The sequence below is a fragment of the Echeneis naucrates genome, chromosome 21, assembly GCF_900963305.1.
Source record: "Echeneis naucrates chromosome 21, fEcheNa1.1, whole genome shotgun sequence".
Lineage (NCBI taxonomy): Eukaryota > Metazoa > Chordata > Actinopteri > Carangiformes > Echeneidae > Echeneis > Echeneis naucrates.
This window is the reverse complement of record NC_042531.1, coordinates 13,873,463-13,945,105: the sequence shown is the minus strand read 5'-3', so window position 1 is coordinate 13,945,105 and position 71,643 is coordinate 13,873,463. Positions and strand designations below refer to the sequence as shown.

At 40.7% G+C, this 71,643-nt stretch overlaps 4 protein-coding genes across 6 annotated transcripts; 1 reads left to right on the top strand and 3 right to left on the bottom strand.

Annotated features, from left to right (window-relative positions):
- Nucleotides 1–20,878: 20,878 nt before the first annotated feature.
- Nucleotides 20,879–23,757, bottom strand: c21h3orf38 (chromosome 21 C3orf38 homolog). 2 transcript variants are annotated; one of them, XM_029530912.1, is made up of 4 exons: nt 23,604–23,757; nt 23,180–23,366; nt 22,518–22,745; nt 20,879–22,054 (listed from the first exon to the last, which is right to left on the bottom strand). In XM_029530912.1, the coding sequence occupies exons 1-4, from the start codon at nt 23,728–23,730 to the stop codon at nt 21,691–21,693; spliced, it is 906 nt and encodes a 301-aa protein (XP_029386772.1). In that variant the 5' UTR covers nt 23,731–23,757; the 3' UTR covers nt 20,879–21,690. The 2 variants fall into 2 exon arrangements, with proteins under 2 accessions (XP_029386772.1, XP_029386771.1); XM_029530911.1 differs by having other exon boundaries at nt 22,518–22,756; nt 23,194–23,366.
- Nucleotides 23,758–24,352: 595 nt separating this feature from the next.
- Nucleotides 24,353–34,111, top strand: LOC115035256 (uncharacterized). Of its 2 annotated transcripts, none has more exons than XM_029492995.1 (11): nt 24,353–24,448; nt 26,184–26,423; nt 26,570–26,687; nt 27,930–28,082; nt 28,252–28,446; nt 29,438–29,511; nt 30,527–30,724; nt 31,058–31,195; nt 31,295–31,384; nt 31,526–31,669; nt 31,795–34,111. In XM_029492995.1, exons 2-11 carry the CDS (start codon nt 26,184–26,186, stop codon nt 31,921–31,923), a joined length of 1,479 nt encoding a protein of 492 aa, XP_029348855.1. In that variant the 5' UTR covers nt 24,353–24,448; the 3' UTR covers nt 31,924–34,111. The 2 variants fall into 2 exon arrangements, with proteins under 2 accessions (XP_029348855.1, XP_029348854.1); XM_029492994.1 differs by lacking the exon at nt 24,353–24,448 and adding an exon at nt 24,690–24,875.
- A 150-nt stretch (nt 34,112–34,261) lies between these two features.
- znf654 (zinc finger protein 654) lies at nt 34,262–46,567 on the bottom strand. The gene is made up of 12 exons (XM_029530325.1): nt 46,436–46,567; nt 43,793–43,938; nt 43,476–43,557; nt 43,211–43,346; nt 42,046–42,248; nt 40,927–41,063; nt 40,594–40,735; nt 40,003–40,287; nt 38,752–39,897; nt 37,789–38,558; nt 36,100–37,184; nt 34,262–35,995 (listed from the first exon to the last, which is right to left on the bottom strand). Exons 1-12 carry the CDS (start codon nt 46,559–46,561, stop codon nt 35,991–35,993), a joined length of 4,263 nt encoding a protein of 1,420 aa, XP_029386185.1. The 5' UTR covers nt 46,562–46,567; the 3' UTR covers nt 34,262–35,990.
- A 3,896-nt stretch (nt 46,568–50,463) lies between these two features.
- Nucleotides 50,464–70,663, bottom strand: htr1fa (5-hydroxytryptamine (serotonin) receptor 1Fa). Its single transcript, XM_029530588.1, has 3 exons — nt 70,561–70,663; nt 53,420–53,530; nt 50,464–52,974 (listed from the first exon to the last, which is right to left on the bottom strand). Exon 3 carries the CDS (start codon nt 52,971–52,973, stop codon nt 51,765–51,767), a length of 1,209 nt encoding a protein of 402 aa, XP_029386448.1. The 5' UTR covers nt 52,974; nt 53,420–53,530; nt 70,561–70,663; the 3' UTR covers nt 50,464–51,764.
- Between the last annotated feature and the right edge of the window lie 980 nt (nt 70,664–71,643).

The following is a 71,643-nucleotide window of genomic DNA, read 5'->3' as shown; positions in this document are numbered from 1 at the left end:
ATCAAGTCTACAAATTTAACTGAAAAAGCTGCCATTTCAGCATACACCACCATCTGAGGCACCATGGTATTATACTGTATTTACAGATTATATCAGGGAGAGAGGGAAAGTTCCTCATTTGGACGTGACTCGGGACAGTCAGCAGCAAAGAGCAGATCACTAACAGCGGTCACACTGCTGCCTGAAGCTGGACACAACATTCAGATTATAAACAAACAGTGCACGCCCAATTCATCAACTGTAGGAATAAAAATGGTATAGTGGCTGCCCCTTCAAGTATTTGTAGGTGCAAGTTGTAAAAATATTTGTTTGATAAGAGAGATGGTGAATTATTCAGGGATTATTTAATAATGCAGGGAAGTGAGGGGGAGACTGCTCAAAACTGCTCAGCCCAGCTGCCTGGAAGCTCTTGCCACAGATACAGCATGCCATACATATTGCCCTTTTTGCTTCTAATTGGCAGCCATACTTAGTCTTCCCAGACACACAACCTTCTTTCACACTTCATTCTTCCCTTACATATATCCCATTACCAAGCAAAGTAGAGGAAATGCAAATATGCTCATTTGCTTTTCCCATAAACTGGAAGTCCCCTGGATGCACCCAGAATAGCACATAACTCAGTAACACTAAGTGCCCAGATTGATTGTGTGTGTGTGTGTGTGTGTGTGTGTGTGTGTGAGAGAGCGAGAGAGTGTGTACATATTTGCATTAATCTGGGGATCCTGCAGACATCAGTTTGATGCACAGACGAGTGCTATCGTTACAAAACAGCTGCACATGTCACCAAACAGGGAGGAGGCCTGAGAAAAGTAGAGCTAAAGCTGAGATGATATAACATCCACTCCTGCGCTCTGTTTCTGACACACACACACACACACACTCCAGTCTACTGGGCTGATCTGTTTAGGTGAGTCACCACTCCTTAAAGCAGCAGTGGGTGGTTATGGCACCAGCTTTAAATAGACAGCATACAGTGTGCAGTCAATTTGCAGAGTAACAGAGACCGACAAAGAGAGAGAGAGAGAGACAGACAGAGAGAGAAAGAAAGAGAAAGAAAGATGGAAAATAAAACAGGGAACACAGGAAAGAGAGGGAAAGATTGAGAGTGTGTTTGAGTTGTGCTGAGTGTGTCTTGCTGGGCTGGAGGGCTAGGAATCATCTCACATCCGTCATGGAGGCTGGTTGCAGGGTCAAACTCGGTACTGTGGCGAATGGCCCTGTTATCACAAAGCTTTACATTCGCTGCGCTGCCTTTTCTCAAAGGCAGCAAAACAGGACTGGAAGACAACCAAAAATAGAGACACCCAATTAGAACTGCTCCCAATGCTTTGATGGAATTAGCAGTGAAAAGGGGCTTGCATAACCCACCCTCCCAGAAAACGACAAAATGTGCAGACAGCATATGCAATGCATGTCCTATTTACTGGAAATGAGTGCTGGGTCAATTTTCTGGTGCTGTGGAAAAAATTGCGTGAACAAACTGTGCACACGTTACCTTCCTTCTTCTTGTTGTAGCATATTTGCAAAACATATTTTTGCATACCTTTATTTGGCCCTATGAGGGCCCTTACAAAGCTTGGTGTGTAGCCCACAGACACAGATATACATCCTGCTGTATATCCTCCACATTGGCAGCAGCTTGCTTCCCCAAGCAAAAAAAAAAAAAGCTACATTCTGCAGAAGAGAGAAGCTTACAGTCATTTCATCAGACTTTAGTGTAGCCAGCACTTTTTCTGAAACCTGCTAGTGTTAAACATCAGCCTTTCAATTAAATAACACTTTGTAGAAAGCTGACCTTTGGATATCATGAATAAATATTGAATGACCATATTTGATTTGTGTGATGAGCACTTTTAAATATTTAGGCTTGGTCATAAAACGGATGTGAAAAAAAGAAAGTTAAATAAAAACTGGCAGCATCTGTAACGCTGAGAAGCCGTCAAAAATAAAAAAGTGTCCGCTAAACCTTTTCTTTTTTTTAGATGAATCCCTCACATTGTCAGTTATGAAGTTCTGTCTTCAGCTGTAGCTTTATAATTATGCTTGTCTTTGTTCAAAGAGGAGACAGATGTCCTTTCTTGTGGTGTCCTGCTGTAATTATAGCGTTGTTTTACCTTTGTCCACAAGCACACATACAGTGCTGTTTGAAGACAGCCCGTCCTCTGGGGTTAGATCATAGCCTCGCAGTCAATAGCTCAGTTGCTGACTGGACTGAGCAATCAGCAAGCAAGCCAAGTGCATGGGAAAATAAACAAGTCCATCATCACTCAGGAAATTCTGGGACTCCTCCTCTGCCTCCACATCCACACTCATCGTGTTTATGCTACATGCACACTTTTCTTTTTCCCACACTGATATATTAAAATTGAAAAGTAAAATGGAACGTGTTGGTTTCGTGCCACCACCATAAAGCTGAATCTGAAACAAAGCTAGGATCAATATTTTACATTATCTGTTACTATTTTAGTGTATAACAGCAGGAGGGTTGAAACGCTGCCGCATTTTGGATTTTCAGATTCAAAACAAAAGAATTAGAAAGACAAAAAAACTATGAGTGGTATTTTTTGTATCTGTGGTTGCAGCAGATACAGTTTTAATACAAAAAAACCCTTAAAAATCAGTTCATTCATAGATCAATTTACTCCACATTTAAATAAAAGGCCATTGTGATGCTTTTTTTGTTGTTGTTATTTTAACCAGTAAAATAACATATTTGAGTGGATAGAAATGTTCCTTTTTTGAAGACACCTTCTTAAAAAGTCATTCTGATTTCATATAATGGTGATTTTTAATAATATAACGTTGAGGACAGATTGTCAGTTCAAGTTTTTCTATTCTGTGCCACTTATTTCACAAAAGAGTGGTTGTCAGACAAAAAAGACAAAAGTGAGTGGTTGACAGATAAACTAACAAACACACCTTTTGTCAGATGGTTTGTGTAGTGATAACTCTCCAGCACAGGTGAATAAAAATAAAAATGAACGCGTCAACAGCTCCTTAAAGGGAAACACTTTGATAAATCTCTTCCTGTCAACACATCAACAAACAATGAACTAATCTATAAAACATCACAACTTGCATGTGTTCTCATGCTACTTTATTGTGTTTTGATAAACCAAAGGTTTATCAATCTGGTGTAGCCAACACCCTATTTCTAAAAATAAATCAGCAGCTTTGTGGCAGTTTTTATAAAATTCTCTTGTAACATATTGAAATAGTAAACGAATGTTATAATATTAATTACATTTTCATGATTATTATTATGTTAAAACAGCTCAGTAAACTGTGATAAATAGACAATCTTAGTGTAGACATAAAAATGTAGCAGAGTATCTGCCATACTCTTAATAACTTGGAAGGTTGAAGACATGGATGGAAAGGCCAAGGGCCAGCCTCACAAAGGGGGGTGGTGGGGGGGCGGATAGTGGTAAGAAATGGTTAAGTGTATGAGGCAGCTCGCCTCCTGCTCCCTACCCAGGCAGACAGAAAGAGAGCGAGGGGGCAAGAGAGGCTGGATGTTGAAGACTCCCCTCACTAAGTAAGTAGTCGGTGGGGGGCCGTGGGGTTGGAGCAAGTGGTGGGCCAGGCGGAGTGCGCTGCTGAGCATGCCTAATCGGACAGGACAGTTCCTACTTATTATAGAACCAAGCGCAGATAATAAAATCTAAATCAAACCGCCAGCTGAGAGCCACCAGAGAAGCTCCTCCTCTTCAATTTTTAAAGTTGTGGAAGCTCTTGACACCGAGTTGGATCAAATAACACCAGTTTGCGTGCAAATGCTCACTTAGCGAGCCAGCACGGCCCAAATCTGCGAGGCCGACACGCAGGTGAGCAGTGATGCAGTTTGGCCTAATTACCCCACATCTCCACCCCATACTCACTCAGCCACAATCGCCCTAAAGTGGGCACAGTTCATTTCTTTCCATTAGTTTTCATGAGAGCAGTGAGCCCAATGAGAAATTTATATTTTGGCTGCTGGGAACTGCCAGCAATCACGGAAACACCAAACATATAAGCTGGGAGGAGAGCAAAGAGAGGGAGTCAGGGATAGTGAAGGACAGGCTGGCTGCTCTTAGTGAGCTGCAGGCCAACCTCTATCTCTTACAAATTAGGCTCATATGCAGCTGATTTGCATTAGCGAAATCCATTCTGGGAGAAATATAATGCTGCCTGGATTAAAGTTCTTCCTCTGCATATTATCCATGTTAATGGTGAATCTGTCTGAATTGTGTATTCCTATACAGTTGTTTGAAAAAAAAAAAAAAATTGCAGTATATTTTGACCTCGCACAGTTGCTAGTGAACCTTTGGCATAGATGCTGCTGCCTGAATCATTTTAAACACTTGTCTGTCTCTGAGTTGCCAGTCCATCGCAGGGCCTCTTGGCATTGGCCATCCACGATGTGAGCGGACATATATCTGATGTGGAGCTGAAAGTGAGTGTATTTCAGGTCATCGATGAGAGGCTGTTTAAGATACTGACTAACAGTATCTGACTAAACAGTACACTGCTTTCCCAGTGTAGAAAAGCAGTGAGTGAGACTGATATACTGCCCTGGATGATGCAATCTTCAAAAATGTCCTCATCCACCCTAAAAAAAAAAACAAAAACAAAACAAAAAAAAAAACGTAAACCCACAGAAAAACGCTAAAGTGTTTATAATATAAAATATTTTCACTGCTCTATCTCTCAGAGTTTGTCAGCATTTGTATTTCTGCACACAGGTGTAATTACTCAAAGATCATCTGTTTCAGTCAGAGCTGTTAGGTGAAAAAAATGTTTTAAATATTTATAATAGTGTGAAAAGAATTCAACTGATAGTTGTTGTTTTTTTTTTTTAAGTAGCCAGAACACCCAAAGCCAGAGCCCCATCTGCAGCTGCACATAGCTTAGTATGGGTGCCAGTGCTTTCAGCTGCTTCTCCAAATTTGAGGCGCACTAAAACTACTCTGCGTAAAAAAAAGTGATAAGATGATAGATAAATCCCTCAGACAACAAACCAATGTCCATGGTTCAGCGTAGCTAACCCAAAACTAAATGCACAATTTCCTTCTCTTATTTTGTAAAGTAATTTCATTTTCACCCTCACAAAACTAGTGGATCTATCCTCTTGCTGCCATCCTTAGTATTTGACATGAACGCACATCCACCTGCAGTAAAGGTGCTCAACAAATCAGTGCACAGCAGTGCATGTTGGTGAAATAAGTAAAACGTGCTTGATCTTTACATTTTTTTTCCACTGATGTATAAACTGACGTATCTGAGTCCCAGTGAATGTAGGATGTGGAGAGGGGAAATAACCATTCATCACTAACTTTTTAAAATGTTCCTGTTCAGTCTCAGGGTCTGAAAAGCCTGACTCGGATGGCGGTGGGAGAATTTAACCTCCCAAATGAAAACAAATCAGGGGATGGTAAACATGTATCAAGACCTTCACTTGCCCATGAAGCCTCCTAATTTTGCATTTGAAGCATCATGAAAGGCAAAAAAAATTATCCTGCAATAGTCCAAAAGAGCAGTAAATTCAATGTGGTTACACTTGAGCTGATGCCCGGAAACCTTCACTCAATACACACACGTAACATCATCCCTAGTTTAATGCACTTTAGCTTTGGTTATGGTTTGGAGTTGTGTTCAAATGCACTATGTATGATTATGTAGTAAAACAACGTTGTTGACAACAAATTGTATCTGTTTTACATTAATGTTCGTAAGATTGACATATTTATTTGGGTGCTAATTGGTGTTTTTCCCTTGACACATGCTGGCCACCGTAGAATTACAATACACTGAGCATCAACCTTTGCCTACCTGCCTGTAGGTGTACCATCTGTGCCTGCTTGTCCCCATCTGCGGTGCTCAGTCAGCTCAGCGCTCGCTCAGTGTCATCTGCAGCCACTGACTGCTACACAACCAAACTCACTTGTTTACCTGTGCATGTCTCACACTAGTAACGTAATAACAAATATCACAGAGAGCTGGGACTCTTTTCTGTTAATGCCATCTTTGGTGGCATAGCGCAGTATAAAGCAGGCTTTTCTACGTCTTTCACACAATGTGAGCAACATCGGTGGTAACATTTAAGAGCATAATTCAAACAGTGCTTATAATTGCCCCCTGTCCTACAACGGCGTTTTGTGGGGGGTCTACTTGGGGACAAATCGTGCCTACACAGAACTGTGGCGTGGTTTTCAGTATTCAGTGACTCACTGTAAGAAGGACTGTGATTGGCCGAATATAATCATGAAGTGCTCGTCCTTTTGGGGAGACCTAGCCAGTGCAGTGGTCAGCTGTATGTGGTTATGCACACAAAGTCACTTGCTGTGAGCAGTGCAAGAAACAGAAAACATAATTAAGGTAAACACACACACATATTTGATTCTTTTCATGTATGTGCGTGCGTTCACACAGGGAGAGAGAGGAAGCTGATAATTACTGTGATAGATAGTGTGAGAAGGCTTGCCACATTAGTCTCCAGGTGGCAGTGGCACTACAATGTGATTCACAGGATATAAAGGAGGTACATGGAGGTAGGAGGAGCTGATTTTGATTTTGCCTTCAAAAGTGGTGAGTGTGAATCAGTTTGTTAGAGGCTGCACATATACATTCTTTTTTTCTAAATGTGATGTTAACCTGTCTTTTCAACAATGTCAGTTTGCATTGCACTGTGGGAAACATGATCTGAAACTAGTTGCTCTTGACTTTGAAATGTTATCAAACAAAACCACACAACAAAATTAAAATATCCAAATCACTCAAGCCACTCCAAGTTCTGTAGAATTTTAATGAGAGTGTTTCAAAGATTATTTGGTGGAAGTATTTTAAGGTCTGACAGAAATTCTTCTTATGAGAAAATAAAAAATATGTGACTAAACACTGAATGAATATTTGGTTTTTAAAAAATCCAAAATGGTTTCTCTCTCTCTGTTTCTTTGACTACTCAAGATTAGTTACTCAACATGAAGAAGTAGTTGGAGCAGAAGGCGTAACAGGAAAGAGGAAGCACAATAACAGACACACGACAAAGACATTACATTGGAAAAGAAATGTTATGAGCACAAGAGAAGAGGACAAAAGAGACAAGACAAAATAAATGAGATGAGATTAGAACAGAGGAACTGACAGGAAGAAATGTTCAGACAAGACCATTTATTTAAATTCTAAGAGAAGTCATGGCAAAGGAATATGAATGTATGGGAATAAAAGTGTATGGGATGGAATGCGGAGATGTAGGATATGGAAAGAAAGATGACAGGAAAAGAAAAAAGCGAGTCAGATGAGATGGCAGATCTGTCTGTTGTGTTAAGAGGTTAAAAGCTTTTATGCAGACAGAGGGAGTTGGTTGGGAGGCGGTGGAGGCAGGAGCAGGCAGGTGAGCAGCAAGAAAGTTTGAGAATTATCTTCAGGTTCGGTGGAAGATTGGCACAGGCATGAGGATCACATGCACGCAGGCATCAACCACTGGAAATAACTCAAACCGAAATGAGTCAATGAGTCAGAATATTACAAAACAGGCAGAACAATCTGGTGACGAGAGGAAGGAGAGCTGTACTGATGGACAGATAAGAAAGTGATGTCCTGATGTCCCATACAGAGACAACTCATAAAACAGCAGAGGAAGCCAGAGAGCAGAGGGAACCTGGTACGATGAATTACGGCATTTGATGCATGACATTCCTTCTTTCTTCTCTGTTGTTTCTTTCTCTGGAACAAATCGTGTGACGCGGCTAAATGAGATGGGATGAAATTATTGTAAACATAAAGGATGCAGCTCCGGTCTTTTCCCGAAGCTCTCTGAGGCTTAATGAATGAGACGTGGAGGAGAGCACAAAAGAGAAGTCACCACCAAATAAGATAAGATGAGGAGAGACAACTCAAGAACAAGTCCAAATCAAATGAAATGAGGGCAGATGAAGCAGCGGAAGGACGGCTGTTGTTTTACAGTCTCGCACACTCGTACACTGATCCCTTCACAAATGAAGTGAGACCAGATAAACCAAAACCAAATGACAAAGACATAAAGGTAATCAATCCAGGGGAGATAAAAATAGACACATCACGATAGTGGAAAGGGGACACGTTGTGGAGACAGCGTCTTTTCAGCTTCTTAAGTCTCCAAGAAGCCCCAAGATCTCTATCTGTAAACCACGTCCTGTCCCCTAATCACTGCCGATGTGATAAGTGAATTATCTCCCTCCTCTGATCTTTCCATCTGATAGAAAAACTCCACTTCCTCCTCTCCGGGATACAGTTTAACTCCAGTGAACTGCCACCGTTTCCCAGCATAGCATGTGCGTCCCAGCTCTGATCATATCTCTGTGGTTCAGGACGGGGAACAGGAGGGATCACAAGGAGTCAATTGCCTGTCGTGATGCATTGGTTGAGAGCCAGCCCTGAAGAATGATGAACGTAGTTTGTGTCAAGACTCGTAAGCAGCGTACATTTGAATCCTGGCAGCACTGTGTCAAACGGTCAGAGTAGATTTAAGCAACCATCAGGGGAGACATATACATCCTTTCAAACCTTTTAAGATTGTTTACATCAGATTTGTTTTTTAATAAGAACGAGATTTTCCACTTCCAACCATATTAAACTGTGAAAGTGTGTTAGTGAGATACTCCGTGTATTGTCTCTGTATATACACTCGTCCCTGTGAATGAGGGAAACCTCAGTGATTTACAATTCATAATAAAAGTTTAAATAAATACAAAATGAACGTTTATATCTCATCTTGAGAAGGTTTTGTTTCGCGGCTCCTTACAGATGCGAGCGCTTTGAAATGACGTCGCTGTTGGTTCTGTTTGTTGACCCAGCAGTGAAGCTGCGGGCAGCTGCAGGTGTATCACACTTGTCAGTTTTCAGAGGAGGTCAGTGAATCAGTGTTAAATATAAATATTAAATTCATTGTTAACACTGCTGTGAGAAAGAAACTGCTGTTTCTAAATGCTTTAGAAAAACACGAAACCATTTTGTGGACGTGGATTTGTCACTGTGAAACTTTGGTGGTGCTTAGCTTTTTAATTGTTTCCTTACAGCCCTGTAAAGACTATATAGAACTACTTGTGAAATAAAGGTTCTTTACAGCGCCATAAAGAGTTGTGGACCTTTTTCTTCCACTATGTGGTGATAAAGAGTGTAAATCCCTTCCTGACAGCCACTCTTTCGGTGTACTGGGACCTGCTGACCTGATGTCCAAAAGTTTGGTTTATTGAACCCAAAATGTCCTCAGCTTAATAAAAATGCTCCTGTCGTGTTGAAGGAAAATTGATTATTGACACACAGACATTTCTCATCCGCTTCAAAGGAGAGATGCAGAATGATAACAAATAGCCAGTTAATGAAGCATGTATGATTAAAGAGCTATGCAGGGAGAGGTTGTCAAAAACAGCAGACAGTGCTGTGCTGTCATCTTCTGTTCACCTTCCACTGGGGCAGATACAGGATGTTGTGCAGAGGGTACAGAGAGGGGGAGAGTAAAGCGACATAAAAGAGTTTTTCTGAAATCTGAAGGTGGAAAATCAGAACAGAGCAGTAATTATACAAACACAGTGAACAGACCCTGAAAAGTGAACTGATCTGATATTCAAATGGCATGAAAAACCACAACAGTGTGATGTTTTCATCTTAGTGCGGGCCATTACACCCTCACATTAACTCCCCCCCCACACACACACACACACTAACACTATTAAGCTCACAGTGCGCATCAGACACACATCTACTGTGACTCACCTTTGCAACTCTGCAACTTTCTTTTTACTTGACATCTCTCGCTGCGACGCTCCATCTCTCCCTGCTTCCTTTGATCAGGAACTCTCCGTGAACAGAGTCAGGATTTACATCAGGGGCAGCAAGCTGCTCTCATCACTTTGCTGTGCCAAAGCTTTTTCTATCAACAGAGCATTTGAGGCACCCAACATGGAGGAGAATTACATCAGCTCTGAGGGCGCAGCTTTTCTGTCAGATAGACTATGACTGTGTCCCAGAGCTAGTAAATAATCCCGAAAGTGCTCCTTATTCAACCTGAGGTTGATCCAGTGGAAATAAATCGCACACAAAAAGCAAAACACAAAAGCAGTGTGAAAACAGTCCAACATCATAGTAAATTTTATGCCAACACATCAAACAGTAAGAGAACTATACATTATTGAAACCTGCTTGTAAATTACATTTATAGAAATAAATGTAATTGCCTTCATATATATAACTGTTCTAATGTCTAATGCTGTGTATTATGCAGTATATTGTGTGGTTGTAATTCAAAGCCACCATAATGTCGTCACTGTATAGGATCTTACTCACTTTGAAAAATCCATCAAAGAAATTAAACTTGCGACCTGTCTTTGTAAACAAGACAATTTCACTACTTGTTCTCTTTGTTCAGGTCTTTAAAGTACTCGGTGAGGCTCCGTCCATCCCGTCAATGGCCATGTGGTCACAAGCTGTATTTACCCAGGCAAACTAAATTAATAACAATGCAACAAATATCTTGGTGAGGTTAAAGAAAAAGGTTGAACATTTCAGAAAGCATTTTTTGCTTTCTTGCTGAGAATCAGATGAAAAGATCGATACCCCTTGCTGTGCCGAAAGCTACTGCCAGCAGCTAGCTGACATCAAAGACTGGAAAAGGGGAGAAACAAAGAGTCAGGCTTTGTTTGCTCCAGACTATTACTTGGAAACACACAAAGCTGTGCATGTGTGTACAGTATGCATACTGCAGACTAGCCTGTTGAGTTTGACCTATCCTGGTCTTGTCACAACAATGTCTGCTGTGTAGTTCATGGTCATGAAGAGAAGTGCTGTAGTTATCGTGTTACAGATCAAATCTGTGTGTATAAAATTCCAAATAAGCAGATAAAAAATCTTGAAGGCTTGCCACACAAAACAACAACAACAACAACTACCAAATCCTGATTATTTTGTTAATATCCTGGAAGCCACGCTGCTGATCTAAGTGCCTGTAACACAGATGTGCCCCATTAATGTACAGTGTTTAAACAGACTTTCACATAATAGGGGTCTTCTAATATAGACACCGCATGTTAACTACCAGTGCTATATAAAGAATGATCAGAATGTGTTCTTAGTGGAGCAGATGGTTGCAATTCTGCCAGCACCAACTAGAGCCAAGCGATTATGTGCGATGATAAGTTGCTTCTCAGTTGAAAGCCTATCATTAGGGCTTTAATTAAAGCAGTAGCCAGGGCGGGTGACACTGTCTGCCATAGATTCCTTGTACCCATGTTAAGGGGGGGGGGGGGGGGGGGGGGGGGGGGGGGGGGGTCTCTCTCCCTCTCTCTCTCTCAGAGCCACGCGGTCCACATGTGTGGCATATGAATCTCTTTTTCCTTTCGTGTAAGTAGCCGGGAATACACAAACACAGCAGCGCACACACAAGCACAGATGGCAGTGTCCTAAAAGTCGATGCAACCAGCGTCGCCTTGTGTGGTCGAGCGTCTAGACTAAGTGCATGCCCAGTGGCATTTATAAAGGGGAGAGATATGGGGAGACAGCAACTTACAGATCTCATGAATTCAAGCTGCCTTTCACTGTCTTTTGGAAACAAGAGCCTCACAAGCGAATTGCGAAGTCTTGCTCAGCAATAACCGGCAAGTGCTTAGTCACGTTGGCACGAGGTGGTCAAGGTCAAGGTCAAGGTCAAGGTCAACTGTATTGTCTCCTAGTAGGAAAAAATATTGACCAGCCAGTAGTTTCCACCCTCACATACACATATCAGGCCAATATCAGCACAACATTCAAATAGGGATTAACAAATAGAGCGAAACAAACAAACAAACAAACAAAAAAAAAATAGTGACACTTTTCCAGGTAGATCGTGATAAATAAGGATAAGCATAACAAAAACTATTTTATTTGTTAAAAAGAGTAATAGCTGTTGCAATAAAAGATTTCCGTTGTCAATTTGTCCTGCATCTAGGCAAGGTGCATCTCTTGCTGGATGGGACACACTATTTGAGGCTGCCCTAACAATTTTGTTGCACTCCCTCATAACACAGTGCAGCCTGTTTTTAAGCTGCGAGCTGCCCAAACCAGCACACTACGGAAAACGTTGAAAGAGTCACATTGAGTCACACATGGTGCATTGCAGCTCATTCTGTGTTGATCCCTGTCCCTCAGAAAGACCGTTATCATTCCAAAAGTCAAATGTGTCCTGTTCGGTGCATTTTTCATATAAAAATTGAAGAAAATGCAGCAAACCCAGCTGTACAAAGGACAAGTCGATAGTCTGGTCTTTGGGAGATTGGCCTAGTTTTTGGGGGATGCAGATGGATTAATAAAACATGACTGGGAATAGATGGTGTACCCGAGGCCTGATTGAAAAGTCAAAGGAGGACAAGTTGCTGTTTGACACTTTGAATGCGTTTGCTAAGAACAGTAGAATTCTGAACCATCTAATGTAAACAGACCTCACATGGCCTCACATGTACAGCTGTTATCATTGAAACTGCTTCTTCAAGTCTTTGAATTACTATTGTGGCTAACTTACCCTTTTTAATGCTTACATTTTAATTCATTGATGAGATGATTGTGAGGGTTCAGCGCCAACTTCCAGTTCATCTGTAAGGTGTTTATATGCATACTGTGTGACCAATGAAGGAGCAACGCACGGGCATAATGTCACAACTCAACAAAAAAGGTCTGCAGAACAAGGAAAAAGTGAAGAATAACAGCAAAGAAGATTTGTGGACTGCAGATTTTATCCAGGACGTAATTCACTGTGACACAATAGCAAACACATCAGACAGATTTGTCGATTAAATCAGTGTCATCAGATTTTGGATGTAACACCATCAAATTAAAGAGGCCAATAAGCACTTTAACTTCACGGCCATTTCATTACATTTCATACATCTGGTGCCCAATCATAAAAATCTACCTTTTTCAAGTGTTTTCTCGTGAAGGGGAAAAAGTATTTTATAGCTATACAGTGTACACTATTTCAAAATAATTGCCTTCGAGAAAGCACTTCACTTAATCTCGACCTTCTTTCTATCCCTCTTCCTTCTCAATGCATATCACTGGCTCTTAAAGAGCACTTTGAAAGCACCAGACATCAGCCAGCTCCCTTATTAAAAGAATATACAATTAAACTGAATGTCATCAATAGCACTAAACTGCAGACAGTCTATAAAATGTCAATCAGCATCCCTGAGAGGCTGGCCATCGACTTCTGCTGGAGGATTTTGATTTGGATGGCTCTTCAGCCTGTTAGTGTCTCAGGATTTATAGATGTAGGAAAACAAACAGCTTTTTATCAGACAAACTGAAAGACAAAACACTGCAGAGGCTCCTCTGTCCCAGCAACAAGAGTTATTTACACAAGCGTAACTGTAGATGCTTCCAGAGAGGCAAGCAAAATCCATATTTCAGGGTTTTGCAATGCAGATTACTAAATCACACAACAGATCATAATAATTCATGTACCCTGTTAGTTTTATGTAGAAACGTTTATATGCTTCCCATAAAGAACCCACTGATAAGCGGATGTGCAATATTTCAAGCGGACATTACAGTTTTCTCTACAGGTTTTGTGCACTTTGGATTATTTAAATTCACATTTAAATGCTGAAACAACTTGCAAAGTCATGAAATAAAACTGATGCAATTAAATATATAAAGTTACAAATATAGTAGGAGGTAAAAAATTTTTTCTTAAGTGTGTTTGTCTGATTTGGGTTTAAAGAAACATTAAGTGTTTTCAATCATAACTCCATATCCCTGAAAACATTCCTGAAATGCCTGTTTGTCATTCATTCTGCAGTTTAATAATGTGACCTGTGAACATTCAATTACAGTAAGTGATAACATGAAGTTAACTTGAACCCCTTCCGAAACAAATCTGACTGATGGCCGTCATTTCAGTGTCTACTTTAGTGGATTGAGCTATACAAACACCTCGAAGTGTTTAAATTAATGTTGTGTGTGCAGCAACCAGGAGAAAATGAAGATGGATGACCCGCCTATCACAAACATTCCTCGGTCAAAGGTCACACGCATCACCCTCTCACTCCCTCAGCCCGTACTCTTGTATGCTAGGCTCAATATAAACATAGGCCTTTCTAAGTTATTGTTGGAAAGTTGAAGCTATTTGCCCCAAAGCCAGCAGAAAATATTTATTGGCATATGAGGGGAAGTAAACAAAATATCTCAAATGTTTAAATCCAATTGCATGTAATGCAGTCGTGATCATCATCTCTGCCATTACCGCTGCTGCTCCTAAAATGAAATCTCAGAGTCATCTTGTCCCCTATTAGCATTACATTACAGCCTCGGGAAGGTTATGACAACATGCAGAGACTTGTTCTGCTCTCTTCCTTCTCACACGCAGAATGAATCCATGGCAATAGCTGCAAAGTTGCATTTCCCTCTAATTTGCAAGCAAAGGACATTCTTCTAGGCACTCTGTGGGGAGAAGTCAGCCATCATTTGTTCTCACTTTGCTTCTCCTTTATTTGTCCCTTTTTTCATGTGTGGCTGCCTCTGACCCTCACTAAATACTGTATAGACAATTGCCATCTGAAGCTTGGTGATATGAATCCTAGAAATGTTCCATTGTGTAAGATTCTCTTCTGCAGAACGGTAATAATACTGCTGTAATTTCTTGGCTTTCACCGAAGTGCTTCATGTTTACAGCGCACTGTCTGGTCTAAATGAATAAATATTGTTCAATTGTGTACAGCATTACTGTTGGGGACTATTATTGCAAATTTTAAAAGGTTGCTATGGGGAGACTGAATGGTTACATTAGAGATCTGCTACTTGTTTTTTCATATATGCTTTGCTTAAAACTTGTTATTTTACCAACAAAGAAGAGATTTTACTTCAGGCAAGGCCTCAGATTTTCTCCTTGAAAGGATGGGCAGTTTGTTCTCCAAACTGGCTAAAATTGTGTCATCAGCTCAGCCAGCTGGGACCAGAAGTGCTTACATCTGCTGATACAAGTCAGCACTCACCTCTTCCTAAAAACAAACGCTCCCCTCTGTCTCTTTACATCATCACAATTATCTTTCCATCAAAAATGAGAAGCAGATCACAAGCGCTTGAGTTATGACCTAATGAGTGATGAGGGAAGTTTGTGTAGTGCAATGGATATTCAGAGAAATAATAAAATGGAGGCTATTTTGCTGACACATCTGTGGCGGGTTATGAGAGTATGCTGCCAACTGGCAGCCATGACGATGAGGACATATTGACAGAAGCTCCGTGGGGATACTCCCGGCTCCATCGCTCTGTGAGGCTTGGAGCAGGACATCTCTGCTATGGGGATTCGTCAGGGGAAATCTAGAATGGGTTGATGACGCCTGTGGGCCCCATGGATGAGGATGGATGAGGACATTTGGCTGTCGGCGGTGAGTAGGCCTATCGGGCTCTGTCAGAGGTCCACAAGGGAATGAGAAGACACGAGGGACCTGGTCCCAATAGGTAAATGTAGCCTTCCTTACTTGCTTTCCTTGTCATCCTCCTCTTTCACAGGCTGAAATTTCTGTCAGTGAGTGGCTTTTTCATGCCACCACCCCTTCCTTTTTTGAGAAATTGGTATTTATTCTGTCGTAAGTTGCTGCTTTGGTGTATGAGGTGCTTTACTACCTTTAACAAATGTTACATTTTATTCTTTCAGTGGAGGTAGGAGCCAAAGAAGACTCTTTAGATGATTGGGAAACCCCCCCCCAAAACCTCTGTGTCAGACAGTCATTGATTTCGCTGTCTTTCTCTGCCTGTCTATGTTGTTTAGGGCCTTCAGGCCGTAGTTTGGAAACCCAGAACAAACACTATATGGGGGCTGAGCAACACACAGGGTAATCCACAGGGTGCTATTTCAGTCAATATGACCTTCTTGACCACATACACTCACCTTCCAGCATCCTCAGTCCCACAGCTGAAGCGGCCCACTGGGTAATGTAGTCTTTTAGCACCAACATAGCTGACATAGTCTGTTCTCGTTATCTGGTTGTCTATTACAAAGATATCATAAAATTAACATAATGACGTGAATAACTCTGGCTTGTCTGCAGGATTCAGTGCAACCAGGAGTTCATTACATTTCTATTGCAATGGCATGACATTCAGCTGTGAGTCACTCCTCGGTGAGCCATTAAAGGCCCTGAAAATTTCAGGAAGATGGTGAAACAAGCAGTGGATTTAATAAATGAATATAGCCGTCCTGGGAGTTCGCATCCGGAATGTTTTCATTTTCTCCAACTGAGGACTGGTTTGCTAATTGGGTTATGTGGGCTCAGTGAGGAAGTTGTCAAGCTTCAGGGCTTTTTATTTGTGCCTGGCCGTCAAATCACAGCCAAGGGCAGTGACCCCCAGGGTAACGCCCCCACGAGGGCCTTTAAGGTACAGCTGTCTGATGAGTCAGTCCAGAAGCCCCACTTTCCCAGAAAATCCCAGGTTCTGAGGTGATAGGTTGACAGAGACAAGAGGCCACACAGCTTGGTATTTTGAGAGGATTTGAATGCTCCTTAGGTCAGCTTAGTAGCTGCTGTGGAACAGAAGTAGCACTTGGTACATCACCCTCAACTTTAGAGGACTAAAAGCTACAAGCTGATGATACTACTGTGGGTGATTTATGCACTGTGAACATTTCAGCTTATATACACACATGCACACACACTTCCAGGCAGCCACACATTATGAAACTGCATGTGACTCTAATGTGTTATTTTGGCTCAAGTGACAGTGTTGCTATTTGAAATTTTTAAATAGTCTAATATTCTTCTGCATTGTCAATAAATACAGAAACACAAACCAACACTCACAGTCAGTTTCATGCTGTTTCAGAAGGAGCAGGATTTAAAATCCCTCATCCTGTCATTGGTATTGCCACTGAACTGCTGTGCATTACCTAATGATGTGGAAATGTTTGCTTATAAGCTTGAAAATTTAATGAGTCAGAGGTAATAATGTGGGTTGACATTCATTTTCCCTACCACTTCTGAACAAGGTCTGTGGAACAGCCATAATTATGAGGCCACCCTGCCGGACCAGATGTTAGGACTTTACCAGATGCGGTCCACCTGCTGGGATGAGGACATTGACTTATGACCAGCAGGTTAGAGCAACTTTCTTCTCTGTCCCCTGCCTTACAAAAGAGAAAATGCTGGATAAAAACAGAGACAGCGCCTAATAACATCCACATGGCCAGCTGCTGACGACAGAGGATGATGTGTTTGCATCTTTGCATGACACGTAAAACACTCTTTCCCACCCACTCCTTCTTTAGCTGCCTGACCCCATCATGAAAAATTTGTAGAAAATGCTCAGACAAAAAAAAATATATTTTAACGTTTAATATTTCATAGTGTACATAAAATGCAAGCCTGTGTGCACTAATGCTAGTTGTTTCATATTTGTATATGTATGCGGGGCTGTCTAAAGGCAGCTACGGTGGTGGTGGCTTCCCAGGGAATTTAAATTAATGAGTGTAATCAGAAGCAAACAGCGAGCCAGGCAAGGGCAATTAATACAAGCAAGGCGGGCAGAGCTGTTGGTTTGCTCCGCCAGGCATGGCAGGGGCAGAAGAGATGGAGGATTAAGATGCAACCACAGGCAAACTCCACAGCTTTTCAAAACACAGCAGATGTCCATGGAGGGAAGGCACTGAGAGCCTGGCACCGACACACATCCGCCAACCGGCCACTTGGTCAGCTCAGGCCCAATAAGAGCTGACAACCTCCTGGCATCATTTAGATAACACCATCTTCTCTGTTTAGTTCGAGAGCCAAGGGAGGGCCCTCATTGGGGGCCCCTGTGCGATACGAAAGGGACGAAGTGCAAAGCTGCACAGTAGGGCTTCTATATGTGTGAGAGAGGAACATAAAGAGATACAGAGAGAGAGAGAGATGAGGGGGAGGGCATTGTGTGCAAGCTCAGCTCAAGTACATCTCAATTTGAAGGACATTTTTGTTACCCGTGTTCCCTCCGTCTTTTTCTGATTGAAACATCCTTGGAGGCATGCATTCTTTCAAGCATACATATTTGCTTCAGTATAAATAAACACATTGGACCCAGCTGCCTTCAGAAATGGCTCTGCTTGTTGTTTTCTTTAATTGATGCTAAACGAGAGTGTCACCGCCCAGGATCTTTTCACTCTGCTCTGCTTTGTTGCTCTGAATGGCGTTGGTTCCCCCGGCAGTCTCACATTTCCACTGTTTACGTGAGATAATGATGCATGTGTAAGGATACACCACCAGGCCATGTGAGCGGCTGATATGAACTGTGACGGCCTTCTCGTTGATCCAAACCAATTTGAGTTGATACGGAACAATGCTGTCAGCTCAGAGATTACAGGAGGTAATAAAGAGATACGGTATGGGGTCAATCTGTGATGCACAAAGGAGAGTAAGCGATCAGGACCACTCCCAAAAAGGCCTTAAAGGTCACAAAGGGTCAAACCTGATTCCACACAGCACACTGTTGTGGAGCTCATGCTTTCTTTGTGTACTGTCCTTAAAATATAAGTTTACTTGCATCTGGAGTCCAAGTGGACATTTCAAGAAAATTGCTTTGTAGCTGGGAAAGATGAGGTGATGAAGCATCTTTAGACATTAGGTGTTTGGACTGTGAAGACATCACTGTTTTTGCCCAAATCAACTTACAATAATTACCTTGTTTATGCAGGAGTATTGCACTGAACAAAATAAAAACTAAAAATCTTACTGCCCCTGCTCCTCCACACCCCTCACCGAAAGAAAAATTCTAAGGTTGGAGAGTGGATTTGTGGCTTTAACACCAGTGCCAAACACTGTTGACCTCATTCCCTCCACCTCGAATTATGTGGTTGTTTCAGTTCAGTTTTAGTGTGCACTGGTTTATGAAACACTGCTGGGTTGGAGGGCAAGTCCAACCAAATGACAAAACAACTTTGTCAAACTTTGATTGAATTCTCCACATAACATGTTTTGTCAGCAGGAGAAATATCATTGTCTATTGATTGATTCTTGTCCCATTCATAAATCCTGCTCTTTATTGTCCAGAGCATGCAGACAGCAGAGACTATTGTGTTAAAGCTGTCTCTGACACCATCACAGATACCGATAAATTACTGACACCTCAATAACTTGTGAAATATGTGCTCTTGTGCCTATGAAAGGCAACAGTTTAACGTGTCTTTCTTTTAGAAGCCCATTACTTTAATGGAGGACAATTCAAACTGGAAAAATTTACAGTTTTCCTCATGGCTGTGGCGAGATAGAAACTGCCTGGTAACATCAGCTCAGTCATAATGCTCTTAGGAATTGATGAGTTTCTTCACATTCCCCATATCCTTTTCTTGGCCAGGGATCAAAGTCTTTTTTTCTTCTCTGGTGTAGCTTGTCTGCCCTCTTCTGGCTTGATGTTGTCATGAAGTCAAGCTGGCTTGACACTGTCCAAATTGCAAGAAACATTAGCATTGTATGTTTTTTTTGGGGGGTGCTCTATGTCACTGTGTAAAATGGGTGTGTAAAACATTTGGTAAATTTCTATTCTCGAAACTGGGTATTAACAGTAAAAATGAAAATTTTGAAATTAAATTTGACTTTATTTTGTGCTAAATGCCAAGAACCACCTCAAAGACTCCCCAACAAAACACTGCGTGTCCTAATGACCCACTTTAAAAATTACAGCTGTAGACGTTTAAAAAAAATATAGTTTGGCATTAATGGATCTGCAAAGCCATCAGACTGTCACAGTGAAAAATGATTGTTGCATGAAGCGTTTAATAAAGTAATCTTTGATAACTAATGAGGTTGTTACTCAGAGTAAAACTATCATCCAATCAGTCACAATCAAAGTAAGAAGGGGAAAAAATGGATTGATAATTAAAGCAGCAGTCTCCATGGTTCACCACCCATAAGCCAGATCAAAGAGCTGCGGATCTAAGTTTTAGCATGTTTCTTTATGAGAAACACACCGCCTTATTAGAAGAGGAGGAAAAAGGAGCAAAAATATATATATTAAAAAAAAAAAGCTATTCAGAGTCAAAACCATCACCAGACGCCCCTGTAGTGGTATTTTTTAACCCGTGCGTCAGCACTGCGCCCGTGGCCAAACCGCTTATTAAAACACAGAGAAGCCAAGTGCCATAAAGACAGAAGGCAAGCAGCTTGTTATTATTCTTTCTGAGAGGTGAACAGGCTGAGATCAATGGCTGCAGTGGTTTTGCCTTGCCACAACTATGGCCCAGTAAAGCACAAAGGGCCATGCGGCTCCGACCCATACAGTCAGAGGTATTAACTATTCCAGGGGCTTTGAAAGTGGCTGCCAAGAATAATTTCCCACATGTAACATTTCCCACAAAAGCCACAGAGTCATCCTTGCATACTTTGTGCCCCGCCAGACCCCATGTGCCCTGAATAGGATGAGAAAGTCGAATCAGTGAAAAAGCAGGGCCATTTCATTAACAGAGTCCATTTGACCCTTGTAGAAGGTATTGTACATGAATTATTTAGTTTTGTCGCTTTAATAAGGCCATATAGCATATCTGTGAAAATACTGTATTTTGCAGCTGAAATATTGCTAAAAATACCAGTTAGTGAAAAAGAAAAGTTGCTTTTGGGATAAATCTTGATTTCCAAAACTAATAAAAAGGCTATAGGGAGGTCTCATTAGTTACTGCTGAACTCTTTTAAATTGTGCTGAAGTTCTGTGTTAATGATGAGGAAGCTTGTTCCTCCCTTCTCTCATGAATCTCATCGTCGTCGCCCTGATAGTAGATTAGTACACTGAACTCTCAGGCACTGAGTAAAGTCCCTGCCATTGTCTTCATCCCAACAGCAGACTGCAGTTTTCTGGATGCTTACAGTCTGATCCCATGATCACTTCAGCCACAGATGATTAATATATTTATTATTATATGAGACATCTGAAATAATAAGGGTGCTGTGGAAAACTCCAAGTCAAAGCATATAATCAAACCTGTCAAAATGGTGATCAAATGAAGGGATATTGAAGATTTGCCCAAAATAAAAGCTATCTGTAGCAAATGATTTATCATCTGTTAACTGTGATGAGTACCCATCTAATTCTGCCCTACTCCTACTATTTAAGACAGACTGATTATATTATTATATATTATTCAGTAAGAGCTATGAATTTTATATACAAGCATGCACAAAACTAAAAAAGTTTTAACCCTTTAACACCTTCCATGCTTGTAAGACCCCCATTAAAAATGTGTAACAATCATACGCTGGCAAACAGTGTTTTGAAGAGCACCAAGTTCAACTTTACATTCCGCATTTTAGAAAGTATATTTTACACTTTAGATATTTTTGACTGATACAGGAGATAGATAGAGCAGAAGTGTAAGCAAGGTTTAATATAATCCTGATACGTTTTATTATACTCTTATGTTATATTTATATTTTATCTTACAAAATAGCACAGATGACACAAAATATAAGCTGACAGTATTTATACAAGGTACAGCATATTATCAGCAAAATGTTTCCACAACAAAAAGCAGCACAGGTCAAAACAAGAGAACCCTCTCCATGAGTTAATTTTTGTTTTTATATTGTAGCAGATTTAGATGCAACTGTGTCCACCTACCTTGGCTGCTACAAATACATCAGGGGAAGCGCTTATCCCATGAAAACTGCTAGTCCCCGTCCTGGCAAAAAAAAAGGTGCTTGGGCAAGTCAAATGAGTGACGCATCAAGAGAGTAAAAATTAGTGTCATCATCTGCAGAGAAGCTGCAGTTCACTGGAGTTATAGCTCAATGCAGGCGCTGCTACCTCTGTCCCGCCCAGAGCATCCTGCCCTCTGATCTTCAGGTTGACAAATTTAATTTTCCAGCTGTTGTTTTCCAGTGGGGAGCGAATGAGGCCAAATATTTTCTCAAAGATGCCCAGGCAGGCTAAATCTCTGTGGATGGTTCCTGCTACGGCCACCAACACTAAGCCATGAGGGGAGACAAGGGTCCTGAGACCGTGGTTCTCCAGATTAGGGCTCAGGATGAGGTGCTCTTCTTTGGTCAAAGCCTGGAGACGAAGGCCAACCAGTTCAGCTCCCAGGAACTCATCCATCTGCTCACTGCCAGCTCTGAAAAAACGGGCACATTTCTGTAACCAGTTTCGTATAGGTTTGTTTCACCTCATGTAACTGCATTTAATTTTCTGTCATTCTGTGTTTTTATGAGCAGAAAAGTTCAAATCAAATCTGATTTATTTATATCGCACCAAATTATAACAAGATAAATCAAGGCACTTTACACATAGAGCAGGCCTAGATCAAAGCTTTATGGAGTTAAAGAGACCCAACATATCTCTTCAAGAGCAAGCACTTGGCGACAGTGGCAAGAAAAATTTTTATTCATTATTATTCAATTTTTACTGCGGGCCAATGAAGAGAAGCTAGCACAGGATAAATGTGATCTCTTTTTCTATTTCCTGTTAAGATTTAAAACATTTGCTTAATTGCCATGAACACTAAAACACCATCAAATCTATCAATAGCAGCCCTGAATCAAAATCATGTTTCAATCTTACTGTTAATATGTTCTTACTTAGAAAGCAGACGTAGCTTCACATCTGGCCAGAAATGTTGAGGTCCCCAGTCCTGAGGAGGTTGGCCCAGTGAGGGGTTCTGACTATTCAGGAGCTGGAAGAACCACTGGCAGAACTGCTGGCCAAGGACTTGTGGATCAAAGCCCCCCTCAGCCTTCAGGTCTGGGCTATCAGATGGTGTCTCTGTGGCCTGTCTCTGTCTGGTCTCATCCATTTGTCCTTGAAGGCTTTCACCAGCCTTAAAAGAATAGGAAGTTATTAGTGTCATCAAATAGAATGCCTTATTGCCTCGTCTACAGCTTCAAATGTCAGCTCTGGGCAGCATGTAAAAACAACTGATTGGTAAAACAGCAGTGTCTTGTGATTCTGTCTCAGTTAAAATATAGTTTTGGATTACCTCCATCAAGAACACGACATTCGTCAAACAGACCAAAAATGACTTTTTGCCACATGTCTGTCAGTTTAGTCACAAAAGTTATAAGTGAGGCTAACTGGACATTTACGGAAGTCTGATTATCATATTATCTCAAGCAACCTTCTAATTCCCTTCCTCCTTTTCTACCTTGGTACGTGGTTCTACTATCCAAGCCATCCAAGGCTTAACGTTCTCCATATATTCAATCATGTCATGTGATGCCATGAAGGGGTGAAGTGACTTGACCTCCTGTTCTGTACCTTCCTTGACCAAAGCTCCAGCGTCCTCCTCACCAGCTGGTGTTTCTCACTGTTGGGGGGCATGACCACCCCCTCTTTGGCCAGGTACTTGAAGATGAGGTCACGCTGAACCTTCTTCCTCCTCAGCAGCTCCTCGGCATTTTTAGTGAAGGACAGAATCGCTTCTATAGCCTCTGTATGAACAGATGAGCAGGAAGGTTATGTGACGGTGTCTTCTGACAGCAGTAGCTTGCCGGTAAACATGTATCACAGCTCAGACAATGAGACTGTCGCCCAGTAAAGATGTCCCGTATAGACACACTTTCTTGTAACTTGTAACTGCTATGAAAGTAGTTCGTGACCCCCTTTTCTTTCAAAACAGTCTGTTTTGTTTTGATATCTTAGCTATCTGGTACAAATTAAAAACAAACCTGTCACGTCTTCCACCATGATCATCTTATTCGTGACTGTGTCGTTAAGTGACATTAAATCGGCTTTTGACAGGGACCTCAGTATGGTCAGACATCCAGCCCGCTCTGTCTTTGACAATCCCGACATCTTTGCTCCCCCGAAGATCGAAACTCCCCTTCCTTCATTCGCTTCCAGCTCGAAAAGTGGCCGTGCAGGAACAGGTAACAGTCAGAAGGTTCCGGGCTGCAGCGTTACAGTGCGTGAGCAGCAGACGGGAATGTCTCTTGCCTTTTAGTCTCTGGGAAATATGAACGCAATACTGATGATGATAATAATAATAATAGTAATACTTAAAGTCGATTCTGTGTAAGAGAGATTCTAGTAATCTTTTAAACCACTAGAGAGTTGTGATAATAATACGACAACGAAGAAGATTCGAATAAGAATAAGATATATTGAGAGTAATTTACAGGGCATTAAAGTTTGTTTATCTTCTAAATTAAAGCCCCTATCTTCAGACCAAAAATTGCGATGCCTCTCTTGCCCTTGTGCAAATAGATTTTAGTTTTAATAGATGTTTTTTTCTGATGTGAAGGCACCCCGCGATTTACCACAACAATCTACAATTTCAACAAAATGAAACCACCACGGATGACCAGAATCTCATAGAAAGACAAGCTCAGACTTGGCCTGTCAACAAGCCAGCTGGGATGGTACTATTGCAGACTCTTGTGGCAGCGGTCCAGGCCTGACAGGGCATGAGGGGGGGGGGCAGGTCCGCAGATGGGGAAGGCGTATAGACAGGTGTGTCACACCGTTTACCGTGTATTTTACAAACTGTCGGTGTCTACCTATACGATTTAAGGTAATTTCTTTTTTTTCTTTCTTTTTTTTTTTTTTTTTATTTGTTCATTCATTCGTTGAGGTCTTATTTGAGTGTTTGAAGGCGGGGTGGAGTTTAAAAATGCCAATAACACATTACCATATCAAAAACATGCGATTCTCCTTATTAATTACGATTTTGATTGTGGGAAATATGAATCAGAGTCGAGAGCGGTGGAACTTTAGGTTTACGAGCAGCACCTGAAGGCACCAAATGACAACATCGCTAGCTTAGTAGCAGCTAATCAGGTTTATTCTGCGTAGCTGTGATGTTGTTCTGTTAGAGCTGTCAGCTGATTTATTTGCCTGATAAGTGGCCTTCCAACAGACGGGACAGCTTGATATGTTTTAATTTACTGGACTAATAGCATCAGTTGTGCGACTTAATATTGTCGTCCCGTTTCAGGCAGGTGAGTGAAACGCTGAGAGGCAACGAACGAACGTCACTCTGGTTGTTTTTGCTAATTCAGTGCTAAATTAGTCACAGCTAGTTAGCCAAAGCTCTTCTCTCATTCGGTTTTGGTGATTTAAGGTTAATACAACATGAAAAATCATCCAGAACATTCACATATTGAGTGATGATGATAATAGCTGCTGTCAGTTTTGTCGGGCGAATTTCTGTTAATTTCTCGTCACATATACATATCTCTCTTCGAAGTCCATGTAAAACCTGGTGCATTTGATGAAGCCGTGCTGTTGGTAAACTTTCATACCCCAAATTTGATAAGTAACAACAAATGACAGTCGGATGTTGTCCTGTCTTCATTAAAAATGTCCAGATTCACACATGCCCAGTCATCTTCGTTATTATTTGACGTTATATTTGACGTCACTGTAAAATGTAATTTAATTTCAGTTGGATCTATACATTTTATTGAATACAAAGATCTTGATGTGATTTCTGCTCAGCAGTTGAGAACAGTTGTGAAGAACATTATTTGTGTATAAATAAAACAGGGAAATCGGTACAGAAATAGACCTTGGACCTTTACCATTCATTGCACACTGACCTCTTCGTGAGGACTGGTTTGATCCAGCACTTGATGACTGCCAGTCTGAGGTCAGAAATGAGAAACTGGGTCATTGACTAACCTCATAAAACATCACTTACTAAAACTTAACTTCTCATCATTGAAAACATATTACGCTGGCCTGCTTTCAACACCAGGAAATGTTGAGAAAAGAGCAGTGATGCAACTACTAACCATCAACCAAGTCAGGAAAACAGATCACAAACTACTGCCAGTCAATTTCCAAACACAGGAAGAGGCTATAAAATTGGTTGTTAAAACCACAACTGGTCAGAAGCAGCATTGGGGTTCTTTCAAAGCATTTGGGGAACTGACTTCTTCCTCAGGTAGGACAGATGAACTGTACTCTTGACCTTTACATGTATTGCAGCCAGTTACGGTTAGTGAGACTGACAGTTTTAGCTTCGCAATTATGGCCAGAGAAAACATTCAGGCACTGTGTAAACATATACCAGAAATTAATTTTTATGTTTGAAATAAGTCTTGGATTTTTTTGACAATCATAAATCCCATCTAAATGTAGAAAAGGACAGCTGTGTATATGTGCTCTGTGTGTGTGGATTGACTGGTTGGTTTTGCATAAATTGGTCAAATTCAAAACATCATTACTGATGTGAAGTGCAGCCAGTCTTCTTTGAGCTAGGAATTAAAATTCTTGTTTCTTTTGTCTCATCAATATTGCTGCAGATGGGAGAATTTGAAAGTAGCCCTCTGGGCCGGGTAACAGTGTACTCCATCCAGGGATGCCCACATTGTATCCAGGCTAAGGCCACCCTCGCCAATTTGAAAATACCAGTATGTGATGTAGACGTGGGTAAACATCCAGAGCTACGAGCCAGAGTGAAGGAGTTGACAGGACGCAGTACAGTCCCACAGATCTTTTTTAATAACATTCATGTTGGGGGCAATGACGACCTGCAGAAATTGGTGAGGACAAGAAGAAGAAAGTGAATTTGTGCAATATATATTTTTAAAGGTGTAAAAAAAAAACAAAAAACTAATTGTATCTACTCTTATTAAAAATAATTTAATCAAAACTTGTGTGTAATTGTTGATCCATTGTATTTACTCAGGCTCCTGAGGAGCTTCAAAGGTTGGTGAGCCTGGTCAAGGAGCAGCCTCTTCCAGCTGATGCTCCACCGCTACCAGAGGAAAACCAGTCAGAGTCCACAGCTGGGCAGACTGATGAAGGTAAGGGCTTGGACTTCTTATTCTTCTAGATTGCTTTCACATGTGGGGAATAGCCAATTATGCCAAGTTTGGTACATAAAAGTCAAGTCAAAGTTAATTTCAATAGCATATTTAAAAACACTTTCAGTCACTCCAAATTTCTCTTTGAGGCTATATAAATATGTCTAACTATAACCAGGAATCCCTATTAACATAAAACATCAATAAATATCAGTTGAGAGCAATAAAAAAAATCAAATTTTGCCATAAAAGGTCTAGATGCACAATTCATGCTGTTTTTCAGTATGCAACACTTTTATTCCATCATGGAAACTGAAATGAGTTTGGCCTATAATCAAACTGTGGAATGGACTTTTGTCAAAAGGAAACGCTCTCTCTGGTGTTAAAAAATAAGACCAAACCAGAATCAGGAAGGGCGGTTTTGCCTCGTCATCTCTGTAAGTACTTGAGCCAAGAGCTATGACTGGTTATAAAATACTGCTGCCATATGTGGACATGTCTGAGTAATCGCAGATTTGTTTGTGCATTTATGTGTGCATGTTCGGGTTTTTATCTAATCTCTCTACTGTTGCTCAAGCCATCACAGACAGTTGATATAGAGAACTGGATACTGTGAATGAGCACAGCAGCACCAGGCTGCCTCACAGTAGCCCATTATATGTGATTATTACGTTTCCAACTGTATAAAAGCAGTCTGTTCATCTGGGCACATACACAGCTGTTTGTGAGAAATAAATTCTTTATTTGCTTTGATGCAGTATTAAAATGGAAGTTGCACACTATAGATGAGGATTGATAATCTAATAATATTCAAAATTGTGCTCAAAAATTATAATGCAAGAGTATAAAACAGAAACCAATATTTTATTCAAGAGTATAAATAATTTTTACCACCTGACGTTCTTTGTATGAAGGAACTTTGCATGGGACCATCTACCTTTTATATTTTCCACAGAGGCAAACCATGTTATTATTTAATAATGTTATTATTTATCTATCTGTCTGTCTATCTGTCTGTCTATCTGTCTATCTGTCTATCTGTCTGTCTGTCTGTCTATCTGTCTATCTGTCTGTCTGTCTGTCTGTCTGTCTGTATCGGTTGGCCAACTCAAACTTGACCTAATTGAAATGATGTATTTGCAAGATATGCAGGACTACACAATTGCACATGATCTCTCATTTATGTTGGTGTATTTCTGTTTGTTTGAACATGTGCGGCTTGGCATATACCTCTCCTCAAAGAGTTTAAGTGTGAGAGAGATGAGTTTGCTGACCTGGTAGAGGAGCTCAAACATAGCAATGTGATTGGCTCTCAAAGGAAGGGGCTGACTTCATACAAAAAGAGCTTCTCAGGCAATCAGCTGGTTGACTGGCTGCAGAAAGAGAAGGGCATGGGTAAGTAAGACTGAAAACCTGCAGCAAAACAGGCTCTGTTTTTTGATAGTTTGATTTGATCTACTTTAGAATGAAATGGATACTCAAAGAAGTTTCTCATGGTGTCCTGATTCATACTAAGCACAGTCAAATCCTGGTCTGCTTCACTGACTGTGGCCATGTGTGTTAGCTAGGACTCAGGCCTTAAACACTGGCCAGGCATTATTGAAGAAGAAGTACATGGTCAGTGTGCATGGCTCTGGGCAGCCGGATTGCAGTTTTGGAGAAGGGAAAGGCACCATGGACACACTGTACAGGCTGCTGGAGGATGACCCTCATTCAGCCCTCAACACAGGACAGACTGCATCCTGCACTCCCATCCAGGGTAGGTCAGGACTGGACCAGGCTGTAGCCACACATGCATGGCCTTTCAGGTTCACGCTGAGGAGTCCCTCAGCACTCTGTCACGCTGTCCCTTGTTCTTGGCTGCTAGCTTCTGGGTTTGTTTGGGTCTGTGTATCATGAAAGCAGAAAAAGTGGAGTTTATGGTGGTAAGAGTTGAAGGTCGAATAAATAAATGACATAACTCAAGGTCCCCTTACAAGCTTTTTGCAAATCTTTTAACTGCAATGAAGCATTTTGCTGGTGGATGGAGTTTGTTTAGCATTTGTTTGTCACCACAACATCTTAGTAAACTCCACCAGCAGATTACGAACAATGAATAAAATGAGTAATGAATAAAAGTTAATAAATCAGGGCTGAGCTTCATATTCATTTAAAGGTTGTACAGTATGATCGATCATATAATGGATAACAAATAGTTTTGCACATTTAGTCACGTAATTTGATTTTTAAACTGTGTTGGCCCCATTTTACTGTTTTGTATAATACCCAAATAAAAACATATATAGTATTAATTCAAATCATAGTGTCAGAAAATATAGATAATTCAAGACTGATTATGAAGCAATATTCTGTCTTTGTGTATTCTGTTGACATATTAGAGCTTGGTTCCTCAGTCTTCTGCTGTGGTGATGGATATTGGGGCATAATACTGACCTCTGTATTGTTGAATCTGTAACTGACCTTGGCACCCTTCCAGGCTAACTAACAAGATGATGTGTTTATAACGACAGCTTTTCCAAGTGTGTCAGTGCTGTTGTGCTTGGCTGTTTTGCACCTATCTGCAATACCCTTTTCTTTTTTTCCTCAGAGGTAATGTTTTCTGATAATTTGTGCAATTTCAAGATTACCCTCGTCTGTTGCCATTTCTAAATGTCATTCCCGTTCAAATAGTGGTTTGTCTCAGCATCAAAAGCTGTTGATTGTATGAAACATTAACAATCTCTTTCTCTCCCCCCACCACCTCTTCTCAGCGGCCGAACTCTCCTTGCTTTTGCGAGAGTTGATTTTGAAATTGTTCTCTGAGCATCTCTCTGCTGATGGCAAGGTAATGTCCACATTGATGACAGAAGTCTTCTGACTCACTCAGTGTTTTCATCTGTACATGCGTCTTCCTTTTAAATGTATCTTTGGCATACTGTTGCACTGGACAAATTATTTGCTCCCCTGATCCCCTGTTTTGTGTACAGGCACAGATTTCTCCTAAATTAAAAATTTTACGATGGATGCATGTTATGAGATATTTTTGTTGATGTTTTATAACTAATTTGACCGATAAACGATGTCGATATTTATCTCCTGGTTGGCCAACTGGAAAATGCAGGCATAAAACACAACTCTTTTTCATTTAATCCATTGCTTAGTCAAAATACAATTAGTACTTTAATTTACTTTATGTTGATCATGATTAGTTATGACCTTTTTTTTCTATATGACACAAGTAAGATATCTCCATCCTATTCCACTCAAAACAGACTTGGATGATGCTCTTTCTAATATAGCCTTGAGATTACCTCCAACCAGGGGAAAAATTGGCAATTTTCACAAGTGACAAAGTAAACATAACCTGTTAACAGGGAACATGTAAAGCACATTGCATTGTGCAACTGTACACCAACAACATAAATGAAATTACAGTGCACTCTGTCAATAAATACATATTCTATATAAATAAATACGGTGCATTCACACTTTTCACTTATTTTCCCGTAAATAAAACCCAAACATTTTGGCTTCCTCTCTCCTGCTGCAGGAAGATGCACATGATGTCATCACATCACACTATGCAAGTTGTCCATGTTTTTTCAAGGAAGCTGTGCCCTGTAATTCATCAGTTTTTGATATCAATGAGATGGCTGAAGTCAACAGTTAATTTTTAAGCAAATATAGGCCGATACCGATAAAGTGCCAACAACACTGGCCTTTTATGTCACTGATACTTCTAAACGTAACTTTAGTCTATGCATCTGAGTCCAGTGGCACCAGTAATTATGTGCTTGTTTTCCTCGTGCATATTGAAAGTAATGGAGAGTATGTTCGTGTACCTTTTGCTCCTCCTACAGTACGTGGACTACAAGGGCATGTCAGCAGACCCTGTGTTTGAGCGTTACTGTGAGCTTTCCATTCAGCTGCAGAGGGTGGAGCTGCTTTCACTAAGCCGAGAGGAAAAACTGGCCTTCTTCATCAACATCTACAATGCCCTGGTCATTCATGGGTACCTACGTCTGGGGGCCCCCACCAACATGTGGCAGCGATACAGAGTAGGATGTTCTACTTTTTTCCAAAATCTTCGTATACGTCCGTAAATTATCGTTGTGCAAAAAGCATTTTAAGTTGACGCTAAGGCTCACCTGGTGTTACCATACTGATGCTGAAATGGGCCTTTTGAATTGATTAACATTAAGCACAGCATTTTTATTTTACGTGCAGACAAATATAAAGCACATAAATATTATAAACGTTTTCTGTATTTTTTCATTGTGGAGGAATTTTACCATTTCAACGTTCAGAATTTTTTATTCAGCTTGCTTGTATTTTAGCAGAGAGTGGATTCAGTTTAATTAAAAATCTCTCATTTCTGCCCCATTTTGTAGTTCTTCAACTATGTGAGCTACCTCATTGGAGGAGAAGTGTTCACATTGCAGGATATAGAGAATGGCGTTCTGAGAGGGAACAGAAAAGGTGTCGCTCAGCTTCGAAAGCCCTTCTCCAAAACTGATCCTCGGCTCAGAGTATTCAGACATTCTGTTCAATCCCATGTGAACGTTTCACTCACTCTTTAACAAAATAATTTAGAGCAATTAAATATCTTTTCTCTTGTTGTCCACCAGGTGGCTCTCCCAGACGGTGAACCGCTCATTCACTTTGCCTTGAACTGTGGTGCAAAGGGCTGCCCACCTATTAAAACGTACACTCCACAGGTGAGTGGAGTTCAGCTGCACAATTACACTTAAATAGTTCAGATGAATTTGGCAGTGAGAGCTCCTCATTGTTCAACATATCTGGTGTTACTAAGAGCCGGAATGGTCTAAAACCAAGTATGATCTGCTGAACCATATCAGGACATCGACGGCCAGCTTCGCATAGCAGCTGAAGCTTTCCTGGAAAATGACGACGGCTGCATGGTGGATTCTGGAAAAAGAGAAGTGCGACTCAGTCAGATCTTCAAGTGGTACAAGGTGGACTTTGGAGGCACTGATGAGAAGGTTGGTTCAGCTTTCACTACAGCGCATTGCAGTGACTATTCTAGAAAACAACAAAAACAGTAAGATAATTTGAACCGACAACTCGGCCTTTAACCTCTCACATTTAAATTGTCTCTCTCTCATAGCTGCTGAAATGGGTTCTGGAGCACATGGGGGAGTCCCCAAAGAAGACCAGCCTAAAGGACATCCTCTCTGCAGGGAAGACCAAGGTCACCTTCCTCCCTTATGATTGGGGCTCCAACAGTAGCCATTGAGCATGAGCCCTCAAATAGTCCCACACTCAGCTCTACACCGTCTCTTTGCATCTATCCACTTTCTTCTGCTCCACATCTAATAACACGATTTACATGTTGGCCTTGTTCCAGACTACTGGTTCCCAACCTCATGTAAATGTTTTGATGCAAAACAATGAATCCAAGTAATGAAAAGGATGTGTTCTGATAGTAAGATGTTAGATCATAATCCCCTTTACTCTGAGTGCGTGTGTGTGTGAGCTAGTATGGGATATAAATTCTGGTTTTATTAGTTTCAAGTAACTACAACCGCCTATTTTAGAAAACAGGTTTTTACTGTATCAACATATTTAATATAAAAAAATGCACATATAGTATGTTATTGAATGAATTATCAAAATTTATTTAAGAGTAAATGACCATAGAGAACGCTCAACAAACGTAATCTGTAATAATCAATTTAATAATTACAGGGCTGTCATGTTATTGATTTTCAGTGCGATTGCTTAGGCAACATGTCAGCCACTCAGGACTCTCATCATCCCGATTTTCTCAGTTCAATTCAACATTTCTTTTGGGCTACTTCAGCAGAACGTTTGATAACTTTGCTGATCCGAACACACTGCCTTGACAAGCCATATCAAAACCTCTTGAACTTACTAACTCACACACTTGTGTGTAGTGGACTGCAGGTTCAGCACAAAGCTGGTCCATCACTGCAGCACCTTTCGAGGTAGCAGTGGCAATGAAGAAGGCTCTGACATCACCATCCTCCTGGACTGTGTCTTTGTCGGATCCTTCCCCTGAAATAAAGTAGCCTTTGTCCTAAATTAAGAAACACATTTAGATGCAGATTCAAACTTTTGCATGCTTCAGTCAGGTTTTACTCCCAACCATAACTGTGTTGTTTTCCCCTCTCCTCGTGTAAACGTCCATCATTGTCCATCCCTTCTCGTGATCCAGGTCTTCCATTTGAAATCCTAAACGTGCTGCTGTTGTTTTTAGCACACATATTTTGTTAACAAATATAATTTGGTGGCCGATGGAAACATTTATTTACAAAACCTATGAGTGACGTCCTTCTGAAACGTTGCATGTTTATCTCCAAGTCTGAATGCTGTTCAGACATATTTGTACTTTTTTCACAAGGAAAAAATGGCCACTGTTGATATATACAGCATAACACGCCATATTTGTTCAGCTTTTTATTCCGTCTGCATAACTGGAATAATTCTCATGATTTTCATTGTTCAAGTCAGTTTTCATGAATCCAGTTAAAGGTACTGTCACAATTAAAAGTTTAGCTCATTTAGGTCTGTAAGTTTTTGGTGTTATGTTTGCACCAAACAAAAGTGTGCAAATGCCCTTTCTGTCTGCACCCACACTGGAATTTAATTTTTTTTGGCTTTCCCTTTGTGCATGGTATACAAAGTTTGTTCAACACTTGCAATCATAGTCTTTCGGCACACTACGCATTAATGTGACACACACAATTACTGTAACCTTGCAGGTAGAAGGAAGAGCTTCTCTCCTATCAAGGGGACTTTCTTATCTCAGGTCAAAGGAAAAGTGAGTGGAACTAATATTGAAGTCATTAGATGTCATCACTGCACTGTATGTTGCATTTCAACACTGAATACAGTTTCAGCTCATTCTGTCTAGTTTGTTTGCAATGACAGTCATGTGCTGAAACATTACATTACAAACTCTTAGTCTCTTTAAGTTCAACTGCATTTGCTGCATGAGATACTCAAAGCCTCCCAATTTGAATGCTGGTCAATAGCAGGTCTGTCTCTCTGCCTTTGCTTGTTTCTAAGCCGCAAGATCGGTTGTCATAATAGTTAACCTCGTATTAAAGTGTCATTTTGAGACAGACAGTTAATTAGACACTAGTGAAATGGTGCTGTTGATTAAAACACACGTTTAAACAATAGGCCGTGCTTTTTATCGGAATTAATCATGACTCTGTTACTGAGGGACTTTATACTGAAACAAGAAGAGACCTTGTTAAATCAAGTGAAGAGGAGGATTGTAGTAATGTTCCATGGATTTTTTTTTTTTTTTTTTATCTCATATCAGGAAAATGTGATGCAAAAACTTTTTGAATAAGCAATTCTACAAAATCACTCTTGTCCTCTTTCTGAGGCTAATGAAGCAATATGTTTCTGTATGGCAAATATGCAATGCTACTATAATAAAATCTATATTGAACCAGTCTGCTTTCTCTGACTGTAATTTAAATGCACCTTTGTCCTGCAAATCTGAACAATGTGCAACAATGTACATGATAATATCACTAACCCACGACAAACTTTTGGATTCAACATTTGTTTATTCAAACAAATTTGATCATCCTTTCTTTAAGAAAAATAGATAAGGAATTATTACCTTTACAAATTCAATCTATTAACATTTGTACATATAAATAAGCAAGTTTAAGTGCACAGTCCCATTTAAAAACGTGACATTAAAAAGTTATCAAACAGATCAAACATCTCAAAAGTATATACATAACAAAGGACCAATGTAAAATATTCTACAATTTGAAATTCATGATCATTGAATTAAACCTAGTAACAATGAAAATTTGAAATCAAAGTGAACTCTCATTTTTACCTTTACCTACAGTCTAACACTGATTCAATCTTGGCACTAATGAAGTTGTGAATAATTCCTTTGCTGTACAGAGAATTGGTGTAACAGTATGAAGGCAGATTTACATGATTTCTAACATTTTGGTCATGGATTTAATGAGTCGAGTGATTCAAGCTGTTAGACCATGGCCGGAGGACTAGTCAACAAACCAAATCCTGCCGCAATAATAATAAAAAGAAAAACAACAACCAAAAAACAGCAGCCCACGAATGAAGCTGAAAACACCTTTTTCAGTTGTTGTGACAATCGGAATTAAAATCAATTTTATCAGCTCAGTGAAGTGGAGAAAGGTGACCTCCATCACATATGCACTGACGTTGGGTGTCTCACACACACAAGACGAGAGTTCAGAGTGAAGCATGATTCATGCGGAAGACTGACCATGATTTTTCACAATATTTCACCTGGCTGAAAACACTGATTATGTTAGCTTTACTTCTGGTATCATTTTCAACAAAATGTGATTAAAAACATGACAATTTTCAGGCTCACCAAACAACCATATTTGACCCTATTAGTGTCAAAAGATTAAACCCAAAAACAGAAGGAACAATTAAAATGCTTTGGTATTTCAAGGCTGTGACGTTTACTGTATTTTTTTGTGGTTTAACCAAAATCTAAACAAGATGGTGTTTGTTAAGCATGCGATGAGTGACTTTGTGGTTTTGATGTTTTCAAACTATGTAGTAGCACCGTATAAGGCGAATGTATTTCAGTTTACCTCAACTTTACCTTCTACTTACTCACAAGAAAGAGATGACTGAATCACAAATGTCAGCACTTGCTGTGGGGAAAGTCTGAAATTCAGGTTGAAAGTGTGTGTAGTTAGTTTCATTCTAGAAATGCCCACATATCATTAAACAACATATTTCCTCAGTAGGTTCACAAACCTTTTTCTGAATATAACTTTATACCAGTCTGTTTAACCAAGACAAGGATCCTTTCATTACATCAGTCAGTTCAAGAAATATTGTGATTTGTGTCACTTATTTTGTGGTTTTGTGTAATTATCTATTATGTTTTTGTTCTGGGCTGTAGTTGGTTTCTCAGTTCATTCGAGATTAGCAGAGAAAACAACATTGGATTTTATATCTTATTCATCTTGAAAAGGTGAAAAAATATGGAGATGTCTTGGATTATTACTAATGCTATTTTTTATACATATAATTTGGCAAAGTGCACATTTAAGTTTTGAGGAAAATAATGTCTTAACTCATTTTAGCTGTCAAATTATTGCTTGAGAAGTTTCATTGATCAAAATAAATACATAAATAAAAAAATCTGTCCTTGTCAACAAACTAGGTATCGAAGAATTAAACCTCTAAAAGTACTGTGTCTGAATATTGATAAGTTCCAGTGTTCATCTTCAAGGTTTGTCCTGAGCCAGGTGATGTAGAATGCTGCTTGGTCCAGCCACAGCTCCTCTTTATGCACTAACCTAAAAATAAAACAGAAGTGATTATACAGAGGCTCATAGGGGTGAGACATTGTCGTAAAACAATGGGTTGATACATTTCATAATAGGGAGCTAAATGTATTTACTTTCATCATCTGAATCAAAGCCAAAGAGTGCAGAGCAGGTGTTGAGAGCTTGGTGTTTTTGTAATTCTTCAGGGCTGCCGAATGATGACAGACATTTGTCACAGCGATGTCTGATCTTTTGGGCAGGAGCCCCTTCCTCCACCTGCTGATCCTGCTCTGGGAACAGCTCCTTCTTTTTCTTGTTGCTCCAGTAAACATTTTTCCTCGCAGTGGCCTCTTCGGTTGACCTCCTCTTTCGCATGGAGAGTAGAGATTCGTCCAAGTAGGTGGATGGTGGCGGCCGGATGAAGGGCGCCTTGACAAAAGTGGCGTAGGCGGGATCTTCAGGTTTGAAGGTTTTGTGCTCAGTGATGTGCGGTTCTCCCAGTTTCTGCTGGACTCCCTCTGACAAAGTAGAGAGATCCTCAAGGTCTCGGACATTCAAAGGGTCCCAATCGACCACGGCTTTCTTTCGACACTTCTTGCTTGGAGTATTTGCAGCAGGAGCAGCTGTGTGGGAAGTGGAGATCGGTTCGTCAGAGACATTCCTTGTTGCATCCTCATATCCATTGATGGCGACCTTACTGTTGTCCACAGGCTCGCAACTGATGGTCTCTGGACAATTATCTGCTTTAGGTAGCTCTTCGCTACAGTTTGCAACATTTTTTTTACAGTCGTGCTCTTCAATTTCATGATTTGGCTCAGGATCGTCAAGATTACCGGCTTCAACGTGACCGGAGGCGGGAATTTCGTTTTGCCCCTTTTTGTTCTGCAGCCACAATTCCTCCACCTTCACTCTCTGCTTCCATGGAGCTTCGGCATTGTGTTTTTTCTGTCTGTTGGGACCCATCTCTAGCTCCTCTCTTTGAGGTGCTGGGACATAGTGTCTCCATTCATGGTCATAGAGGCCCTGGAGACTTGAAAAGAGCTTTTCGCAGTCTGTGAAGGAACACTGGGGCCTGAAGGGCTGGTGGGTACTGACGTGATCTTTCAATTCCTGATGTGTCAAGAAACGCTGGTTACAATCCAGATGGTAGCAGAAGTGCTGGAGAGGAGTATCATGCAGCTTCATATGATCCTTATATTGCTGGAGAAACTGCATCTGCCTGTTGGAGCAAAGCAGAGTCGTTACAATGAATTCTGACTGTCGTCACTCAAAAAGATTTTGAAGTAGACTCAAAAATAATAACATCTATTGAATGTGTACAATTATTATTCTGATGTTTAAGCGATTTCTAAAACTATAAACAATTTTTTACAGTAACACACCATGAGTGAAGGGGAGATGTCAGATCATATGGTAAAAACCCAATTTCCAATGAACTACTAACGCCATCATTACAGCCATAGTTAGCAGGTAAGGCAAGAAACTGCCTCTATTTTCCCCCAGTAAATTGGCTGTTAACGTAAACATGCATTTCAATTCACAAAACCACAGGCTAGTTATTAGGGATGTAATGATGCATGGCAAGAACATGAAAAATCTATAGACGTGTACGAGAACTCAAATCCCCCAGAGATGAAAAATAAAGTGTGATGCACTTTATTTTTTCATAAACACAGCAGAGGGTGTAATCTACTCAATATGTGTTTCGCATATGTCCCTGTCTGTTATTGGTTCATATGGAATTAAAGACATGGTGGTAGTGATTTCAAAGTTGAAACATGAAAATGGCCATTTTTACGTGTAGGCACATAAATATCTCTCACCTGAGGCAGAGGGAACACTTGTGCTTGGCCCAAATGAAAGTCTTCTCCAGCACCTTCTCGTCATTAATATGGCATTTGATGGCGTGCTTTGTTAGTGTGGTGCTGATCCTCAAGAATACTCTATCACAGGACTCTGAAGGGCACAGGTGATATGTGATGTCCACACCATAGCCATTTTCTCCTACTGGATTCTCCTTCCCTTCTCCTTCCCCGTCCATCTCAAGCAAAGACGGATCTCGCACAATCACCAGGCCATCTTTAATGACTACCTGCTCATCCTTGAAGTCTACCGGCTTATAAATGTTTGCATTCGGGTTCTTGCACTTATTGTGAAGCACAGATGTCTTTTTGATGAGTGTGCGGAGGTTTCTGATGATTCGATCTTCCCTCTTGAGGCTGGAAACTCGTGTTTTGCCTCCGAGTTTCTGTTCAGGAACATCATCATCAGAAACGGAAGTCTGGTTTTCCTCCTGATGTTCAACATTATCTGCTATTCCATTGGCTTTTTCAGTGCATGGCTCTGCATCAGGGGCTTTTTGCTTGCACATTTCATCAATGTGATCCAAAACATGCTTTTTGGCAAAAGGAAGCTGTTTAAAGCGCTTTCCACAGAGTATGCACCTTAGTTTTCTACTCTTAAGGTGTGAAAGAGCGTGCCGCATAACATTCAAGCCTTTATAGTGTTTGCGGCAGAAGCTGCAGTAGTGCTTTAGATGAGCATATTGTTGAGTACGAAGTACTCTGTCCTTCCATGTTCTCTTGGTTTTCACCTGGAGAAAAAACAACAAAACAATTAAATCGGTGCTACATCAGAACTTCAAATAAAAGACACAAGGGAACCATAACCACTTCCTCTAACAAACACTGCACTCATGTGTAACCACCAGACCATTTCTTCAAAACAAACTGCTACCTATCTAAATGTTAAACTACTGGGAAGGTAATTACTGACAAATAACTGACCTCAGTGCTTGAATCCTCTGTTTCCTCTGTGGGTGGAGGCTTCTCTTCTGCCTCACCGTTCAGCTCATCTGGTGACGAAGATTCTTGAGATGGCGCTGTCTCACTATCAGGTTTTCTGAATTTAAGGGAGTAAGTGTGTAATAGTTCTATTGGACAGTCCAGTAACTCTAAGGGTGGTCCGTCGAGCTCAGGATCTGCTTCGACAGCAGGACCTTCACTGAGCTTGGAAGAAAGCTGTGTCTGCGAGTCCTCTGGGGCTTTTTCGCTAAGACTGCTAAGGCAGACCAAATCAGAATGTTTCCTGAGCCCATTTTCTGTCTCCAGGTCATTCATCTGGTCTAGATGATTCTCTTTGTTTTCGCTCTTTTGCTCAACTTCGTTCTCCAGATGAGGCCTTTCCTCTTTGTATTCTGTATCGCTTATTGCCTCGAAATCAGATTTGTCTTGATTAAGGAACATTTCATTATCAGGGTAAGAGAGTTCCAGTCTTACTAAAGGTTTCCTTCCTCGCTTTTTCCCTTTAACTTTGACCTTTTCTTTAACTGTCTGCACCTGCCCCACACTTGGAAGACCCTGCAACCATCTTTTCTTCCGACCTTTTCTTTTCAAAATTTGGCTTTTCACACATCTAGACAAATACTCTCTCTTGCGATTTAGCGGCAGCTTTACAGAAACTGAATTTTCCATGTTAGTGTGATTGCGTCTTAGTGAATATACAGGCTTATTGCCCAACGGGGAGGATTTTAGGTTGTATTTAATTTCAGGATCATCACAAGCATCTGCCTCATCATCAGAGGCAGAGTGTGTTCTCCTTCGCAGCTTTCTCCTCCATTTTCTCCTCTTCAAAAGAGCATTAGTTGATGGAGAAACATGCTTTCTTGCTTCTCCAGCTGTTATCTTGTCTTCTGGAAGGTCCTCTTTCACCAATGTAGTTTCAGTGCACTGACACAAATGAAGGCCTTGAGTGCATGAGTCATTTAAACAATTACTTGTTAAAAGCTCTTCTCTGTATTCATTTTCTTCTTCTTTCATCTCATTTAGAACAGCAGCCTTCATGACTTTGTCACTTATCAACTCCAAGCAGTGATTCCTGAGGGTTAGGAGATTCCAAAACTCAGGGTCAAAGCACAGGCGCTCTTTCAGCATCTGGAACAGAAGTGTAAAAAAAAAAAAAGCACAAATTATAACACTGCTCGATGTAATAAGTAATTTTACACTGAATATACTCCCCCTTCTTCAACCCCCTCAAACCTGCAAAATATGGAAGCGAACATTGGTCCGGACAGGGCTGTTGTGGGGATGTGGTTCTTGGTCAGGATGCATGTACAGGAGGCAGACAGTTCGGTAAGCTTCCAGGCTGCGTTCCTGGCAGAAAACCAGCAGGGCACACGCCCGACAAATCTCCAGATCATGAGGCAGCAGGAAGGCGATGGTCTTGCAGACCAATGACTGGGTTACAGAGTCTGCCTGCGTGTCACACAGTTGCAAGGCTCTGGCACAAAGCTCTATGCAGACCTGGATTCCTTCACCACCCACCTGTTCAAAAAAAGAAAATGGTGAATGAAGTGAAATGGTAGATCAGTGAAGTATCGAATGACTACAGTCGATGCACAAGTCTGCACTGTTTATTATTTATTCACATAAACCAAAGAAATGTGTAAAGTCGCCTAATTAAGTATTGAGACCTTTGCAATTTTTCACAGGTAATTGCATTAAATAGTTTACTGGTTTTTAATGTAAAGGGTTACTTTGGCTCCCCCCCAATTCACAATTACAAAGTGGTGTAGAATCTTTTCTTTTAAAAGTCCCCAAGAGGAAAAAAAAAATGATGCTGTTTCGAACCTCTGTGGTGACCAGTTTGATGAAGGGGAAAATGGCTCTGACATTGGTAGCAGTGGCAGCCAGTTGTAAGCACTCAGCGAGGAAGCCTTGTCTGGAGGGGTGGGCTCGAAGATGCAATTTACTCCAGACAAACACCAGATCCCTGCAAAGAGGCAGCAGATGACAAAATGACAAAAACATCACGTTTCAATATTTAACAAAAAAATTAATCAAGAAATCCATGAATCCTATAAATAACTCCCATTATTGAAAAATGTATACATATCAATAAGTAATAATTTCCAGAATGTTAGTGAAAGTAAACTATGATACTTCTCTGAATATCATACTTACCAAATGTAATACATGTCTCCATTGTGTAGATGCTGGGTTAGGAAAGCTTTACATAGTGACAACAGGAGCTCATCCTTTTCAACACTTTCTGTATTACAGATGATCTCAACAGCATCACGACCATCTATCTCTGCCATCTGAGGAAGAAAATATGTAGAAGCAGCCAAAAATTACAGAGGACCTCACCTGGACGCAGAACACCACACATTTGATCAAGAAGTCTTTCCTAAGAAGGCTGAGGAACTTTGGCATGTTGCCGAAGATCCTCAGCAACTTCTACAGCAGCACTGCCATGGACCGCAGATGCCTGCAGAGAGTAGTGGGGACTGCTGAAAGGATCACCAGGACTCCACTGCCTTTTCTGCAGAGCATCTACCACCACAGAGCCCACAGGAGAGCCGTCTCTATCCTCAAGGACCCCACGCATCCCCAGCACGGACGGTTCACACTTCTGCCACTGCTGACAGAAGTGTGAAATGCAGGACTACTAGACTACACAACTCCTACTTTCTAACTGCCATCAGACTCCAAAACAACAGTTAATAATTACATCGACTACCTCATGTCGTCAGGCAACTTTTTTTTTGTTTGCACTACATTTTGCACACCTTAATATGCACATGCCACTATCTTGGATGTTTCACTTTTCACACGGAGCTGATAGCTTATATGTCAGCTTGTTCTGTTTTATTTATTTCTATTGCTGTTTTTATTCAATTTTTAAAATTTATCTATTTTCTATATATGTGTGTATTCATTGCGGGCAGCAAAAAAGAATTTCATTGTACAGGGATACGTATTTCTTTACTGTGCATATGACAATTTTGAATCTTAAAAAAATGAAAGGATGCATTGTAGTAGGTGACAACATTTTACATATTTTTATGTATTGCATTAGACTTTATTTCACTGTATCTGATTTCATCACAGCCATTGTTCCGGTGCATTTTTCAGAATAATGACCATATATGAATCATAATTTTTTTGATTTATATGTTTTACGCTAGTTAGTATCATTTAACAATAACAGAGGGGACAAAAAACTGATCAAGACATCTTATATTTTCACATTGCTAATCCTATTTGTCACTCTTTTGTACGCTGCTTTTCTTCTCTTACCTCCTTGTGAAGATGTTCATGTAGTGAGGCCTTATAGAGACAGGTAAGGTAAGCTTGATGAAAATACAAGCGTTTTCCAGCCTCATGATTTTCCAGGCAGTTTTTAGCCAGGGCCATAGCCTCGCTCATTCGTTCACAGGCCTGCAGATAACGCACCCGCAGCTCCAAGAATACAGGCAACTCCGAGCTCAAGTACTCCTCAACTACATGGGAGGGAATTAAATGTGTTAATGTATATGATGTATGGATAGAGTCATTTAAATAAAGTAACCTGGATTAGCATTCTATACTAGCTTGCAAGTTTTGTCCATTTCAGGTACAAAAGAGTTGATTAATGGCAGACACATCCAAAATCTGATGAAAACCAAAAATCTGAATCAGAATCAGATTTTATTGCCAGGGATGTGTAAACATACTAGGAATTTGACTTTCAATCTTGGACAAGTTAAGGGAAAGGGAAAAGAAAAATATATAAATATATATGTACATACATATATACATTGACATTGGGAATATTTGTTGTGGAATATTGTACAGTAGTGCAATAAAAATAAAAATGGCAGCTTGTGAGCCTGTGATAAAATTCTGCAAGGCTAGATCAGCAATGTCAGAGGAGTTGTTAAAATTAGGGTGGAGTAAAAAACAAAAACAAACAAACTGAGCCTCCAGTGTAGCCTATAGCACCCTGAAACATGTGGCCCACTTCTGCAGTCATCTTCATGGACTAGATCTGTATTCAGCCTAACAATTCGGAAAATTTAGAGTAAACCTGTGCAACAAAAAATGGACCAGATTCAGTGATTAACTCCCTTACAATAAACTTTGCCCTGCCTATGTGCCCTACAGACAATATCTAACTAGGCCAGTGAGCAGTGACAGCTAACATGTCTTTGGGGTCGTCAGGTGGGAACCTCCTTTCACCGGTGTTTCATCTAGTTAGTCCCACAACACCTCAAGGAAAAAATACAGATCAAATCCAGCAACAACTGACTCCACCATAGACAAACAATGTTATAGAGCACCAACACACCACTGCTGCTAATATTTGTGGATGACACAAACCTAATGACTATCACAACTGAGACTGACAACGAGAGACAATAACACCACTATGCAATTCTTTGTGTTTATAATAAAAAATAAAAAAATATAGACAAGACTCTACCTGCTTTCAGTGGTACATCTGCCTTCTTCAGGATTCCTTGAAGTACTGGATTCTCCCATGGACCTCCAGCTTTGATAATCTGCTTCACATGCTGAAAGTAGGCATTTCTATGCCTCTGGAGCTGAGAGTGACACTCCTGGTATAAGAAACAACAAAGTGGCCAAAATTGAAGAAGTTACTTAACACTGTAGTAGCTGGGTATCATGAACGTGTTTTGTTTTAATTAGAAAACAAAGGGCTAACACTGTGTGTCAGTATTTGACACCTGAAAGGAATCAAGGATGTCTTTCAAAGGATCTTCCACAAATTCTTCTTTGCTGAAAAAAAGCATCAGTTCAAAGAAGCTCCTGCAAGGCAATGAGAGGAGAAAAAAACAGTTTACAAAAAAAACCTCAGTTAGTAAGATAAAAAACTTCTTATTAACTCTTGAGGCTGTGTGTTTACATGTTAATTTTCTGTTTCTACTTTACACATTTATACACAATTTTTTATTTACAGTTTTAGCTTGTTTTTTTATTTATTTATTTTTTTTACACTTTTATTAATGAACAAGTTTCAATTTGAAAGTGAAAAACTACTCACAAGGCCAAGCTACTTAGAACATAGTGGATGTGCTGACAGTCATCAGGGAAGGCAGCAGTGGCTTTGGTGAAACTGCTGAGTGCTGTCCGGAGTACCTTCAGCTGGGGGAGAGGAACTTGCCATTGCCCTGTGTATTCCTCAACCAGCTGAGCAGAAAGAACATAAAACACCACAAAATTTAAGTAATTTCAATACAAGAGGTTACGTACATAAGTGTTATCACCAAATGTTAAAAAATACCCAAGAAACTTTACAACTTTACAATTTACAACAGTATTACGAACCTTAACTTAGGACTTTGTAGAAGACCTTCCAAAGAAATCAATGCTATTTTCTTGGGTAACAAGCAAGCACAGAAAGCGCTGTGCACCTACATTTGTGTAATGTATGCTCTTTTTCCTGACAGATCTTCTCATGATTGGATGGGAAGCTATTGCAAACTGCCATCTTCAGGTATCTCCATAGACATTATTTTAGGATTAAGTCTGGCCATTCTGTAATTTAAGGATTGTCAGAGACAACAGTTTTGTCTTGACTGTATACTTCAAGTAATTGTCAACATGATGGAAAGTGAACAGTCATTATAGTCTCAGATAGAGCAAATGTTCTTGATAGGACCTTTCTGCCCTGTAGCTGCAATTCACATTCCCACAACTCTGACCCATCACCTTGCCCCTACCACTAAGAAGCCATAACATCATGCTGCCACCAAAGTGCTTCACATTTAATGGAGCCAAATGATTAGCAGTGGCTGGTGTTACAGACCTGCACAGTGCTTGGAGTGCTGCTCAGAGAGTTACAGTTTAGACTCAACAGATCAGATAACCTTTTTCCAAAAGCTTTCAGAGTCCTTTAAATGTCATTTGGCATACTCCACGCAGGGTGTCACACACCTTTCACTCAAAGCCACTCTACGCTAACAGCATAGAGTGATTAAATGAGGTGCTGCTGAGATGTACTTCCTAGTAGCTGGCTTCCCCACCTCTACAGAGGACTTTTGGAGCATAAAAGTGATCACTGAGTTCCTGCTTACTTCACCTCTTCAGCCCAGTCATTCAGTTTGACCAAACAGTCAATTCTATAATCACTCCTGTTGGCTCCACACTTGTAGTGGTTATTGAGGTCACTTTGGTCCTGACTGCTCAAAGCTTTAGAAATGTTTTATAACCTTGTCCCGATCTATGTCTTCCCACAGTCTTATTATAGTGGTCAACAGAGAAGTCCTTGGACTCAGCACAGCAAAAGGTCTGCATACTTTAAATGAGATTTAGATGTACAAATATGTTTAAAAAAAAAAAAATTATATAAATTTTCAACAATGAAATACATTCATTCATTCATCTTCTACCCCTTATCCATTTCCAGGTCTCGGGTGGTGCTTACCCAATCCCACCAACAATGAAATAAACAGATTTTAATTTTTGTACTACAAAGAAATATAAATTGTATATGCTTGAAATCGGGCAGCATGGTGGAATAGTGGTTAGCGCTGTTGCCTCACAACAAAAAGGTTCTGGGTTTGGTTCCTGGGCCTGGGGCCTTTCTGAGCAGAGTTTGCATGTTCTCCCCATGCCTATGCGGGTTTCCTCCCACCATCCAAAGACATGCATGTTTGGTTTAACTGGTGACTCTAAATTGTCTGTAGGCTGGTGAGTGGTTGTTGGTCTCTGTATGTTGGTACTGCGATGGACTGGCAACCTGTCCAGGGCGAACCCCACCTTCACCCAATGTGAGCTGGGATTGGCTCCAGCAACCCCCGCGACCCGCAAACAGATGAGCAGAAGATCAAATCAAGAATCAAGCATCCAACTAGTTACTCTAGTTGTGCAAAAAGCAATGATTAATGAGTGACAAAGTACTCATTTTACTAGGCATGCACATACAATTTCAAATAGTCCTGGCCAAAGTGCTGAGGAGCATTCCGGTGTGATGTTTTATCTTCACGTGTTCATCATGTTAGACTCTGATCTGACTGACATCTCCATGGTGACACACCTCTCCATCCAACATCACACGACTGCCTGAACTAACTCAGCTCTCATATGGTAAGTGAAGCAAATAGCCTTCCTTCAGACTGATGTGTGTTACGGGCACATGGAGAGAGTTTAGTCTTGTTGGTTGAAGTAGATGCACCTTGTGCATTATGCTAACGTTGCTGTCGATAACGTCATGTTGCATGATAGCTTCAAAATAAGTTTTATATTCGTGTCTGCAAATATTTAAGCATTTGTTTCACCTGGCCTAACATTTCGGATATCAGCCAGTGGCATTTGGTAGCATTTTATAGCCGTTTAATGCGCAATAATTAATTATAACAGTAGTTACACAAGTCACTTGAAGATCTCGTACCGTGAATTAGCTTAGCTCAAGCGACAAGCTATAAAGCTAGGAATGATCAAAAGTCAGGCAAAAATCACTAAAGACATCGCGCCTATACTACTCAGCTCGGAGCCCGGTTTATATCTACACACACTCTGTTAATCCTTCCTGTTGTATTTCCAGTAGGTTATGTTCCTGTCTAAGGTAGCTACACGAACTGTATGGCTAGTCTGGAGGCTAATGTTAGCCAGCTAAGCTAGTAGCGTTAGCAATAAACAAGACGCCGACTCTCCAGATTACCCAACAAAATGGGGTCTGACATACCTCACAAAACTCAGAGCAGTAGTCTTTGCTCTTCAGAGACGATTCGTCGCGACAGTGTCTACTACACAATGTGTCCAGGGCGAGTTCAAGCCCGTCTGTGTCCAAATCACTTTCGCTGTCCGCCATGCTGGCTGCCGTATCCAGCGCATAGTCAAGGTTGCCAAGTTTGTAGAAAGCCATCCTTCTGCCATCTGCGACTTTACACAACCAACCTGGCAACCCAATGTTTACAAACGTATTATTCAATTTTTCAGGTGCTACATCTGCACCCGTGAAGAGCCCGGCCCCTTTTTAGGCGGAGGAGGATGGGGGTGTCTTTTTGTTTGTTTTTCCTTGTCTGGGAGTGGCGGCCTGGACCTCTCGGGTGTGTGAGGGGCTCCCTTTTTGGGGTGTGGGCGGATCACTGGTTGGTGGGGCTTTGTGGCAGGGTCTCTAGCCAGGCTTAGCTCATGCTTTTGGGAGTGCGCCTGGGGCCAGGCCTGGAGTCCTCTGTCTCCCCTGTCTCTCTGTGGGCTGCTCCAGTGTTTTCCTGCATGACTTGGGCCTAAGGCTGTCTCCTGGGGGTGGCCTCGAGCTGCCTGTGCTCTGGGGGTTGCTGGGTGCCCTGGTGGCTTGGTCCTGGCCTGTGTTATCCTGGGCGTGTTGTTCCGGCCCCCCACAGCGTCCAATGATAAACCGTAGCATACACATATAAATACACAAGGTGCACAACTGATACATAATCACACGCTCATAATTTGCACTGGAAATCCTGTGACCAATACTCTCATTGTTTCTATATTTCTATATTGTTTCATATTGTTGTTGCTGTTGCTGTTGTTTTTGTAACCCCCCGCCCACCCTTCCCTATCCTGTCTCTCTTTTTTAAACCCTATCCCCTATCCTGTCTCTGTTCTCTCTTTCTATCCACTCCTAACTCCTGACCCTCAGTCCTGTAGCTTTAGCAATATAACAGATGGCGACAGGAGGTGTATGTCTCCTCCTTCGCAGAGTAAAACTGTTTCAGCACAACAAGGCACCAGGGACATTCAAACTGCCTGCCCCAGCTGCTGAACAACACAGGCTCAAAAAAATGTGTTAAGCTACTAGCAATATTCAACAAAAAAGAAATGTATCCTACAGATTAAAAACAACCTGTAGTATTTTTAATGAAACCATTTGGGTTTATTACTTCTGATGGGATTATTTATCTATCTATCCATCTAGCTCTCTGTCTATCTATCTATCTATCCATCCATCCATCCATCTATCCATCTATCTGTTTATGTATACAGCAAGGATTGTTGTGCATCCTGCTTGTTGTGTCATAATCCTGATTCTATGGTAAAACACTGGGGCTGATGCCACTAGATCATCGTGCAAATTTTGGTTCATTTTGAAAATAATAGTTAGGGCAATTAATTCAAACATTTATGTAATCATCGAAAAATCAAGGGAACAGATTTGTATTATTTTGTAAGTGATTTCACGGTACAATTTCAAACCTCATTTATGTGTTACAGTCTTAAATCTGGATAACACTTCAACAAGAATAATTGCTCAAGGTTACTTTCTTTTGGCAAAATATGAACAAACTAAAGTTTGATTTTAAAATGCCAAACCTAAAAAGTTTCCTGAATAGGAAGACTTGAGCAGAAAATGTTTTTTTTTTTTTTTTTTTTTTTTTTTTTTTTTTATTATTACAAGTAAGATTATCAACAGCTCCTTTCAATTCAAGTGTGCCTCTCAGCCATAACAAAGAGACAGTGACACAGCATGGGCAACACCGTGACCCTGAAGCTGAAGCAGCCAATATGAATTTTCCTCATATTTCTTTACCTATTGCACTATGACTCACCAAAAAAACAAAGTCACTTGCCATTAGTTTTCAAAACCTTCTCCAACTACTTCTTTGGGCCTAGCAGGCAAAAAGCTGCCAAAGTAGATATTAACTCTAACATTAACGGCACTAAAGAACTACGATTCGTAAGATAGAATTTGGGACAAATTTTACCCCTGAGAACAATTGCATTGTTTTTGCTTCTATATAAGTCAGCTAGAGGCTGCAGTGGCTGAGAAAACTCTTTCTCTGAGGAGAGGAGTGTGCACACTGCAGCACTTATCCGTGTGCTGTGGAGATGGATGAGGCAGCAAAACCCTTTCATAACAAATGTGGGCTCACTGCTTTAGTGAGAGTGACTTACAAGCCTGTGTGTGCAGGGATATGGGTTTTCTGCTATTATGGCAAGTACATTTTCTCTTGTAAACTCTGTGAAGACATTTGAAACAAATTTGACACTTTCTGTGGGCTTTTGTCAGTGGTTTGAAGCGACTGTCAAAACTGAGTCTACTGCATAAAGTTATTCCTTTGTAGTAGTTTTGCCCTTACCAGGAGGGAAAAGAGGCAACTGGTCATCACACCATTGGTCCATTTTACTGGTTGGAATAAAGTCTACATTCTTCTTCTCTTAGACGACATCAACAGTGGGTGAACAATCTGAATCTCTTCTTCAGTAGATTTGTGCTATGACACCTAGCCCTCCCCAGCTCAGTTATCTCAATTATACTTCAATCACTGTGAGAATCTTGTTCAGCACAATCCAACGTGCACTACTGAGGGACAAGCTTGAACAAACAGGGGTGGACCATCTACTCGCATCTTGCATCCTGGACTACTTTACAAAGTGTCCACAGTATATGAGGGCACAGGACTCTGTCCAACACAGTACAGGGCCCCTGCAAGAAATGGTCCTGGCTCTGTTCTTCTTCACCCTTTACATTACAAACTTCTCCCAGAAATCACCCACCGGCCCCCGTACTCTGTACTCTGACCACTCTGCCATCACCAGCTTCATCACAGATGGGGACAACAGTGAGTACAGAGAAATGACACAGAACTTTGTGGACTGGCACCAGCGGAACCGCCTCCAGATCAATGCGGGAAATCAAAACCGATAGTGGGGGATTTTTGCAGGTGGGCACAATATCCCCCAATGCTGCTGAATATCCAGATTATGGACAATGAGATGGTGACATATTAAGTACCTGGGTTTGCAGCTTAATAATAAACTGGACTGGCCACATCAAGCATCTGCACTGTACAGGAAAAGTCGGAGCAGACTCTACTCAGGAGACTGAGGTCTTTTGGAGTGCAGAGGCACTTCTCAAGACCTTCTGTCACACTGTGGTGGCATCAATCATTTTTTATAAAGTTGTCTGCAGGGGCAGCATCATCCCAATGGCAGAAAAGGGAAAAAGGAAGAGACTGAATAAACCGATCAAGAAGGCCAGCTCTTGACTCACTGTAGGTGGTGGGTGAGGGCCATGCTCTGACTTTCATCCCCTGCAGGACACTGTGAAAACACTGGAGAGCTCCTTCAGCGAGAGGCTTCTCAACCCAAAGTGCAATTTTACATATTTTACATATTCTTCTGAATTTCATTTTTCCACCTTACATGGTTTATTCTTGTGTTGCATTTTCTTATATGCCTGATGCTGTTGTAACATGCAAATTTCCCCATTGAGGGACTATTAAAGAATTATTATCTCATCTTACTTTAAATGGGGTGCTTAGATGGACATTCTGTGTAGTATTAAGAGCTAGCACAACCTATATACCAGTGATTCAACATTTCCAAATTCATGAATCATTTTGTTGGAGCTGCTGAAAGGACAAGTAAGGTTAGTGTCTGAAAAGGCTGCGGTTTTTCTGCTGCCCACAAGTGGGTGCCATCATATCAATATAAGGTTTCTATCCTGCATGTTCACATTAAACTCTGGCATGTCAGAGAGAGATATGGTGTTATGGTCAAATGAAGTGTGGTTGCAGTTCGTCATATCAAGTCATTTAGTTGTACTGATTATCTGTGAGCTATAATTTCTATTATTCCTTTCCCACCTCCACACACATAGAAACTACTGTTGTCAGACAAGAACTGGGTCACGAGATTCAATTATGGACTGTTTTATTATTGATCACTGAGACAGAGAGACAAGGAAAGAAACAGCATACAGATACTGATCATACTGTCAGAGATGTATGAAAATATATGACACGCCACGTACCCATTATCTCCCTGGCATACAGTACACCTTCTCACTTGACTCATCCACAAATTCCCATCAACATATCAAGTATCCTCTCTGAGGCAGTAAAGAATTAGGAGTTCTATTCCAAGTGCTCTGAGTGGGAGTAAAGTAATAAGGATCTCTCCATTAGTGGCTCTCATATTCATTAACCTGGCTATAGAATTGTAGAGAGCTGGGTTGGGGGTGTCCAAAGGCTCCAGCTTGAACGCAAAAAATATAATTAATTGTTATTTTATTATTAAAAAAACCAGCAACAACTTTGAGGTTTGTGCAAAAATATAAATGAAAGTGACAGAATTTTATAGTATCTGTAATCGTAACACCTTAAATGTCTTTAATAGTAAACCTTTTGTATTCAAATATTTTACTATTGTTCACGGCACAGGATCAAAGTCATTTTTATGTTTCACTATGTGTTATTAATTCCACGTTTTGGTCCTAGATCATCAACATCTTCTTCACTGTTAATATCTGACATTTATTACATGATATGTGAAGTTCAAGTATGGTGTAAGTTTATGAAAAACGAACAGTAACTTCCCATTTTCAGATTATCAAATGAAATAAGTCAGCATCATCACCATTATTTAACATGGAGTTTTAACACTGATGACGTTTTACATTGGGATGTTTTGCAAGGCTGAATACGTACCACATTTAACAACTATGTATGCTAACAATTACTGTGACAGTCAGTCATGTAAAACTCACCCCCATAACATCATGGCCACAGAAAGTCACAACTTGTTATGCTGTGGTATTTTACACATGTTCTATATTTTTGCTAGAAGCTTGGACTAAATAGAATGGAGGTCTTTTGATGAAAAATACGTGATGGTCAGCTATTTCAAGACCTTTAAGTTGGGCTGATCATTAATGCTCAGAACCCAGACCTCAGAAAGGTCAGCGGTGGCCCTTTTTCTAAAAACCAACATGTCAGTGGTCCTTCTGTCATACGCGCACACACACACGCACATGCATACACCTATTAACATCAAAGAGTTCTCAGGCCATTCTATTAATAGCAGAGCTTGGATTTCAGTGTGGGATTTTACTGAGCTGGTGCCATTTAGGCTCTTGAAGTGCTGAATGGAGAGCCTGGAAATGGTTGTCAGTCTTTTTCCCTCTGAGATGCATCTCTCTCAGGCACATGAGGATTCAGTCAATATTCTCTGACCTCCTCCATTATTATTAGTTGGTCCCCTCCCTGTTATGTGTTTCTTACTCTGTGTAATGGCATGATCATGTACCATCACAACCATCAGAGATACTGATTGCACCTAACAAGACTTTGGAAAGCTTTTTTGAAGTCTTCATTAAAGATGGTGTAGATGAGCGGGTTAATCAGTGAGTTGATGTATCCCAACCATGTCAAAAAGTCAGCCATCTCCACCGAAATGCTGCAAGAACTGCAGGTATTGACGATCACCTCCTTGACAAAAAATGGCAACCAACAGATGACAAAAGCCCCAATTATCAGCCCCAACGTGGATGCCGCCTTGCGCTCCCTTGAGCCAGAGATCCGTGGTCCTTGGTAAAATTGACTTCGACGCGACTCACTTCGTGATTCACTTCGTGATTCATACCGACGCGACTTGCACTGGAAAGGCTTGGCAGAGACACGTACCCGTTCACGCAGAGGTTCCTCTATTGAGGGTTCAGAGAAAGACTTCTCAGGTGAGGTTATGGGTTCTGGACTCCGAGGCTCCTCATCAGGATCACCATCTCCAGCAGGGTAGGATGAGGGGATCATGCTCCCATTGGTCATGCATGAGTGACGGCTGGCCCGGCTGGCCTCCCTGCGCATATAGAGGGTCTGAGCCGCCCGGTAGATTTTGTAGTACAGGATGAGGATGAGCAGCAGGGGGATATAAAATGCTCCAAGGGTGGAGTACAGGGTGAAGGCCATGTGATGGTGCATGATGATGCACTGGTCTTCGTGGTCTGCATCTCCACTGTAGTGCCGCCAAAGCAGAGGAGGAAGCGAGATAAGGATGGACAGAAGCCACACCACTGCTACCATCGCACCAGCCCTGGCCCCTGTGCGCTTGCGAGAGTATTCCACTGCATCAGTAATGGCCCTGTAACGGTCGATGGCAATTGCGGCAAGGTGCAAGATGGAGCATGTACAGCAGGTAATATCCACACTTAACCAAATGGTGCACACCACCTGGCCCATGGCCCAGTACTCTTTCTGAATGTAAATGATGCTGAAGGGCATGACCAGCACAGCGACCAGTAGGTCAGTCACTGCCAGTGAGCAGATGAGGTAGTTGGCTGGGTGGTGCAACTTGCGGGTCACTGCGATAGCTGTGATCACCAGGCAGTTGAGGAATGTAGTCACGACAGCCAGCACAGACAGAGTCAGTGTAAGCAGGATCTTACTGGGGGGGCGTTTAGTGGTTTCCAATGATTCATAGCCATCGCTACTTGTGGCAAACACCCCTTCAGTGCAATTGGGGAAATCCATTCTGCTGGCAGAAGAGAAAGAGACGTAGAATGGAAATTGAATTTTGCATTATACATAAAGGTGCTGTTCAATATTCCTTTTTTTAGGAGCAAAGGAATCATGGTGAGTCGACACTTTTTTGTGGATATTGCATTTCATGTTTATTGTTTTTCAACCTGTGCATAATCTGTCATTGAATTTAAACTATCATCTTCTTGAACTGCTGTGAAATTCACTTTTCTGTCATTCTTTCTTCTCTCACTCTTTTTAACATTCATAGCCAATTATTTTCCTTCCTGATCTTCCTCTAAAATACATCAAAGTGCTTGGAAAGATTTTCATTTTTTTATTTTAAAATGTTTTCAAACATAAGAGAATTTGTTCAAGATTCTGAACCATGAAATGACTGGAAAACTCTTGATTGACAGTCTCAATTTCAACTTCCCCACAACCTGACTCAGGCCTACCTGACTAAGCTCTAGTGTGTTGCATGCAGTTGTTTCAGTGTGGCACAGACAGTCTGGTCTGATCTGTCTGGTCTGTTAGTTCCGCCATCACATCACCTCTGTCCCTAAAACCTGAGAGAGTGAGAGAGAGAGAGAGAGGAGGGTGGGGGGTGGTTGGGACAAGAGAGCGAAAAAGAGAGAGCTGTCAGAAACATAGAGAGAAGTATGGAAGATTGAAGACAGACATACTTACATACATAAAAGGAACAAAGCCAAGGACGAGTACGGTTACACAACAGTAGAAATTATGTTAACCTTCATTCATTCATGTAGATTTAAGCATGGGTTTGTAAATCTCCTTTAAAGCTAAAATCTACTGATTATTTAACACTGTGATACCCCCAACCCCCCCCCCACTCAATGCTTCATCAGCGTCCCCTCTCCCCTCCCTACACCCTTCAATTATCCAACGACTGTCATTGCTGTTTTACTTCACTCACTGCATTGCTCAATATCCTGAAGACATGAGTGGGAACTGTTGCTATAGAAACACAAGAAGTACAGTAGTTTTACTTTAACGTGGTGATAGAGCAGAGGCAGGCAAACTCTAACGGTCCGGTCTCCGATGAGACGGTTTGATTCCCAGACCGTAAGTCCAGGTGTAGGTGGATGGGTGAATGGGGTGGGAAGGCCACATTACAGCTGAATGAGATGAGAGATTTCAGTTCACTCAACCCCGACACGTGGCAAAAACGCCAGCTAATATAATTTACCTCAAACACTTCCAGACTTTGTCAACCATTCGCTCAGCAATGCTACTCTAATATGGAGGGCCGCAGGTAACATCAAATGCTACATCTAAGTAAAACTGTGGTGTTTTCATGGCCATATCAATGTTGAGGATCTTATATAATATGAGGCATATGATGAGTATTGTTCCACTACCTCATTCGAGGTGTGGGCACTGGCCTTCCCTTTGCCAGAATGAGTCACCTGAGTTATCTCTGCTTGGTGTTATGAACTGTAACAGGAATTATACTTGTACAGTTTATAACACATGCAGACATGAAGTGCTTCTAAAATTTTTAACTTGAAACTATCCACCCTTCCATTTTATTTCTGTATTCACCATCTGCAGGAGATAAAACTCTGTAAACTATGTTGGCTGACCAAGTGTTGACCCAGTGTCGGAGCACTAGATTTTCAGTCTTGGTACAATAAAATTAGCAGCTAAAGTGAAGTTTCATCAAGCAGTACTAAGACTGACTCTTAGTACTTTTGCATCTTAGTACTAAAGATGCAATTGAATCACAAATGGTTTCAGTGAATTCAGAACTAATTGGTTTGTCACTGTGAAATGAACCAATAAAGAGTGTTGGTTTATTTTTACAAATTCTGGTCTTTAAACTTGATAATATTTTCCGCTACTTCGATGCCGTTCTACTCTCACCCATTAATCCCTCAGTAAATGTGGAAGAAAACAGTACTTAATATGTAGATGACCTTGCGCAGGTAGATGATTATTCCAGCTGCATTTCTATTGCGCTCCATGTCACTGTGCACTGATGTATTCTCAGATGTTCATCTGACAATAGTTCTACTTGGAAATGTTTTTGCACAAATATATGTTTTATGTTTTTGTGTCTGCGCACACATTAATGCAAATGGGGAAACTCGCAGTATGCATTTAAACACTGTCAGCCTGTCATTGCAGGCAACAAATAAATCATCAGCCATCGTCTTAGAATGTTTTGAAGCATGGGCTTCCTGCTCAAGGCCATTTGAAGATAAGCTCCAGTGAAGCAGCATGAATTTGTTCTCTGCTTTGTTCAGAATAAAACCCAGTGCCCTTCTAGAAATTCTGCGTGCTTGGAAAGCACAACGTTCACTACATTGTTTTAAAATTACACACAGACGCTCAAGTTTGTTTTTCTTAGAGTTGCTGCATAACTTTCTGCATAGATTATTGACTGGGGCAGCACCACAGCATAGTGGTTAACACTGTCACCTCACAATAAGAAGGCCGTAGGTCCAATTTCCCGGCCTGGGGCCTTTGTGTGCAGAGTGTGCATGTTCTTCCCGTGCCTGCGTAGGTTTCCTCCGGGTACTCAGGTTTCCTCCCACTGGTGAGTCTAAATTGTCTGTAGGTCTGAGTGTGAGTGTGAGTGGTTGTTAGTCTCTGTCTGTCTCTGTGTGTTGGCCCTGTGATGGACTGGCAACCTGTCCAGGGTGACCCCGTCCTCACCCAGAGTGAGCTGCGACTGGCTCCAGCACCCCCCGAGACCCGGAAATGGAAAAGCAGTAGAAGATGGATGGAGATGGAGATTATCATTTAATCAATTAGTGATTGTGATAACAGACAACAAAACACTGTGTTACTGCTAAATATCAAGCTTGTTTATGAGTGACAATAAGCCTATTCATTCAGCATTTAAATAACATTTCCCAAATCTTCAAATTTCAAATACAGAGGTGTTAAGTGGGTGTAATGATAAGCTGTACCAAAAAATAGAATGATGACGCATTCAACATGCAACAGATTCAGGTTGTGCAGATAACAAGGAGGCTGATGAAGCAGACACGTTTGCAATGTTTAAGTATTTACTTGACTTTCAGAAATGAAATGTGGTGATTAGTTTAATCTCTCCATAAATCACTCGCGTCTCAAACACACCACACACAAACACCAACTTCACTTTAATATCCACTATCTTGGCAGTCCCCACAAAAAAGTCTCAGTCCCCGTTGCTCTCCTTGTACAACAATAGGAAAACTGTATCTCTTATGTGGCGTACAAGCACTGAAACACAATTTGGCCCAGGCAAGACGTCAAGCTGCCAAGTGTTGTTGTGAGGGAGGAGAGTTGTGAAGAAGCTGATGGTGTGAGTGACAGATCTGGAAAGATACGAAATAAATGACTCACTGGAGCAACATAAGAGGGCACAGCAGCAAGTCGATCTGTCTGTTCATCTATTTTCATCCATTGTGTTTATTTAATTTAGTGGAGAAAAAAAAACAAAGTGCTGCAAAGGACACAACATATTGAGTTTGTATTCTCTTGAGACTAATTGGCAGTGTATCTTATAGATAGTTGAATGTAAACAATAATTCTCTCTCAGTCAATCACCAGAACATGATATAGTAGCATTGGAGAATGTTAAAGACACAGAATCACACAGATGAGTGATGCAGGCTGGTATTCCAAATTTCTTGGATTAATTCATTCCTTAATATTTCATCACATTTTGGCAGATGGAAGTATTTTACGTGGATTAGAGAACAAAGACAAAAAGTTTAGCTCTTGATGTCAGGATGAATAAAAAAATCTGGCTGGGTGAGGGCAGAGTCACCCTGGTCCATCAAAGGGCCAACACACAGAGGCAGACTGAGACCAACAACCACTCACACTCACACAGTCATCAAGTAATCTAAATCTGTTTGCGTTTGGAGGAGGAAGCCAGAGCACCCAGTGAGGACCACACAGAGGGGCCCCAGGCCCAGGACTTGAGGTCCAGGAATTAACCTGTAAGGTGACAGTGCTGCCAGTTGTATCACAGCAATGCCCTTACTGTGTAATAATTCTACTTCTAATTGTGTAATTACTCATTTTGTCACATCTGAATCACACCTAGTGACCCGCATTTAACAAAAGAGGGCCATGATTCCCATTGATCTTGGAGGACTAAATTACTGTCATGTCACTGTTCTCACTCACTGACCAGTATCCTTGTTTCAAGCTTCACCGGCTCACATTACTAGTGTCACTGAAGGGGATTTACTGCACAAGTGGATACACATGTTACTGCCAGCTCTCTCTACCTGCTACATGGTGATAGACGTATTAGCAGATGAAATGTCTCCTAAAGACTCAATTTTATGGGACTGATTCATGGACTCACTAGGTCTACACGGGGCGGAGATGGAACGTCAAACTTGCAATAGTTATGTTATGGTTTTTGGTAAGACAAGGATCAGTGTTTGAGTTGTTGGTCACACACATGTCTTTATATGCTATAGTCAGCATTACTTGTGGCAATCCTCAGCAATATTTGGAGAATGAACTGCTTTTAAGGCATTTTCTGGCACTCTCTGCATAAATATAAGTTGTTTCTCAACTAATTTGAAAAATAAAAACAACAATGTTTTATTTAATAATTTTTTTCCTGTTGCCAACAGCAGTTTCCTTACCCATCTAGAAAAGATACACTTAAAGTTTACGAAATAGTAAACTTCATTGCTTTCACCAAGATCATGTAGTCTTGTAAAGCAATGAGCTGATAAGGTGACTATGGAAAAACTCATGCATTCTGCCAGACTGAAAGCCAAACGTCAAAATAAAGTAGCAATAAAAAACACAAACTATTTAATAAAAATTCCTTATCCTATTGTGTAGATGACGACTATAACTAAAACATTCCTGGAGCTTAGCTTGAACAGACAAGGTAACAATTTCAAATGTCAGCAGTATTACCACCTAATGAATGACTGAATATATATATATATATATGTCAACTTCTTTTTTCCTCCTTATCTTGTTATTCTTATGTGCTTCTTTTCTCTCCTATATGTCTAGTTCTGCAGTAATGCACAAATTTCCCCACTGAGGAACAAATAAAGGAATATTATTTTATCTTTTCATATTTTGTTTCTGCTGTCAGAACATCTGAGGTTACAGGGGGTTAAGGGAGCTAAAGAAAACAAACACATTGTTTTGAGTTTATGTCACATAAGGACATGAGTTCAACCACTAAATAAAAATGTGTCAGATCAGAATCCCCTGCTCACTGCGAGAGACCTTAACAAAGCAATCTGTGAAAGTACTTGTAGCAGCAGATGTGAAATGGTGGCAGCGTTCAGCCCCGTCTGCTTACAGACTATGGCAAAGATGCCTCAATAGGGTGAGCTTAATTTTGTTGAGGCCAGAGGCAATATGGCCGGTACAATTGCTTCTTGAAAGCAACTCTTATTACTCACATTCATTGGTTGGGCTATGTAAAGCCATTCACTTTCAATCAGGCCTCTTTGAAGAGAGTGAGAGCGGGACTATGTTTGATTTGCAGTCTGAATTAGAAAAGTGGTGCATTAAAAAACAATATTGTTAATATTGTTTTTTAATGCACCACTTGTTAGTGTGGTGTTGCAGAAGTTACGTTGATTAAAGCTGACACAGGATTTGAGCATTTGACTCTGCAGCACATATCCAACAGCTTTAAATCAACTTCCTCAAACCTCTGTGCAGGTGCGAGATGGTGACAGACACACTGGAAACTCGCAATTGCATGAAAAGTTACTTTCCACACTGATCATCCTGACAACACAGCAGCCCAGTCCAAACAATCCTTTCTCAGTGTCCGCACCCAAATCACCTTGTTATTAAGGGAAACTTCAAATTAATTACCTTGTATATCAGTGCAGCATATTCTCGCATATCATCACCGTTTCTATTGACTTTGAACCAGCCAGTGATAGGACAGCTGGGACTTTTTAAAGCAGAACCCGTCTGCTCAGTATCACCAGGATAAAAGTCCTTCTGGTTGTCTGCAGGTTTTTCGAAATATGGGGAGATGGATCAGTGGCCAGGGACGACTACATTCATTTTTGGTACAGATCGAGGAAATATTCTTCATGTTCACCTTGCTTGGCCTTAGTGAACATGTGGCTCCTTCACCTGCTATCCAGATGAAGGAAATTGACCCCACATCGCTAACTCTTTCGTGCTTAGCTTGGTCTGGTTGCATCCTTATTGTGCTTGTCCACATCATGTACCACCCTGTGCCGGCTGCTACCCATTGATGGTGAAGTTGCTTTTCCGTTTCTGGGTCACGGGGGATGCTGGAGCCAATCTCAGCCAATGTGCCGGGCGAGGGGCAGGGTACACCCTGGACAGGTCGCCAGTCCATCACAGGGCTCACACACAAAGACACACAGAGACCAACAACCACTCACACTCACACTCAGACCTACGGACAGTTTAGAGTCACCAGTTAACCCAAACATGATGTCTTTGGATGGCAGAAAACCGGAGTACCTGGAGGAAACCGACTATAACTAAAACATTCCTGGAGCTTAGCTTGAACAGACAAGGTAACCATTTCAAATGTCAGCAGTATTACCACCTAATGAATGACTGAATATATATATAACTTCTTTTTTCCTCCTTATCTTGTTATTCTTATGTGCTTATTTTCTCTCCTATATGTCTAGTTCTGCAGTAATGCACAAATTTCCCCACTGAGGAACAAATAAAGGAATATTATTTTATCTTTTCATATTTTGTTTCTGCTGTCAGAACATCTGAGGTTACAGGGGGTTAAGGGAGCTAAAGAAAACAAACACATTGTTTTGAGTCAGGCAAACAGGCAAGAGAACATGCAAACTCCACACAGAAAGGACCCAGGCCAGGAACTGAACCCACCCCCCTTATTGTGGGGTGACAGCGCTGACAACTATGCCGCCATGCTGCCCACAAAGTTACAAAGTTACAAAACAACCCAAAAAAAAAAAAAAATGATTTGAACGTTTAACTTTTATCTGTAAATCACAATATTTATTGCAACAGCAAATACATGTTATATGTATGCCTCACTCACTGCAAATAGTTGACACAGGGATGTTGAGGAGGGTTAGGAAAACCATAATCAACCCCCCCCCATGGGAACCTGCAGGGGGGATGTTGGGTTGACAGTGGGGGTGAGGAACATGTGGCAGTACTGACACCCTTAACCCTTATTCCCTTAAAACGTGTTTTGTTAACAGCCCGTTGTTCCATTATGGGAACTCTTCATCCAGAATTGGAGCAGAAATCTACATACAGAAAAATCAATAACTAGTCATTGCATACCTTTTCAAGTGAACCCTTAAGGGATGAGTGTACTGTGCACAGTTTTGCCTGTAATCGAATCATGCTGCTAGGAGGTGTGTTTTATTTTAGTTATCTTTAGAAATAAGGAGACAATCTCTCACACATCCCACACGTCATCAGGGTAGCATGCAAACCTTAACACAAACAAGACACTAAGTGCAATGTGCAGGCTTGTCCAAAAAGGAAAAGGAAACAAATCCAGCTATTTGATGTGTTAGATCAGGTGAGCATGCCAAGGCAAGGCACGACAGATTTCCTCGGGAACAGTGCTCAAATTGGTTTTGTTGTGGCTGAATAACCTCTGAGCAGCTACCATTTTTGCAGGTGAAATGCAAGATGTCAGACAGTAAACGTGACAACGCACAAACACACAAAACAAACATCCCGATTGTTTGTGCAACACATCAACTGTGCTATTTACCACAAAGACACACATTTGACTACAGAAGTGTAAATTAGGGTCAATAAGCTGCATGTTATTTTGAGTTGATGAGAGCATTTATTTAAATATTTAACACAGTGCACATGTAGCCTGATATAATTAATGCCCACCAGAGTGTTGAAGCAATTAGTTACTAATAAGGCTGTTAAATTGCAAAGGTAAGGTCCAGATGAATTGAAACGGCAATTCCCATGGAGAAGAATTAAGATCAGAAAAGATCCTAAGGAAAATATTAACAGGTAAGCACATTAAAACGGGGAATTTTTCGTCTCAGCTGAATGTCACAGTCAGAAACATCAACACATGCTGTAAGATATTCAGCTGTTTCTGTTTAAGGATATAATATGACTTGGACTGGAAACAAGTGCCATGGGGGAATGTAATCCAGAAAGCAATTGTATTTCCTTGAAAACGCAGTTGGCAAAACAAATTAATTGCATTTTTTAAAAAATGCTTTGCGGGAGATTAGGTCGGGTTAATATGTGAGCCAAAAGCTGATGCTCATATAAACTACAGTGAAAACAGTGAAGAAAAAGAGACTTAAAGATCTGTAGAGCTGCAGCAGTGTAGCAGTGTTGACGAAATGCAGTCTAGTGGATAAAAGAGTGTATATCACAAAATGACCAGAAAGTGCATACCAGCACAAATAATGATTTTTTTCGCATTGACTTCACGGTAGTTACAGAGGAAAGGGATCCAAAGCTGACATCACAAAAACACAGCACGATTCATCTGTCTGATACTGATGGAATATATGACTTGCAGTAAGTCAGCTTAAGACTTTTAATCAGGTTTTCACTCCACATTATTATCAGCTGTTTACTCCATTTAAAACGCCTTATGGATTAAGTACAAATACAAGAAAACCCCACTCACTCACTCACTCCTTCTCTTTTTTTCTCTTTTTCTCACTCTTACACACACACACACACACACACACACACATACACACACACACACAGTAGCCTAAACACCAACATATTCAACCACATGAATTTAATTAAAGTGCACACCAGGCATAGTTCCTCAAACCTGCAGGAGGTAATATTCTCTACCTATATTCACTTCATCCTCCACAACAGTTACTCTGTATCGAGGCAATGAAGCACGAGGAGGTCCGTGTCAAAGTCACCATTGTTCTTTGTTTTTGTCATTGTTTACTGCACTCCCTCAATCTCAGCAATCTGTTTTATTCAAACATCAAGGAAACAGTAAAAGAATGAGATTTAGAACAGGGGTCTCCAACACGTCACCCCTTTCCAAGTAGTACATACATTTGAAAAAACTAATTTAATTTGTCACTTAGTGAATCTTTTTCTACCCAATCAAATCAATCAAAGACATAGGTGTCCCGCCCCCTCCTGATACAAAGAGATTATTTGTCACTTATTTGTCAAACCACTGCGCACCTCATATACAGAGTCATGCTATGCAGCTGCTAACTGGTCAGCAATGATGATGGCGTACCGTACCAGCCATACCAATAAGAGACAAAAGAAGGCATGATTTTCACGAGGAGTGGGAAACAGGATTTTGTTTCACAAATGTGGACGACAAATGTGTGTGTATCATCTGCAGTGCAGAAAAAGACTATGCACGGCACACATGCGTTAATCCTCTTGTCAACTAATGTGACAACACAATGTCTGATTGTTTTGGATCTGTCTTTCACCGCAGTTGTTTAGATATGTCTTGGTGATGTTTAGATACAAAGTGTGAATTATAAGATACATGCATGCAAATAAATACTACAAAGTACTAGTAGCTCTCTGCAATGCTCTCAGAAGAAAAAAGGTTGGAGACCCCTGATTAAGAAGTTTTCCGAATTGGAAATGCCCTTGAATTATTTTCAGAAGAAAGTTAAAGAAACAGTTCCTGCAGCAGAACTGTCATTACATAACACACACAACACAAAAAATACAGCTCTCTGTACTGCATTAGAAATTGCAGTGCAAACTACCAAGTAAGTCTCCTTGGAACAGATTGATATGGATCAAGGTTATACAGGCAGAAATCACTCTGTTACTCCATGAAAAAATTAATGAGTGAAGTGTTGAAAAATGCAGCAATTCAGGATTAGACATGATTTTTTTCTTGACCCACTTTCTGCGTGGGATGTTTCTCAGAAGATCAATTTATGTGACACAAGGTGTGTAGAGGACTCGGAGTATTGGTGCTTTACAGCATATATTAACCACATGTTGATAGAGGAAAGTGATAAAACCCAATGAAAATGTAAATGAAATGACTTCTTTTCATAATGTTGCTGACTCAAGCTGCATGCTACTCACGGATGGAAACAGATGAATGATTAGAACCTGGACATGGAAACAAAGAAAGCAGCCTGTAGCGTTAGAACTGAAATATGTCTTTTAATAACTTTAACAATGTGCATGAGTTGAATAAATCCCAAAGTAAATATCAGTATTTCTAGCTTTTAGAATGGATTGACAGCAGGTACGCTCTGGAACAAAACCCCTGTTCCCTTGTTGCCTCTGCACAAAGTGTGGATACCCTCATTAGATATTATTCAATATATTTAATTAAAACATACACACAAAATGAAACCCCCAGGCAGGGCACGACATACATATGGATTCATGATAATTCAGAATAATTCAAATGTACACTTCAGATGGTATCCTGCTTGAGAAAGTTCCTCATGAGGAAGTATCGAAACATCTAGGACAATTTTACATAAAGTCTGAGTTAAGTTCCAGAGTTTTCAGACGTGCCTCCACCTCCTTGGAGAAGATGTACACAGACATACTTTCATTTCCAGTCCTAAACATCTGCATGCTGTCTATCACTGAATTTATTAATTCTTAATTTATTACTGACAAACTATATGGCTCTCATCATTGTGTCTTCCATCAGAAGGAGGCCAGATGCAGAGGGACGGGAGTAAAAGATCCCTCCTGTGTCACACTCTAAAGAGCAGAGAAGAGAAGTGTAGGGAAGAGAAGAGAAGATTGATTTGAGGAACTAAATTCATATTATACCCATGCAAGTGCTGATGGGATTACCGTACTTTGCAATAGTTCATAATGTTAATGCAATTCATAGTCTCCACTGCGAAGATCCAGCAACGTCATTTAGTGTTCCACTGATAAATGCACTTGTATGAATGGCTTCCAATCTTGATACTTTTCCATTTGTTTCATGTTTCAGCAGCATAAGCAGTTTTTCCTTTTGCCTGCATGATAATGACAGATATTTTCCAAACGCCTGACTGAGCCCTGATATATTATAGGATTATAACCATAACACATCTCCAAATGGACGGGATAGTTCCTCATGATTATTTCTTTTCCTGACACATGGCCCATAGTGGCTGAAGGGAGACAGTGACTATGAACATATAACTGCAATTTTCAACAAAACATAAGATATTCTATAAAAAAATAGACCTATTAGCCAATTAGCCCAGATAGAGAGATTATGAATAATGAATAGCAATGACTCATAAGCATTTTTTTTTTTTTTAATATGTGTAAACAAAGTTGACAGCACTTGACATTCACTCTTGGGTATGTTAGACTATGAGCAATTGTTGTTTCTACAATCTAAAAAATGGTTGGTTTATATCAAGATGAAAGCAGAGTACTAGGCTCCACCCTCATGAAAAAGGTTTTGGAAAAGAAATCAAATTAGTGAGACAGCTAATAAGACAGCGAGGCAGCGATGTCTTTGTTGATGTTTGAGCATCAGTAGTTTTATGTGATAAAAAAAAAAGAAAAAAGAGAGAGAGTTCAAATTGTCCAGTGTAAAATGACTTTGGTGAACTGGATTTGCTGTAGCTCATGTTCAACGTGTCTTGCCATTTTCCAGAGAAATATCCTGAGGATTTGCTATCAAGCCAGTGGATCCCCGTCCACTCAAAACTGACATCCGCACGAGTGTGTCCTGTATCAGTTTCCCAGAATAAACTCAGGGAGCAATAAACAGGGCTCAAAAGCTCAGGGAGCAACTTTTTAGGGAACACGCTGGACACATGCACCTTATCTTTGACAGTAACTGGGATATAACCACAGTCTTAATCAGTTGAGGTGTGCAAATGAAATATAGGATCAAGTGTTCCTCTTTTATAAGGCATTCAGGATGTATTCTGCCAGTGTACAGTAGTAAATGAAGAACTCCTGTATTGACACGTACAATAACATGTGTCTCTTTGGGGAAATGAGTTGAAAGGGACCTACAAGCAGAGAGAATCAATGGACCTTGTAATTGGGAGCTGTTTCAACCCAAACCACAGGGAGTCTCCGCGAATAGCCGACGTGAACTTTGCATTTAGACCTGTTAGCCTTTTAATAAGCTGGCGCAGAACTTCCTTTCATTATCTACTGCTCAAGACTGGACGTAATAAAACATTTCCCCACAACCTGAGGCCATCCTCATGCTGCAAGCAGAAATCCAACAAATTGAACGCAAGCTCAGTTGACTCCATCCATGCTTTCACAAAACAAGCATTCAATATTTTATGTATTTGGAAAAAAAAAATTGCCCCAAAATCAGCAAAAACATAAAAAGGAATGAAAGGCACAGAGAAGAAGGGGGAAAAAAAACTAACATTTAATCTTCTGAAATATGAGGCTAACAGGTGGAGGAAAATGAGAGCAGGCAGCATTTTACCATCAGCTTAGATGAGCTCTCTCAGTGACACCTTTACAGCGAGGCACACGCTGCATGTACACTGAGTGAAATATGTGTATCGTCTTGCTCTTAATTTCCTCTGGCAAACATGATGCCATCGAAGCAACTTGGTTTTAATTGATGGAGGGGTCATCAGAAAATACACATTTAATCTTCATGATTTGGATTTGCAGAGCCGGGGCAGGAGGAGTTTTTATATGGCTGGGGGGTATATGGCTCAAACCAAACTTTGCAATTCTCCCCTGTTACCATTAAAGCTCTATGATGAGCAAAAAGAAGTTTGTTCGTTCTGTCCAACATTTATTTTCTGTAATGCAAGGGACATTTGCGCTTGGCCCCGCTGTTGGGGCTTTAGGCTTTTAGTCTTATTTCATTAGGAGTCAATTTCCTAGAGAGGCCATGGGGAGAGCCTCCATTAGCTGTGTCTCTTCAGGCCTAGTTCAGCCCCAACAGGTAATCCAGCGTTATGTACACATTGACAAAGTCAGTAACCATGTAATGCAATAATTCATTTCCACTAACACCACAACAGCCTGCAAATAGATGATCCCTCCATCTGTCTTATTCTCTTGCTGTGTATACTGTCCCCATCTTTCCTTTCAGCACACGCACACAAGCGTTTGTTGTGCTGGTATGCTTCCTTTATGCTGCCTTGGGTTTGAAGAACCTTCAAATGTCTTCAAAGACTCATAAAAAAAACAAAAAAAAAAAAAAACAAAGAGAGCTATCTAGCATTTGTGCATGATTGGCAACTAATGTTGGAGAAAAATCCCCTCATTTGAATTCTCATTTGGCCAGGATTGGTGTCAAGTAATTAAACATTGATTCCTGAATGCTGTGGGCTTCTTAACACAGCAGAGGAGCATTTATACAGTTCATTTCATAATGGACAGAGCTCAGCAAAGCCTAGTTTCATCATCTAACGGGAGGATGTCAGTTGTATTGAGTCTCTCTCCTCTGTGACATGCCAATGAAAAGCTGTACATCAGGTGTCTGTCTGGGCTTTATTAGTTGCCAGGGGAAAATGGAAAGACACGAAGTGCAAACTGAGTAAAAAGGTCTCTCTTAGAGGTTACAGAGGCCATTTTTGAAAAACATCAGTCATCAGTCTCATCAGCTTTCCTGTCCTACTAATTTATATGGTAGGAGGACAGGAACATCTTGAACTCAGAATTGTATTTCTACTAATGAAATTAAGCTGTGGTGAAAAGACAGCTCTGTCAGCAAAGGACAAGCTGAGATAATGAGTAAACACAAGCAAATGAACATTCCCATCTTGGGAATGCGGCTGATGAAAGTTAAGATAGTAACATTATTTGATTCAATTTGTTGTGGAAATAGCTTGCAGTGGAGCAAAATAAAAACATTGTAGGTTCTGCACGTAGCAGCTACGTAAACTGCACATATGACAAACTGTTTAACGTTGGAGAAGTGTTATTTCACATCAATAAACTCTCAGTTTTCTTACCGAGATTCATCAGGACATAAACAATACAAATGTATGAGCGCAACAGTCTGGTCAAACAGAAAACAGAGAGAACACGTCTTCTACGCTTTCTGATCTACAGCACTGAGTTGGAAAGTTGGCTGTCACAGGTTCTAATGCAGCAGTATAATTTTATAAAATGTTCATGGTGAAAATGCCACGTCACTTTGTTAAGTGCTCAGTGAGTGAAGACACTTTCTCGCCCTCTACTTCTCATCCCTGAGGCATTTTCTGGAGTAAATCATGTCAAAATTTACTCACATCATGTTTCCAAACACTCTGCTTTGGAGTCAATTATTTTATTTATTTTTTTACTATTATTTTGATATTGCTAGATGGTCCTTGTGTTAATTGGTGTAATTGTTTTTGGAAATGTACTTTTCAACTTAATCTACTTTTACCTTCATTTAATGCTATACTGTGTGTCTCCATGCTTTTCCTTGTGAAGCATATTTAATCGTGTCTAAATATGTAAATAAAGATGATGATGATGATTATTATTACTCTCATCATCATAATTATTATTATAATTTCCATTTTCAACTGCTTATCCAGCAGGGTGGTGGGGGGTACCGGAGATAATCCCAACTGGCATCTCAGGCAAGACGGGATCCTGGACAGATTTCAAGTCTATCGCAGGGCCAACATATGGAGGCATCCAGAGACACACAATCATTCGCACTCACGCTCTCACAACTACAGGCAGTCTACAGCCACCAGTTAACCTGGATGTGCACGTGTTTGGATGGAGGGGTGGAAACATGAATATTATTATATTTGAATAATAATAATAATTATTATTATTATTGTTGTTGTTGTTATGACATAATTATGTTAATTTGCACATATCCTATTTAAACCTGTAAAAAGGGTGACTATAATAGCTTCTTTTGCAATTGGCATCATCCTCAGAGATCCTCAGAGAAAGAGTAAAGTTTATCGATCTCCATTGGGGCAAGAGGCAAATTGAGTGCATTTACAATAATAGAGTGATGATGATGATCTTGGAGCTCCAAATATTTTTTGAGTATGAATGATAGATTGGTAACTTATTCATTGTTGTATGTAGATTTAGAATTGAAAAGCCAAATAAACAGACACTTCAGGTATCAGTATCGGCATCAAGAGAGGAACAAATGGAACTAGCGCATTAAACTCACTTGGCTGAGTGCTTCAAGCGAGCTAGACTAAATGCTTGCCGCTTGATGGCCTCATGTCATCATCAGCCACAGCGTGTCCTTGGTTTGACTCTGCCTCTCATAACTGGTGTCCATTAGTTTTCTTTCCAAGATAACTGCCCCACTGTAATTAAGGACCAAAAGAAAATGTGTCTACTTGGCCAAAAAGAGGCTCAGCGTAGAGACCTCCTTCAATATTTCTAGTCATTAATAAAATGCTCTCAATACTGCCCTCCACTGCAGGAGAGTCAGTAACTTCTGTTTTATAATTAAAAACCATCTCTGACATGGGCCAACACAGGATTTGGAAAATGATTTCCATATTTAGAGTTTAAACCTATCCAAACTGCAGTTGCTGTGCAGAGAGCCAAAAGAAGGTAAAGCATTGAAATGATGGATGATAAAAAAAAAAAAAAAAAAGCGGTGAGCTTGGATTTTGCAGAATCATCCAGTATTGCCAATGTTAATAATCCTGTATGACATTATTGTTGCATAGACACACACATGCACACAATCAGTTTTGAGTACTTCACTACCAGTCTTTCAGTAACCCACTCTGACAGTTAAATAAATGCACAAATGCTGCAACACACACACGCACACAGATTCCCCCAGATGCTGAGCTCCACTTTTGTCCTATTATCTTGACCACACACACACACTCCTTGCTCACACTCGACATGATGTTGCGGATTTCATCATCTACGTCCTGGTCCAAGAAGCAGAACCAGAACACCGCAGCAAAAATGATTCCAGCAGTGTCCCAACAGGCCTTTGGAGAGCATGCTGTATAGTTTCAGTGAACTCTACCTGCGTGCGTGAAGTTAATGGTGAGCAGACCCACAACCTGGACAAATTGGGTGTCTTTGAGCTTTTGCTCTTAAATGAAACCTCCAGAAGAGGAAGAATCTTTTCATTCTTACTCTGCCATGGTGAGTCAGATTTGGTAAAGATCAAGGCAATAACCAGTCAATACAAATAACTCTACACAAATGATGTGCTATCACAACAAGCAAAGTCAGCAGCGCTTGAGTGATGAAAGCCAAGAAACAGACATCAACTACTGAGGTGAAACTGACATCTCTTATTAGATCTCAGAGCAGCAGTCAGTAGCTGGTTCTCCAGCCTTTTCATGTGGAGTAAAAAAAGCCAAAACAAACCTGACCACTGGCCCCCAGGTAATAAGACGACCCAACACATTTTAACTAAAAAGGGTGACCCTGTGGAGCCTAGCTTGTCAGACCTCTGGGAGTTCTCAAAGTTTTCAACAACTGTCGTAAATGATCTGATGTATGTTTGTATTTCCTTCCCCCCTGTGGCCACAGGAGGCTATCGTCTGTGGAGCCTAGCTTGTCAGCTGTCATATCAATCGTTTCTCTCATTGTCTTGGGTATGTACTTGTCTGGAGGTGAAAGGACGGACACTTGCAAACGCACGTTGTTGATAATCATGGGACTTCTGACCAGGTCCCAGTGTCTTACCTTCGTGAGTGTTAAAAAGTAGCTGTAGCCAGTAACCAGAGCAAATTACACCGATGATTTGTCATCTCAGGTGTCCTGCTGATAACTTCCTTCCTCCTGATTCCATCCTTCCCTTTCTGCTAATCAGCGTCAGGTTGTTTGTGTTTCACAGCAAGTTTAGGAATTGTCGGAATGCATGTTGATGCCGAAAAGTGTCTCATTTTCATCCTTAATAATTAAAAAAAAAAAAGGTAGATATTGTACAGATTTTTTTTTCTCCTTTCTTTTCTACTGCACGTGATATTTTTAGTGTCAAAGGGATAAATGCAATACTTGTTGAGCCAGGAAGGACAACATAAAGGTGAAAATGTCAAAGCAGAGCGCAGCAAGATGCAGAGAAGAGAAGAAGAGAGATGCAGCAATGGAACGACAACCAGCACAGAACAGACCTCCGTTTTTAGAGAGATTTGCTCCCACTACTCTCACAAAAAAGGTACATTTTAGCGTACTCCATGGGGGGTGCCGTTGGTTGTGCAGCTCATCTCGCCTCTGTAAAAGTCACCACATGCCACTGCTCTACACCAGCAGCAGGTGCATCAGCTATTTTCTTTCTTTCCTTTTTCTTTTTATTCTCTCTTCTTTCCTCCCTCTCTTTCTCTTTCTTCCATAATTAAAACAATCCTATTATTATGACTGGAGGAGGATAAATAAAACATCGATTCGATTGAACAGACATTCTTAAAAATGTATACTGATAAAGATGCATGCCTGTGTGATGTTGCAGTCCATGGGATGGTGTGGGAAAAAATCACATTATATGCAAGAAAATAGTTATGCTCAACAACAAAAGGTGCAGGCAAAGCTCTGTGCTTACATGCAGAAAGACAATAATGACACTTAATGAGAGCCATATTTACAAGACCCAATTAAGATGGCAGCATGTCTGCATCAAATAAATCACATTTACATATTTCAACCCTAACTACTTCCCAATTTCGTTGCGTAAATTCAGAAACTGCGGACCAGTTCATAATTAATCTCTCCATAATTAAAGGCAAAAGCCTGCAGGAATTGAACTTACCTGTCTTCCATGGCACGGATTGTGGCAGAGGGAAGCAGGCAGCGGGAGGAGAACATTACAGTCCCGGTTCCAGTCCATCCACAGCGGCGTCGCTCGCGCCGACACCTCGGTTACAGTGTCCAGGGAGGGAGTGCGCGCACACGGGAACGCGCCTCTTGGCCGAAGCCAGAGCTCAGAGAGGCGCGTCGGTGAGGAGGAGGTGTGAAGGCAGGAGTAATCACAGCCGCCAATAAGTGTGGATGAGAGAAAAGGACAATTGTTAGATCTAGAAAGTCACTGTCAACGGTGACAGTTTCTATGAATCTCATGCATCCCAAATGGGGATCACGTGTTTTGGAAAAACAGAAGGGAAAAGATGTATTAAAATAGGATAAATGGCACAAGGCATCACTGATGTGTAATTCTGGATGAAATCTTTAAAAGATGAAAGATTATCATTTTTAACCGTGCAGATTTTGCCCCCCCCCGGTGATTTGCTGTACTTTTCCCTGGTTTTCCTGACTCCTAATGAAAGCTCATACTGCTTGGTCATAACCCATGAAAAGAAAAGGTGGTGATAGCAGGCTAATGGCTTTTTATGAGGGCTGTGGCCATCTGAGCTTTTGGGATTATTCTGAAATATTCCTGCGGTTAAATTAAGATACATTTTGACATTGTTTCAGTAAAGAGGCACAGCGCTTTGGGAAGAAGTCCATTAAATCCAGCAGGATCTACTGAACTGAAGATTTAGACCAACATCCATAATTCCCTCCAGAAGACGCTGAATTCAGAGTAATGCACGAAGCGCACACTAACACACAGTATCACGCTAACACATTCATTAATTTTACAGTGAACGTGTGAAAATAGGCAGCTCTCATGCAGAGGCGATGAAATGTTCCATTTAAGATTTGGAACAAATAGGCTGGAGCTACCAGAGCATTATTATTGCTACACAAGCCAGTTGGGTGTAATTTGATAAAATTAGGGGTTTGGATGATGTTCATAGTTACGTGGAAACACTGGTTATGAAATGAGCTGGCTTGTGATGTTTAGTTGGAGGTGTTTTGTGGCATACTCCCCCCTCCAAGCACTGCAGCTCTG

Bases quoted from the DNA above. Each gene is read 5' to 3' on its own strand.
- c21h3orf38 (XM_029530912.1), bottom strand. From the start codon at position 23,730: ATGTCGGGATTGTCAAAGACAGAGCGGGCTGGATGTCTGACCATACTG. The intron at 23,367-23,603 runs GTTTGTTTTTAA...CTGTTCATACAG, and splicing joins CATGGTGGAAGACGTGACAG to AGGCTATAGAAGCGATTCTG. The intron at 22,055-22,517 runs GTAAGAACATAT...CCGTTTTTTCAG, and splicing joins AAGCTACGTCTGCTTTCTAA to AGCTGGCAGTGAGCAGATGG.
- LOC115035256 (XM_029492995.1), top strand. From the start codon at position 26,184: ATGGGAGAATTTGAAAGTAGCCCTCTGGGCCGGGTAACAGTGTACTCC. The intron at 26,424-26,569 runs GTGAGGACAAGA...GTATTTACTCAG, and splicing joins ATGACGACCTGCAGAAATTG to GCTCCTGAGGAGCTTCAAAG. The intron at 29,512-30,526 runs GTAATGTCCACA...CTCCTCCTACAG, and splicing joins ATCTCTCTGCTGATGGCAAG to TACGTGGACTACAAGGGCAT.
- znf654 (XM_029530325.1), bottom strand. From the start codon at position 46,561: ATGGCGGACAGCGAAAGTGATTTGGACACAGACGGGCTTGAACTCGCC. The intron at 43,347-43,475 runs GTGTCAAATACT...TTCTTATACCAG, and splicing joins ACATCCTTGATTCCTTTCAG to GAGTGTCACTCTCAGCTCCA. The intron at 40,288-40,593 runs GTTCGAAACAGC...TTTTTTGAACAG, and splicing joins TCAAACTGGTCACCACAGAG to GTGGGTGGTGAAGGAATCCA.
- htr1fa (XM_029530588.1), bottom strand. From the start codon at position 52,973: ATGGATTTCCCCAATTGCACTGAAGGGGTGTTTGCCACAAGTAGCGAT.